We start from the raw sequence: 72,089 nt of genomic DNA, 5'->3' as shown, positions 1-72,089 counted from the left end.
CTCATCATCCTGATTCTTATAGCTGTGGTCCTGATAGAGCTCCCTTGTGTACGCATATATCTTTAACTCCACTCAACTCTTTTTCCATTCAAGCTTTGATCTTTACTTCCTACTTCAGTGCCGTTGACCCAGGAGATGTTAATCTCATGTTCATGTTGGCAGTTTCCTACTTATCTGTACCAGGAGGGGCATGCGGGGGGGAAAAAAAAGCTGGTACACAAGCTGTCACTTCCTGGAATGAGTGGATGACTTATAAGGGGTTGCAGCCCAGGGGGAGAAGCTAGCAAGACAAAAATACACCAGGGAGCCGAGTGTGGCTGTCACTGGATGGCATGGGCTGCTGTCAGATGAGAAAGGCCAAGTTGGGCTGCAGCGTGTCAGAGGATTTTCCAATGGTTGGGTTGAGAAAAACAATTTGAGTCTTACGATGATTGAAATGGGTCCAGATAGTTTGTGGATATACTGTATATAGATGGAACTATGAAGTGATCAAATAAACATACAATAGTTAAAGCAGCTACGAGTAACATTTAAATATCTTTTAAACAGCCTCATGTTTCCTCTGATAGTCATAAATTACCTTTAACAGCAAACGAGACCATCAGTGCAAAGAAATACGTTTATATATTGTTTTTATTACTGCATTTGATCTGGTCGCACACCCAGTCCGATTTTTGGTTCGCGCATGCAGGCTCTATGGTCACATATTGTTATTGCTCGCAGATTTCAGTGTGGCGCAGCGACGCGATTTGAAAAGCCTATCCCTCCAGGTGAGGGAAGGGGAGCGGGAGCCTTGTTTGAGACAGTTATTTGTCGTCATAATGACTGATAACGGGGCTGAGCCATCAAAGAAAAAAAAGAGAATGCAATGAAGAAAAGCTAAAAGGGAGAGTGATATATACGGGCGGGAGGAGGACGTTGCCAAGCAACGTGTACACAATTTCACGGGAGCGAACTAGACTGCAGTGTTTACTCCTAAATGAATGAGCGGTACTAAAACAAAGTTTACTTTGCCTTACCTTCATCAGATGACCATTATTCATCTGAAATAGTCATTATTTACAACAACATAAACACATTACCTCATTGTCCATACTAACTGCCGTCTCTCGTTCATTCGCTTTCTGTGAGGACACGTAATCTTTCAGCTCCGTGAGAGTAGTTAGGTGACACTGCATCAACTCATTGCAATCAGGTGTGTGTGGCACTGACTGGCATTAGTTGATGCAGTGTCACTAACCACTCTCACGGAGCCGAAAAGAGTCCGTGCCCTCACACTTTCAACACACGAACATGCACTATATTGCGCCCTAACACTCACACGCCCGGCACATGCTAGAAAACAGCTTTACGACAGCGGGCGTCGTAAAAATACTACCGCTTTTGTCCAAAGGGGCCGCCAACGGACAAAGTTACTTGTAGTGGCTTTAAGATAAGTTAAAAAGTATGTGGAATACGACTATTAAAGATGAAGTAAGCGATTTATTTATGTTAATATATAAGTGTTAAATCGCTCTTTATTCATACAGTGATCACTTATATAGTGTGCACGTTTCATAAAGTTGATCTCTCAGTCACTCACTCTGCATGTAATGGGAAAATAAACTTTTCGGGGATCCCGAAACTGGTATCCAATCAGAAGAGAGAACGCTACAAACCGGCACCCGTCTCAGTGCCGGTGCACTTGCAGAGCGACAGATGGGTGAATGTGTATGCGCCTACAATGGCGGAGGAGGTAAAAATCCTTCCCAATGTCTGTTCTGGTGGTTTTTATCACACTTATGGATCTGAGATGATGCAAGATAACTCGCTGCTTGAAGACCGCAGTGCATTAATGTGGTGACGTAGGGACGAGGGAAGGGACCACTAAATGCAGTAACTGACAGGAAGTTAGCTAAACTGACCATTCCGCTTACTGAACCTTTAACTACTTTTTTATGAACCATTTTAACCTACTAACGATGCAGTATGACTTTGATTGTTGCCATGAGAAACCGATGATATTGGTTCGTCTTGCATTACCTGCCCAGCCATCTGCTGTGTACAAGAGAGTAGATTTTAAGATGTGTTCAAATTCTCCTCTTTTCCATGGAAGTTCAAGGCTTTTGAATCTACACACATTGAACCCCTTGTGGTCAGTCCAGCTGCACTAACTCAGCAGTCCAAGGGTCTATTGCTTATTAGCCTAGAAAATCCTACATTTCTGGTGAACACATGGGTCCAAATCCCACCCCATGAGGTGGGGTCTTAAACGTAATCTACATCAACATCATGTCTAGACAGTCCATTGCCTTGCATGGCTGTAGCACAGCCACCTGTGAAGGCTGGACTACTGTATTTAAATCCAGGACAGTTTTGGTCCAATTGTTTATTACAGTATCAACACAATCTGAGCATTGCAAATGAAGATTTACTGCTGAGCTGGGGTATGATTTGCAGAAGCCTATATCAGTCCCTTGCAAACAAGGGGTTGGCTGCTAATTTTAGGACACCCTTAACGTACTGTAATTGTGTGATCCGACTGCTGTGCAACGTGGACATAGCAATGTAATATAATGTCACAACTGCTGGCAAGATGCAGGCCTAATCCGGCCCAAAACCTCTACAGTGTCTAGTGTTAATTGGAGGATTAAGGGTTTGATTTCAGTGCTCGCATGCACCAATTATTAAAGCCTATCTCGAGATAACATATGGTGTTATTCAAACCAAGCCTCTGTGGTCTGTGTTGTAAGAGGAACAGAGTGAGGCCTGACTTCCAGTCTCACTCATATACTCACATTTGTCACATTTTAGTATAAGTATTAGAAATGTTATGTTTGCTTTGCTTTTATTTTTCCTTATTTCAGCTGCTAGGTCCTGGGTCCGATCTCCGATTGTATTGGTTTTCAACTGATATGTCCAGTTGATGGCAATCCAAAAATGAACCATATAGGCACTGCAATACAGTTTTTTTTAATGCCCTACTGCAAAAATAAAGTCACACAGAACGGTTTCTAAGCTTTTTGAATGAAGTCCAAGTCTACGAAAGCAAAATGTAAAAAAACCCTTCATTTGGTAGTGTACTGTCTTGTCAGTATATCTCCACATTTGTCTACTGAATTTAGTATAAGGTGTATGAGGAATTAAATGATACAGTCATGAAAAAGTTTGGGATGTCAGCAATACCAATTCAGACCTGGTCAATTATCCTTTTCCTTTTACAGTTTCATTGGTGGAAAGGGACACTCCCCATTTCTTTGATGTAACCTTTGCACCTAAGGTGAGAATGAACAGCATGTCCTTGTGAGGGTATTCAATGAAACTAAGTGTCATTGAGTAAATCAATCTTTACCCAGACTCAAACCTTTGACTTGCTGTTGAGCACTGCCTTTGTTATCTATCTTGCTACCTACATATCTTTTAAAGTTGGATTACAAACTGTTAAAATCACATCAAGAGTTCAGTGACGGTTTCATTCTTAACCTTGTACATGGTAAATTGCAGTGTTTTTCAAACCCCATTGGTCTCGACTGTTCTACTCACCCTTGCGTAAGTTCAATTTATGTTTCAATTTAAATCAAAAAGGAGATATTTGGTGACTGGCTTAAAATACATTGTAACTGATATTATTTCATTGAGTTGATTTTTCTCTTTCTTTCATGATTAAGTGAATGCTTCCTACAGCAAGTTTGTTGGTGTCGGTGTGTTGATATGTAGTTGCTTGTAGAAGGGCACAGACATATCAGTTCTGAGTAACAACACACCCCATAATCTAGAAAACCTTCTGCAACCAGCAACTAAAAAAGCACTTAGATAAAGTAACAAAAAGAAAAGGGCATTTTTTCCTTTTTAGGATTTTTCACCCAACGGCGAATGTAATCAGTTTTGGGGTCAGTATTTGATGTTTTTGGATGAGGGATAATGTTGTGTCCACCACGTCAGCACTTAAAAAAAAACCTTCATATAGGAGATATGAAGGTTTTTTTGTGATGTTATTGTGTTGTGGTTAATGTCATGGGAGGGTTTCTTGCTCACACAGGAACAGGTCTGCCTTTTTGTAAGATTTTCCCCTCTGTCCCCTGGCCTGGTTGTCACATGCTTAAGTCTCTCAAGGCATTGGGATGGGATTCATTATATTAATGATTTCATTCCTCTTCTTGAAAAGGATTAGTTTGATTTTGGGGAATGCGCTTATTGTTTTTCTTGCCGAGAGCTGACAAGACCAAGACCCTGCTCATGTGTGGACAGTAAATATTTCCCTAAATGTTGAACCATTCCTTAAGAGAATTGACATTGCATTTTTGTAGCGTGCCATTTGAGAGCAGATGTTGTCAGTCTCAGACTAAAGACATGCCGTGACTTTGCTTTTTTTCATTGTGTGTGTGAAGTGAAGCCGGTGTGATTTCCATGCGTTTGAATTTTGGAGGTTTCCGTTTCCACCCTGATATTTACATCTGATGAAGCCAGACAAGGAATGCAAAGCTTTTCTTCCTCCTTCCTCCTTCCTTCTTCTTATCAAATGCTCTTTCGACATTCAAAAAGAGGCCAGAGGGGCCAACCAGTCAGCCAGGTAGACTTTCAGGATGCTTTCAGCCCTTTTGCGGCAAGAAGAAAATCAAACCTTTCATACAATTTCCTTGAATGCACACTACAAAACATGAGCTCACACAAAGCAAGATGACATCTTGAGAGCCTTGTCTTTTAGTCTCAGGTCCAAAACATTAGGAAGATTTGGATTTGAGAATAGAATTCAGCCAAATCAGGTAACATTCTGGACCATCGATAAAAAGCACTGATGGTGATTGGTGAGACTTGTCACTTTTGCAAATTAATTTTAAAACATTCCCAGAGAAGACATAACACACAGCCCAGTATGTTGTGTGTCCATCTCTTTATGGTAGGAAAAATTCTCGTCTGTGTCTCCATGAAGGCAATACAAGTCAGTCATCTTTTATACTTTGGTCTTAAGCAATCGCTTTTTGAGCTTTGAAAGAAACAGCTTGAGAGAGGAGAGGCAAACTACTGGGCTTTGGTTTCAAAGTCATGGCTGTAGGCGCAACCATTATCCTACTTTCATAAAGGCATTTTTGTGCTGCTCATTAAATGCAGATCCAAACAATTTTTTTTGTTTTGTTTTGAAAGTTAAAGTAACTGATTTGAGCATTTTCAGGTTTACCAGGGTTTTCTTTGGGCTCTGAAGTACGCCACTGCTTGGCTAGGTGAGGTCAGACTTAAAACACAATGGTTGGCAATGGTATGTTTAGGTCACAGGCAGCAAAAAAACATATTATCAGTATCAGCCCTAGAAATGCAAGCAGAGAACAAGTTGTAAATGTGCAGTGTGTGAAACCGGGATTAGGATATGACTGCACTTTACCCCAGGGCATTTTTGTCATAACACTCAGCTGTTCTCTTATGGCTTTGTTTTATGGTGCCTTCATGTTCATGTATTTTTTCCGTCATTTATCTTTTTCTCTGCAATGATTTGTTATTATATTTCTGCAGAGCACCTTGGCAGTTCTACCAGAGAGCCTTTTTATTGAGTAGTGAAGAGTTGCCTGGAAGCAGTTAGGCCTACCATTTCTGTAATATTGTGTTTTTTTTTAACACATAGCAAAAAGGTCATGTTCTGGAAAAGGTGTTGGCAAGTTTAATGGATGGGTTTATTTGCACCAATATACAGAATGTAACATTGAATACTGGCATGTTAAGAAGGCCTAACGGATTGGCCATTTTATGAAGGTAAACAAGGATATTCGAAATCTAGCAAGATCAAAGTGCATCTGTCATAAGTGCCACATTGTTTATTTGAGTCTTGGATATTGTTACTGTATGCCTTTTATGTAAAGCACTTCTACACTAACCCATTAATTAGTGGAATTATGTAGTAAAACAGATGACAGTGAGAGCTGTTGGTTTGTCTGTGAGTCAGTCACTAAAGTCATACAACTCAGCTGTCCTCTTAAGGCAGCAGGTATGATGAATGATGAGACTTCTTACATAATGGGTAGTATTAACCTATTATTCTGCGATCGAACAACAGTCACTTTTATAGAAGTAGTTGTTCTGCCTCTGGTGCTTTCTGTGCTGATTGAACAAATATGGACCTCAAAGGACAAAAAATTAATTTCATTATATGCAAATGAGCTGTCCCTGGCATTAAACAATATTTAAATGTTTGACCTTCCTGGATCTTTGTATATTTAAATTTTTATAAATGGCAAAACCTAATTTACTTTCAATCACTCTTTAAACAAGAAATGGACACATTTAAAGGCACCATTTTTGACCTGACTTTCTATTATGAGTGGCTCCCTGTTTTTGTTTAAAATGGGTGACACTATGTACATGCTCAGTTAATCAGTTTCACAATATTGTACGACTGTAACGTCTCAAAGAAATGTGCCAACCAAGACTGCTAAGCTTGCAAAACAATACATGTTAAGAATGCAGGATTTAGAATATTTCAAAATGGGTTTGCGAGGCTGTTATGAGGAATGAAATGCACGCATCATGCTTGTTAGACCAGGCATACTGAACTCTCAATGCTTATTGGTGAGGAAATACTACATATGACAACACGAGAAAACTTAACAGGACTGTTTTGAGGAATCGGAATGCTCTCAACTTTCATGCTTAAGCTGATGCATTTATTGACAAACCTTCATTGGTTGCATATTATTGTAAAATCAAACTTCAAGGTAATACAAGTGCAATGCAAGCAATGATTGCCTCTTCAGCAGCCCTCTGTTCTGTACTGTTTTACATTACTGGCCCACTGCACTAGTGCTGTGGTCTCCCACCCAGGGAATAAGAAGTATGGAGCTGATGAGTAGAGAGCCCCTTATCTGTGGTCTGGGTGTGTCGCTCTGAGCCCTGGACGGGCTGATGGAGCTCCATGATAATCACGCAGACGTTTCCCCCCCTCCCCGAGACGCTGTGTTCACAGTGTCAGCACTTCATTACTTTGTATGTTTTTGAAGTTGTTTTTCCAAGATTTGAAATTATTTGAAATTATTTTTATGTAACAGGAGAAGGGCTACATTGGTTAATAAACTGTGTTGTGTGCTCGATGCTTAAGTTTGTTTAGTTCAAATGTTGAAAGTGTTTAAATACAGAAAGCGGTTGAAGTTGTGGTTGTATTATAGATTATAAAAATAAAAAAATAAAAGCAGCTGAAATAGCTCTTAAAATGGAAATTGCAGAAAGAAGTCAAAGGATGATTTTGAGCACACAAGCGCTAAAGTCAAGTTGATTTGCTATATGAAGAAGAGTAACATGTTGAAGTGGAGGACATTTAAACTGTGTGCAATGTGAGCCGTTTCAATCTGAAAGTTGACGTGGTTTAAAGCTAAGTTCTAATTCAAACAATATCAGCTTTCCGTTATTTCTGGGTCAGTTTTTCATTTCGGTTACACATATGGGTCATCCCGCCTCCTAAAATGTTTCCTATTGTTAAGATCAACATGATCTGTTTTTGTTATAGCAGTAAGTAGAACCAAGGATGGAGTGCAAAAATCCAGGATGCAGAGTGAGTCATCATGGGAGGAAGTAGGGAAATTGCTTTTCTGGCTGTTATTTGGAGAGTGTTGAGTTCAGGGTCATTTGATAAAGAGAGGTCTGTCTCGAAGTTGAACTCCAAGGTTTTTTCTCTTTCAACCTTTTTCTCTTCTACACTTTGGTTTAATACTCACACCAAGCTGAATCCAATGCAGGTTAAAGCAGTAACCATTCAATAAATCAAATCTGCAGTAAGGTTATATTGTCTCGGTTTTCCAGACCATTTTATTGGCTAAAAATGAGAAAAACAACAATTTTGACCAACACTTAAAGTTTTTAAATCACTCTCTCTACCTCACCTGTATTAGAAAATGTGTCATTCATCATTATCATTTGTTATTTTGCTGAAATTATGTTATATGAATTGTTTTGAAGATACTGATTTCTGAACTAAATCTTGATACAATGTCTTCTCCAAATTGCCATGGCCACGCCATCAAATATTACTTAAACAATGAATTTAAAAGTCGTACACACACATCATATTCATGGTCATTTTGTCGGGATCCTGCCATTTCAGTGTGATCGGCGGATTGTTCTCTTGTGTTGTGTGTAGCAGACTTTTTCTGTGATTGTGAGAGAAGGACTAAGCAGGTCCACACAGTGACTGCAGCCAGCCCTGACATTCCTCCTACATATTTCCTGTTTTCAGAAGAAAATCACTGCTGGAGCTAATCAGCATCATATTCAGCAGCACGCCGTCTCCCTGCCAAGTCTGCACTCTATGCGCTCACATTTAAATTCCATACATTTCAAAAACCAAAGAATCCGCAACGGTGTCCTCTCTCTGCACCTAAACTCCCTGTCTGTCTGTCTGTCTGTCTGTCTGTCTGTCTGTCTGTCTGTCTGTCTGTCTTTCCGTCTCTTTGTCTGTCTGTGTGTAAAGCCCTTTCTACACGCTGCTCTCCTCACTGTGTTATTCCTCTCACTCTTGGCATCTAGTCTGTCTGGCCAGGAACTTGTTGACTCAGCTTTGATCCCTCTCTCAGACATACACACACACACACACACACACACACACACACACACACACACACACACACACACACACACACACACACACACACACACACACACACACACACACACACACACACACACACACACACACACACACACACACACACACACACATACACACACATACTCATCCACAGGACATCGACTTACCACCACAACTAAACGCTGTGTTACACTGTAAGGGATTAGCTCTTCAAACCAAATCTTGTGACCTCCTATAACAGAAGGCCTTTTATCAGAGTCTTTCGGCACCATACAAATGCATTATGGCTTTTTTTATGGCTATGTTCAAAAATACTTTGAACACCTTATCAGCCCATTTGGGTTGTAGAAAATCAACAGACAGTGCAATGGAGAACCCAGCTATCTGTCTGTGATCTGTTTGTTTTAGAGTGCAGTTGACATCCAATGTTATATTGGTATCTCAACCCAACAGGGCTTTTCCATTACATTTTCATTTACCCGAATACCAGTGTCAACTCTAATATTGCTAAATGCAGCTAGGCTTTAACTGTAACTCACACATTTGAACTGCTCACAAGGAGTGGTTTGAGCGTCCGGTCATGACCCACCAATCCTTTATTTTTATGTTGACTATTCAAATCCCTTTTTTTATTCAAACAAGATGGCTGTGTCCCTCCAAATATGTTCACAGAAAAGGGAGTGTTGTTTTGTATGATTGTTCCCTGCTTTAAACTGTAGAAAAATGGGGATTAGAGAGTACCCTCATTCAGAAAATGTTTTAGTTGTACCCAATGGTTGTACCTAAAAAAAAAAAAAAAACTTACACACAAATGTTTAGACGCACCCTTAGATACTGATGTACAGTCTGTGCCTTAGATTTAGATTGTTCCTTGAGGCACTGTTCGAAAACATTTCCCCCCTTTGTGGCCGTACCACAAACACAACCATTACCACCAAATCTATAACACTATGCATATTACCTTGCACTAGGATCGGAGCAGAAAATAATGAATCCCAAACGGATGACGTGCTCACACAGACGGACTGCATCGGTTCATATTTATTTTGGAATCCTCTCCACGCATAAGTCAAAGTATAACAAATGTGATTTTGTTTTCTTTAAAAGAGGTTGTGTTGAGGCTTTTTGGCAAAGAATCCCATACAGAGAAATGAATGGCAAAAGATCATTTTATTGTGTTCAATATTTTTCTTGACATAAGCCGTGAAATGGTGCAGACTAAGTGTGTTGCATTCCTGTTTCGCAATGTGTCGACGGAATGGATTATGGTTCATTCCAAGGTCACGGCATAACCCAATTTCACTGAAGCTGTTTTAAGAGTTTAGATTTACTGGCTGACTCCAAAGGTAAACGTAATATACCGTCTATTGTTATGTTGACCCCTGCCCTTTGGAAATGAAGTGTTTACAGGTAACAACTTGTCTAGTTGTATGTAAAGACAACTCTGGCATGCAGGTCATTTTGTGTAAGATGGACAGGTGCAATGATCTTGGATGGTATCATTCACATACATATAAATATATCCTTAAATGCTGGTAGCGTCCTGTTACTTGTATGAAGGTTCTTGTATTGCCCGGGTTCATTATGTACGTACTTGAACCTACTGAAATAGCTGACTTGACTGTAACGAGTCATCCATCCAGTGTTCAGAAATAGACATGCATGATATGGATGTTCAGTGTTAATAGACGTACATGAGTGTGGGGAAATTGGCGTCTATGTATAGTGCACCCTGAGGCCCAGTTAGAGTCATGACTTGGAAGCTGTCATTTGAGAAAATGAGATGTTGTGAAATCACTTAAAGGCTCATTACAGCCAGTGAAGCTCTTATGATCACACTGTGTAGACCCTGGATCAGAGTTCACTATAACATCGTATTTCTTAAACATTTATCAAAAGTATATTTAGTATTTTATTTTATTTGACACCATAACATCAAAATAAACATGAATTGAAAATCATATTGGAATAAAAAAGATTGATTCCAGATGTCAGCCGATGGGCGAGAGAGATGAAAGCAGGAGAAATGTCAGATGATCAGTCGGCACTTAGAGAAGTATTGCTGGTTGAGCTGGTAGCTGTCTTGACTCACTCTATTTATATTAGTATTTCATATATTTCTATATACAGTATGTATATTTATTAAATACAATCCTATTAGAATAGATACATGTGTGGTGCTGATGTCCCTCTCTCACACACACACACACACACACACTCACTAACCCTTAAACACACACTAACCCTTAAACACACACATATGGAATGACATACCAAGTTAGCTTACTTCCTGTACAAACACACTACATTATGTTATATACAGTACAGCTTCCTAAGGTTGTGACCTTTCCCATAGCTTTCTAGCTCTGTGTGATGCACACTGCACACTTTACTGTGTTTTTCTCTTGGGGCAGCAGCCGTTGTCTATAACATGACTGAGAATATTATTCCTAAAAAGATATTCCCTACATTTCCAACTCTGTGTCCCATGGTTCCCCGTGCTTTTAAAGCTGTGGATGAAATCCAAAAGAATGAAGAATCTCGGACAGGTATTAGAGGCTTATGTTGCTGAGGCAGTCTTCTGTATGTGGTGACACTCCACTAAGCCACACATATTGATTTACTGATATCTTCACTGTCGCACATCTGAACATACTTTAAATGATACAGCTTCTAGTGGCTGCTGCCAGGTTTTATTCCAGGAAATGAGGAACAAAGCTTTGGAAACCTTATCGTGTGTGTGTGTGTGTGTGTGTGTGTGTGTGTGTGTGTGTGTGTGTGTGTGTGTGTGTGTGTGTGTGTGTGTGTGTGTGTGTGTGTGTGTGTGTGTGTGTGTGTGTGTGTGTGTGTGTGTGTGTGTGTGTGTGTGTGTGTGTGTGTGTGTGTGTGTGTGTGTGTGTGTGTGTGTGTGTGTGTGTGTGTGTGTGTGTGTGTGTGTGTGTGTGTGTGTGTGTGTGTGTGTGTGTGTGTGGGAAATAGTAATTTTAGAGGCTACTGTCTGCTGCCAAACGGTCAGGTATATTGCAGAGATCTGAGACCCCCTCTGGGGCCAGTCAAGGACTTGAATGGGAAGTGTGTGTTTCTTGGGGAGTGGGGTGTGAGTGTTTGTGTGCAGTGGGATATGTGACTGGTCCCCTAATTCAAGGGGAGGCCAGCTAGGTGTCATCCTCTTGCGGCATGTGCTTTTCCCTTTGCCATGACGCACACACTGTTTGCATACAGAGAACTTCCCCAAGCTCCCAGGTAATTTTGTTTCAGGCTTATTGGACAGTTGAGTGCATGTGTAATGCATGTGTTGAAGTTGGTGTATGTGGAGACCCTTATCCTTGTGATTGAGTGTGTGAGAAACGGTCTCTAAGCTCTTTTAATTCATCAGATCCCATGGCTGTAATAGAGAGAATAATGCTGAGAGGGTTCCGGGGAATCGCAACCTGATACTTCACTTTGACAGAGATGATATCCAGGATATGGCTTGGCAACATTGTGAGCAAACTTGAGTGTCTGTTGTAGGGTAGCGTTTGGGATACAACTATAATATCAGGGCATGCAGCATATTTAGACTGGAAAAATGCCACATTTTCGGAAGAAAACATGTGCATGCCTGTGTTGCTAAAGGGTCATAATCAAGAAAGTCTTGGTTCGAATGCTTTCTTTCAATAGCAAGGTTCAACTTGTGAACAGGGGTGGGACAAAAAAATCGGTATTGCGATATTTCGTCGTAATTAATTTTTACGCTAGCACCAAATATCGATTTTTATTTCTAAATTTTTAATATTGTATTACGACATGACGGTGTTCCGCAAAACATATTTTCCCTATTGCTATTTTGAAAATCACAATTTAAATGTTCATGATGGAATTTGTTGTACATTGTTTTACATACCATTGGCCAGTTTTTTGATTGACAGATTGCACCCTAACGAATATAGTATCGTTATCGAGGACCGAATATCGTCAAAGTATCTTATCGTGACTTACTTGTATCATCCCAGCCCTAGTTCTGAATGTTCACAACAGTGAATGAGAGTGAGTGCGGGTCTTTAACAACAACAATCTGGGAAATTTCTCACACCCAAGGACCTGTGGGTGATAGAACATTGAAGTGATGTTCTCCTGATTGTGGGTTAAGTTCCCCATTCGCTGTAGGCTGTGAGCTTTTGAAAGGTTTGCACAGTGTTGGAGGACAAAGGAAGTAGTCTGCTGTATTTTCGGGTTGCTTTTCTTGCTGCTTGAGTGTGATGCATGCGACTGTGTTGCTTCTGTATTCCCGACGCCCTATGGTGTTTGAGCTTCTCCCATGACTGCTCAGCTGAACCCCTTCAAGCGCACTCTCTCTCTGGGTCATAATCCTATCAGGCATTCTGGTGGAGCCAGAGTAGGAAAATATTTTTTTTTTGATGACCATTTGAACTCAGTATGGCTTGCTGTTTTTGGCTGGAGATTTCGTCCTGTACAGGGACTTCTGGTCAAAGGTGTGTGTGTGTGTGTGTGTGTGTGTGTGTGTGTGTGTGTGTGTGTGTGTGTGTGTGTGTGTGTGTGTGTGTGTGTGTGTGTGTGTGTGTGTGTGTGTGTGTGTGTGTGTGTGTGTGTGTGTGTGTGTGTGTGTGTGTGTGTGTGTGTGTGTGTGTGTGTGTGTGTGTGTGTGTGTGTGTGTGTGTGTGTGTGTGTGTGTGTGTGTGTGTGTGTGTGTGTGTGTGTGTGTGTGTGTGTGTGTGTGTCCCTGTGTCCCTGTGTCCCTCCCTGGCCACTTCACACAGAAGGGAGGACACGCACAACTCTCCGGCTATATCAGGCAACTCATTGACCTCTGCAGTTTATTTTCAGTTTGACAGCAGCAGACATTCTTTACATTTGGCATGTGACCGCTCTTTTATATAATGTACATTTATCATTGCAGAGCGTATGTCATTGTGTTTTTACCAGGATAATGAGCATCATCATCATGCTCAATTAATAGGGGAAGTGTCTGCTCTTTAGCTGCTAAATGCTCCACTATGTTCACCAGCCAAAAACCAGGTTGCTATAATAGCTACAAAGTTGAGGAGACTCACCTATGAAGTCCTATACTTATCCACAGATGGATGATATCCCGACAACATAAATGTTCTGGCTACATTGGCAAACGTCCACATGATCCAATCCAGTAAAATCCACATTATATCCATAAATCCACATGGACTGCTGCAGACAGGCAAATGGGACCTTTTTTATTTTTCTATTACATATTTCACACGTACTTGAGCCAATAGGAGCCCCAATGTTCTGTCCACAGCCTATAAATACCAACAAGTCTTGAACGTTTAGGTGTGTACAGCATAAGCGCAAAACACAGTGCGCCACTTGTAGTTCATGGGAACAAAACTGCGATGCAAAGAGTTTGCGTCAATGAATTCGAGTAATCTTGAGGAATTGCTTTAGCCCTACCACCAGGTACAACATCATGTGCAGAAAAAGCAGATCTTTAGATATCACTCTCTCTACAACTCTGTCTGCATGTTGTTACCATTTACCGTCTAAAAATCTTTTTTGTCATTTGTTTCTTTCAGAACTAGCAACACATGGCGGCACATAGCACATCATAGAAATCCAGCACCACAACAGTGTGAAAGGAGTGAACAGGAAAAGGAAAGGCGAGAAGATTTTGTTGGAGGAGACTGGACACCATTGTTCACCATCGTAGCAGATGGGAGAGACTGAGGATGAGCGCACGGCAGTGGCCGGCGTGCTCTTTGAGAACTTTGTCCAGGCGTCCACCTGCAAAGGAACTCTGCAGGCCTTCAGCATCCTCTGCAGGCAGCTGGAGCTAGACCCTCTGGACTACAACAACTTCTACAGCTCTCTGAAGGCCGCAGTCAGCACATGGAAGGTCAAGGCTCTGTGGACCAAACTGGACAAGAGGGCACAGCAGAAGGCCTACAGCCAAAACAAAGCATGTCAAGGCACCAGGGTAAGAGACACCAGCCTGGGGAGGACCTGTACTGGAGGCTGCTTATTAGACCATGGTGACGCTAGTTTGGTTCAGTGTTTTAGCAGGCCATAATGGGAAGGTATTAAAGGGAACATACTGTGCTAATGATTGTTATAATGTAATACTTAAACTTTAAAAGAACTTAAGGAATGCATTATTCATTCTTCCAATTAGGACCTTCTCCAGAGTGGATTTGGATGTTTAAGAAAAATAGATTACACAGATGAGGATTAAGTCTGTACTCATGCAAGTAATCTGACCAAAGTAATCCAGGCTTTGAGAGGCTGAATGAACTGAAATGAGTGCATACAACATGAGTAGATTCACCTGGATTAGGTAATACAAGCTATTGATAGGGGGGAACACTTAATGAATGTTGGCACTGTTATGTTACTCAGAGTAGTAGTATAAGACGTACATTACATTTAGAGACAGTATGGGAGTTCAGATATGTCTTATTGTCTGACCATGTATGTCTAACTATTGTAAGCCTTAGACTAGCATAGTGGAATGACTTCATATCTGAAGGAGAGATAAGACTTCCGTAGGGGAAAGAGGCCAGAGACTCGCACAGGGGGAGATTAGCAGAGATGGGCTGGGCTGAGAGCTGGCCAAAAATAACAGCTACATTTTTATCCCAGACATTTTTTCAAGGGGAAAAAACTGCTATTTGGAGAAAGATTGTGGCCTTGTAGCTGGGTGGCCTCTGGAGCTCTGTATGTAGAATCAACAATTCTCTGTCACTAATTTACTATCCCTGCGTTCCAAAACCCATACTTCCATACTATTTAGTATGCCAGAAACCGATTTAGGATGTTCCAATGCATGCACGTCAATTGTAGTATGCTGAAAATGCATAAAGGCCCCACTAACTCCAATAGCATCTTTATTCTTGATATTTCTCGACATAATTTAAAAAAAATCTTCATTATCTGTTTTTTTTTCTCTGCTATGGCCCTAATACTCTTCTGCACTTTAGTATGTAGTGTAGTAAAAAGAAAAAGTATGTGATTTGGAACACAGGGTGTGTCTTCGGCTCTTAACATGGAAGATGCCACAAAACATTTTCAACGTTACTTTCAATGGTGGCTTTGCTAATTGTTTTACCAGCTGTGACATTGACAATAAGGCCTTAGTGTTTTTTACATAGCTAATAATGAATAACAGATATTGTATCACTCATGACATCACATAGATAGAACATCTTTTGAATTAAGAAATGAAATATGAAATGAGTTATCATGGACTAAACCAATGATCATGAGACTAGACAAGTCCTAAATGGTATAACCATCTGTTCTAAAAGAAAAACACAACACAAAAAAAAAGATCAGAATCAAATCCGATCGTTAAAAAAATCTATTTCGAATCAAGAATTTGGAAAATGGTGGAAACCCCTTATTGAGCATGATAGTTGCTCATTCACACATGCAACACAGACAAAGCCACATTAGCGTATCTCCAGTCCTACTTCCGAATACCTGACACATAAAAGTTCCCATATTCCCTCTTTTTAGCAGATGAGGGAAAATGTGGTATATTTCTGTCCTTTACCTCCTTAATGCTCCACTATGTTCAGCAGCTAGTTGCTAACTTGGTCTAAAGGATGTGTATGTAGTCTACCCGTCACCTGTTGTTTTTCTGAGATTTAAGACCCTATTGTGCCTTCTATCTCCCCTCTTTCTCTTATATGCAATTTCAAATGTCTAACATTGATGTATGTTTTTCACCCCTGTAAAGCACTTTGAATGGCTGATGGTCTGAATTGTGCTATAGTAATAAACTTATCTTGCCTTGCCTCTCTTCCACCCCCACCCCCAGTGTCTGATCATCGGCGGGGGTCCGTGCGGTCTGCGGTCAGCCATCGAGCTGGCCCTGCTGGGCTGTAAGGTGGTGGTGATCGAGAAGAGAGACACCTTCTCCAGGAACAACGTGCTGCACCTGTGGCCCTTCACCATCCATGACCTCAGGGGCCTCGGGGCCAAGAAGTTCTACGGGAAGTTCTGCGCCGGCTCCATCGACCACATCAGTGAGTTTACATTTTTTGACGTTCTTTGTTCGAATGTTGTTACTTATTTTTTTTGTATTTCATCAGTACGTTTATCAGGAAGCGAGAGAGTAAAGTGGGGATGAAGTTGACCAAAGCTTCCCTAAAAAAAATGCTCTGGGATGAAAAACGTAATTTGTGCTTTGCCTGTGTCCAATAGTTTTGAGAGAAACAACTTCTCTAGCTTTGGGGTCTGGACACTTTCTAGAGAGCCACTCGACATGTAGACAAGTTTGATGGGAGATGTATGTGAATCTATTTAGAATGTATTTATTGTATATATTACTTATCTCAACTTATCTTATTTGGTCCTTTTGTACTCATTGCAACGTGTGTCGGAGAGAAACGTATTTTAAAATTCCTCTGGCACATATTGCAGAAATTTGACAATTAAGTTGACCTTTTATATCATTTCTATATAATCCAAAACATCCCAACTACGAAAAAACAATCTTTATCACATTTACATTCAAAATACCTATATTGATATCTTGGCAGTTTCTTTTTACTTTGTTATTTTACCTCCTATGTTAAACAGATATAGAATACAATGTACCCTGGAGCCATACATGTAAATGAGGCCTACCACGCATGGCTGTCAAATCCGTTCGTTGCAGATTAATGTGACATTGTCTGTGTAACCTGTGAGAGATTTTTCCCAGCAGTCTAGTTTGCTGCAGTGAGCGTTTTCAGCCTCTTACATCCCTAGTGGGATGTATTTTCCACTGACGCTCTATCCTCTGCGGCTTTGGCCACGGTGTCATGTATTAATATCTCCTATAAGATGAGCTCTTCTGAGTGTACAGTATGTCTCAAAGCTCTCCCCTTGTTCTCATCTCAACTATGCACCTGCAAATAGCTGCTGAGCTGCAGTATATACTATTTTAACAATGTCAACTCAATCTAGAAATAATGTGCTATTTGTGTTGGTGTTTTGATTCTTCATTAGTGTAACAGTACTGTCAGGAAGTAGTTGGTGTGACAGTACTGTTGTAGACAGTTCAGTAAGGATTGCACTGATGGGCTACATTTAGTTTGAGTAGATTGTTTAATAGATTGACATGACAGGTTTAAGTACTTTGTCAATGTCATTGCCAAATTTAAAGTTTCCCCCATAATTAGTCAGATTTCGTACAAAGATCCAAATGATCTCTACAGAACGATCATTTCAAGAATCATTTGGGAAATAAATTGTTACCATCAATAGTATCGTTGTTCCCTGATGTTGAGGCCAATTCATATTACAGAACAGCGACATTATCTGGCACTAAATGAATACAAAGAGAGCTCATTTACAGTTGGCTGTAACCTACTTTGTGCATATATGTGCATATCCAATAACTGCATGGGTACGTGTGTGTGTGTTTGCATCCCCTCCAGGTATCCGCAGACTCCAGCTGATGCTGCTCAAAGTCTGCCTGATCCTGGGAGTGGAGATTCATGTCAACGTGGAGTTTGTCAACATTGTGGAGCCACCGGCGGAGCAGACTGACGACAGTAAGTGTGTGTGTGTGTGTGTGTGTGTGTGTGTGTGTGTGTGTGTGTGTGTGTGTGTGTGTGTGTGTGTGTGTGTGTGTGTGTGTGTGTGTGTGTGTGTGTGTGTGTGTGTGTGTGTGTGTGTGTGTGTGTGTGTGTGTCAGTGACACATAGGGACTCGCCTGCTCACACAGTGCACATGTTAAAGTGATCAGAAAGATTCCTAGTGAGGAGGCGTTAGCACTGGCAGCACTAAGAGCAAACTGTGTGGAAAATAACTAAGACTAGGCTATTGATAGAGTCTACTGGCGGTTACATTTTAGTTCTACTTTGAGGTTGCTTCCCAAAATATACTAAGTGTCCTAAATCTGGTGTATGGCGACTTTCTCTTTTACTTTACCACTCCAGGTAGCACGGCACAACCATGTGTCCACTAAGAGCACTATGCAACATGAGAAATACACTTTGTGTGGTTGGAAAAAGAACACGGTTTCCCAATAATCCAACCCTAACCAACATGAAATTTGAATCAGGGGCCCCAAGACTCACTTTTAGATCCCTAGCAACAATATTACTGTCCTCCAGGTTGTCCTCCAAGATCTTTGCCTGTCAGCATCATCACCCCCAACTCCCTGTCCTCTGCCTTTTCATTTGAACTTATTCTCCTCCATTGGGGACAAACCCGTGTGAAAGGTGGAGCTACACACTGCCGTCCGTTGATTGGTCGAAAGAGTCATATCCGCGTTATACCGCCATGTGTAGTCACCTCGGCAGGATTGAAGAGAGTGTTGTGTTTAGAGAAAAATGTCGGCGCAGCACTCAATACTTTGAGTCACTTTTGAGGACATGTGTGTAATGGTTTGAAAAGTAATCTTTCTAAAGTAGAGCCTGCTGGTTTGTCTGTCCTCAGGTCCTGGGTGGAGAGCAGAGGTCAGGCCAGAGGGACACACCGTGTCAGGCTTTGATCTGGACGTGGTGATCGGGGCAGACGGACGCAAGAACACTTTAGAAGGTGAGACAAGTCAAGAAGACTCTAGAAGGTGAGACAGGAGACAAGTCAAGAACACTTTAGAAGGTGAGACAAGTCAAGAAGACTCTAGAAGGTGAGACAGGAGACAAGTCAAGAACACTTTAGAAGGTGAGACAAGTCAAGAAGACTCTAGAAGGTGAGACAGGAGACAAGTCAAGAACACTTTAGAAGGTGAGACAAGTCAAGAAGACTTTAGAAGGTGAGACAGGAGACAAGTCAAGAAGACTCTAGAAGGTGAGACAGGAGACAAGTCAAGAACACTTTAGAAGGTGAGACAAGTCAAGAAGACTTTAAAAGGTGAGACAGGAGGAGACAAGTCAAGAAGACTTTAGAAGGTGAGACAGGAGACAAGTCAAGGAGACTTTAGAAGGTGAGACAGAAAACAAGTCAGAGTCCAGAGTGGTGCTGCTGAGGGGTTCATGTGCTTCACAAATAGAAAGGTTTGTTCATGACAAACATACTCTGCAGTGTACTGTGCACCATTTGTTATTTTTACTGGGAAAGAGGCGAGGTGTCGTCAAATAGCTTTCACACACTGGATAAAGCATTTCCTGTTGACGTGGTTTCAACTGAAAGCTTAATAGTTTGTAACGTGCCGTGTATGTGGCTTGTTATGAACTGTATGTGAGCTTTTTCCTCTGAATGGGTGTGTTTAACATATGTGTATTTATGGGTTTTAGTGTGTTTGTGTATGGTCGACTGCTGGCAAACTCCCTTGTGTGTACACCTATAAGAGGGTCATCTACTTTCTAAATATGATGCTCCAATCCAAGTTTAACCCCCTAAACCTGTGTTACTTTATTTATATTGCTTATAATGGAAGATTTATTGCAACTGCTTTTAACATTTCTTTTCCGTCAGGTTTTGGTCGCAAAGAGTTCCGAGGGAAGTTAGCCATCGCCATCACGGCTAACTTTGTCAACAGGAACACCACGGCAGAGGCCAAGGTGGAGGAAATCAGTGGAGTGGCCTTCATCTTTAACCAGAAGTTCTTCCTGGAACTCAGGGAGGAGACGGGTGAGTTACGGCCTCCACACACATCCTACCTCTACTGCGCGTCTACCTCACGTCTGCGTCTGACTTTTTGTCACTGACCGTGTAATCAACCTAGAGCGGGCACACATCCAACCTCAGACGCACTGCTGATGCGCGTCGGAGGCACGTCTGCAGCGCCGCTCCCCTTTACCTCAGGAGGCTCGTCTATTTCTTTCTGAGAGCCGCACGTCTCTCTCGGGTCTCTCTGCTTTAACTGATAGAGAAATACTCTGCTGAGAGTCATATTGACTTCATACCGGCAGCCTTTGCTGTAGTTTCACCATTTCCTGGTGTGTCCCTTTCAAAATAAAACTTCCAACAAGCGAAAATGTGACAAAAAAATAAAAATAAAAAATAAAATAAAAAGGGCAATGGGACGCACGGATTACTGTCCAGACTCAATATTAGACTCAATATAAATCATATGCATCATAAATGACACGAAAGAACTTCATTTTTAATGGGAATTATCTATGAAAACTCTATGTAGAAAGATAGGGCTTTTAGAAGCAGCGCTGCAGCAGCAGCTGCTGCTGAGACGTTCCATGTGTGTCCGAGAAAAGTCCGAGAGACGCAGCAGTAAGGTAAGGCGACGCGCTCCAGAGGTAGACGCAGGATGTGTGCAGAGGCCGTTAGAAAAACAAGTTTAAAACAACCCTTTATTCGTTTGTATGGTTGATAATTACATTTTATTGATTTTTGTCATTGATTAATCTTAACTTGTTTGTATGATTGATTACTTACCTGAGACTGCCGCAATGACATTTTAAGAGTTGTGTGTTCCTGTATCCTGAAATAAAATATCTAGGCCATGTACCAAACCTGCAAAAGATGTAATACATATTTAATAATGATAATATATTCAATTTATATAGCACTTTTCTCTATATACATTTTTAAAAAATGGGCACAAGCAACTCACAATATTAAGCCTCTGTCTCTGAAGATTTGTTTGAGTTACATAGCATGCAGTGCTGTCTGTTTGCTTCTGCAGCTCTATTTGCTCCTTCTCCAGCCCTTTGTCTCTTTGTTAAGTGCATTTGCTGTTGTATTTCAGGGATAGACTTGGAGAACATAGTTTACTACAAGGACAACACCCACTACTTTGTCATGACAGCGAAGAAGCAGAGTCTGCTGGACAAAGGGGTCATTATAAATGTGAGTTACACACACACTCACATACACACCTCCTACCACTCACTCACTCACTCACTCACTCACTCACTCACTCACTCACTCACTCACTCACTCACTCACTCACTCACTCACTCACTCACTCACTATGTTTTTTTTTGTCTTTTTCTGCATTTGTTATATGAGGTGTACAGTTAGCATTATTGAAGGTATTCTAGTAATACTTTTTGACAGTTGTCAACTAATAGTGTGCGGAAATTTAGACTGATACACAGACTTATAGGCCACAAACAAACACATGGGTTGCAATATTTCTAACCAGCTGCCAGAGCAGAGAGTGAAAGTTTGTTTTGGGTAGACAGGAGTGTGTGTGAGTGTGTGTGAGTGAGTGAGTGAGTGTGTGTGTGTGTGTGTGTGTGTGTGTGTGTGTGTGTGTGTGTGTGTGTGTGTGTGTGTGTGTGTGTGTGTGTGTGTGTGTGTGTGTGTGTGTGTGTGTGTGTGTGTGTGTGTGTGTGTGTGTGTGTGTGTGTGTGTGTGTGTGTGTGTGTGTGTGTGTGTGTGTGTGTGTGTGTGTGTGTTGACCGTGGCCTCCAGTAGCGATGCCTGGTGATGAGTGATGGGCCTTTATAGGGGATGATAATGAAATGGAGCTCTGATTAGAGGCTAGCTCTCTCTCTATGTCTCTCTCTCTCTCTCTACGCCCTGTCTCTCGTCCATCTTTAATGTCCCTCTGCAGATATTACACAGTTGGCATGAGGATATTAGTATGGCATTGAGGGGCATAGGTGTGATCATATAAGGAAGACTGCTGTTGTTAACGCTTAGCACGAAAATCATCTGAAAATACATATAAACGCACACACAAAGGAAACCCCATATTGGATACACGATGGACGTACACACAAAACACACACACAAAACCATATGCACACACACACACACACAACCATATGCACGCATACACACACGCACGCGCGTGTTGAAGCTACAGTAGTCCCTCAGTGGTGGTATCATATAACATTGCCCATTAGTGCAGAGTGATATTTCCCCACGTCAGCTATGACTGACACTCACACACACACACACTCTCACACACACACACACACACACACACTCACACACTCTATATCTCACCGATACTACAAACTGACTCTCTTGGCCTTGAAATGATGTTCTTCTTACGGTGAAACACATCAGTCTACTTTTAAAGGTGCAATACTCAGTCAAGAACAGAAAAAATTAGGGCTGTCAAGCGATTAAAAAAATTAATCTAATTAATTACAGGCTCTGTGATTAACACGAGACAGGCTCTGTGACACACACGGGGCGGGTGTCCGTTTACGCGGGAGGCGAGACAGCTAGCAAACAAAATTGAGACACACGGAGGAAGATTGAGAGATACTGTTTTGAACCTATACATTGTTGCACCCACTAAATCAATAATGCATAGACACTGCGGAGAATAAAGTAAGATGTCTTCCTACCTTCATGCTTATTTGCCCGAAGCATCCCATAAACCGTCCATAGAGCCCTCGGAACCGCCCTTTCCCCTGCTTCTCTCTTTACTTTTCTCCCTTTCACCCGTGCGGGCTGTGTAAGCAAGCTACAGGTGCAGCTGCGCACCACTTTTGCACCGGGTCAAAGGGCATTATAGAAGTGCGATTAATCTGCGTTAATTTCTTTAATTGCGTTAATTTTTCTGTGATTAATTAATCGAAATTAACGCGTTAATTTGACAGCCCTAGAAAATATATACCTTAAAGTTATTTGATCCTTTGGTTATAATTGTTTTTATTGAGGAGTGCGTCTTTAAATCACTTATCTGATGACATTGACCTCTGCTCTAAAACCTTGCCCCGCCCTCTCCCCACCCCTCTCTTGTATCCTTCTCCCAGGACTACATGGAGACAGAGCGCCTGTTGAGCATGGACAACGTCAACCAGGAGGCTCTGCGCTCCTACGGCCGCGAAGCCGCAGACTTTGGCACCAACTACCAGCTGCCCTCCCTGGACTACGCCATCAACCACTACGGCCAGCCCGACGTGGCCATGTTCGACTTCACCAACATGTACGCCTCGGAGAACGCCGCCCTCATCCGGGAGAAGCACGGACATCAGCTGGTGGTGGCTCTGGTGGGAGACAGTCTGCTCGAGGTAAAGGGGGGATTAACGTGAAGTAGTGACGGATGGGGTTCATTGGGTGTGTCGTCAAGTAAGGTGGACGCGTTATGAAAATATTCTATCACAGTATCACAGTATTAGTCATTTTATAGGTAACAGTATATATATATCATGGTACAGGATTTTTTTTTTCACTGTAAATTCAGTGGGAGACAGTCTGTTTGAGGTAAGAGGAATTTTTGGCTAATGTGTATGGACTCTTTGTGTTCTCTGCTCACAGCCCTTCTGGCCCATGGGTACGGGCTGTGCTCGGGGGTTCCTGGCAGCCTTCGACACAGCGTGGATGGTGAGGGGCTGGGCACAGGGCAGGAGCCCTCTGGAGATACTGGCTGAGAGGTGTGTGTGTGTGGGGGCTTTATTTTCCACTTCCTCTGTCTTAAGATGAGCTAGATAGATAGATAGATAGATAGATAGATAGATAGATAGATAGATAGATAGATAGATAGATAGATAGATAGATAGATAGATAGATAGATAGATAGATAGATAGATAGATAGATAGATAGATAGATAGATAGATAGATAGATAGATAGATAGATAGATATACTTCTCTGTAATTTGTTTACTCTGAAAACAAGCATCAGGCCAGACAGTTGTGGACATTAAGTCAGTTGGTCTGTTAAACACTTTAGTCCAAAGCAAGATAGCTTGGCTAACTATTGGCCGGATATGTATTATTAGTATGTGTGTACATGCTCCCCAGAGGAGGAGAGCTGTTTCAACAACTCTCTTGACTATATTATTGTTCTTCTAGATTTTAAATTACAATTTGTGCACAATAATTGCTGTGTTGTTGTATCTGTTGTAAGCTGCAGTATTTTGACTGTGTCCGTTGTATCTGCCTTGTTCCTCAGGGAGAGTATCTACCGGCTGCTGCCTCAGACCACCACAGAGAACATCAGTAAGAACTTTGAGCAGTACGCCATCGACCCCGCCACGCGCTACCCCAACCTCAACTCCAGCTGTGTGCGCCCACACCAGGTCAGTCCAAACACTGCTAGAATAAAATGATACACTTTACTTCAATAGCAAAGAACTTCAATTACAATAGAAGATATATTATAGTATATATAATTAAAGTAGATATCAAAGGAAACAAAGGTATTAAGAGACACTTAGGGCGTGTTCACACCAGCTTTGTTTAACTGCGGTTGAAACCAACCCTGGAGCGTTTAAGCCCTTGGTGTGGTTCATTTGGGTTGGTTTGAACACAGTCCCAGACTCTGGTGCATGTGCACTAAACAACCGGACTCTGCTCCACTTGAAAGAGGTGGTCTGGGGCCGTTTGAAAGTGAACTCTGGAGCGGATCATCTCTGGTCTGAAGCCCATCCGCACTAATCACATGAAGTGTATTTTACTTGTTCACCTTGTTCAACTTTATGCATGTCTTCATTTAGTTATCTGATCTAGTTTGAAATCATCTAATGATCTGAAATTGAAGATTCCTTACATATCTTCCCCCATCTCTCTCACTCTCACTCTCTCTCACTCTCACCCTCACTCTCTCACACTCTCTCTCTCACACTCTCTCTCTCTCTCTCTCACTCACTCACTCACTCACTCTCTCTCTCTCTCTCTCTCACTCTCTCTCTCTCTTACTCTCTCTCTCTCACTCTCTCTCTCTCTTTCTCTCTCACTCTCACTCTCAGGTGCGTCACCTGTTCATTGATGGCCAACATGACTCGTTGCACATTGAAAGAGGAGGACCCAAGCGTCGATCAGTCAACTTGTCCAGAAAAGGTGAGATGTTCAATGACTCCCAACACACCACAACTTCCTACCAAAGAAAGCCTGATATAGTTCTCTGTCTGATCTGATGGCCCGGTCTCTGTCATATTCATAAGATAACCTTTCATCCAGTTAGTCAGTGACTAACTTTACACGCTGACTCAATTGGAGTCTTGCCAAAATGCAATCTGGATGAATATTACTAACCCCCACAGTTTAGTGTATACTGTTTCTTTTCACATTGTGTCCACTCACTTCATTTGAAGACATCAGTAAGAAAAATAAAGATTCAGAATGCTTTTTTTCAGTTAATCATATCTGATTTATAAAGGGCCAGAATGATGTGTCTCTGTTTATGAATGCAGTGTTCATACTGCTATATTAAATCAAACGTATGACGGACACATCAAATCTCTTTTAGACAAAGTAGTGACAGTGAGGATTTGGGTCAACTTAGTCAGAGGACACTCACTGTATTTTACTTTCAACAGCTCCTCGTCATGATGTCATGGTAATCTGATCATCCTATGAGTCACCTCTGAGATAAAATGCTTCCACTGTTCCATTAACACTGTGTCAAAACTTTCCTCTATACCTTTCTATAAGTGCAATGAAAACCCCTAAGCTTTACTGTTAATGTAATGCCATGCATATCACTCAAACAGCCTTAACAAAATACATGCTGCATTTGAGCAGTGAACTACTCCTGCATATACAGTAGCTCTCTGTACAGAACACAAGTTGACGACATCATAGCCAATGCCCCCCAGCCCCCACTCTTTAGCCTTATCTAAAGTCCCAGGCTGACACACCTAGTCCCAGACAATCCAGCTGGATAACATGACACCCACATGGGGCCTCTCACAGACGTGTGCTGGCCTGCTGTGCCCTGCCACAGAGGGGTCAGACCCATAAACAGTGAAGGGAAGACACCACTGTCTTATCTTATGATGAAGGTTTCTCCCCGGGAGGAGCAAATAATAGATTTTCTTTTGTCCACTTTGGAGGCAGCGCAGCGTTTACATATTTCAATATTTCCCCTTATGTTATGATGTTATGGCGTATTTGTTAGCTAACACTAGCTTATTTACTCTTTACTTTATTTTCCATAAGGTGCTTATAAGGTCAGTCCACGTCTCTACTTAAAAAAGTTTACGGACTTCTTTGTACAACAGTCTCACGTTGCATCTTTTGAATTTTTGCCACTTCCAAACGTTTGGGTTTCGAGGCCCATACATTTCTCTTCCGTATACACTCAGTTTGCTAGTTCATCATCAGGTCCAACTAGCTAAAAACTAATGCCATCAAGTACAGCAGTCTTTTCTCTTAATCCTACCTTTTTTAAGAAGTTTATAATAGTTCAGTTTGTGTTGAGAGCTTTTGATTCAACTTCATGGTGCATTCGGAGGCTGCAGTTTCCCGCTGCTGTTGACTTGTATTCATGTGTATCCATGAGGGTAGACTCAATATAAGAAACACCAAACCTTCAGTAAAGCCACCCTGTTTTTCCCCCATTCCTTTCTCTCTACAGATCAACCCCTGAAATCTCACCATGGCGTTACAGTTATGCTTCTTTAAAGCGCATCAAAGCCAACATTGCAGTTCTCTTTAAGTAGGCCCGTTTGTACCCAGCCCTGACTATCTGCTCCGTCTCTCAATTCACTGCCAGGGTTATGTACTGTGCTTTTTAGGCTCGCTAGGAGATTCAAATCTTTTATAGTCACAAGGCCTCAAGTGCACGCTCAAGTCCTTGGTTTTCACATGGTAGTTTAATTCCATCCGGGCGTCTATTCTGTCTGTGAAATGGCAGACTCACTGGGCAAATGCCTCTGCAAAAATACTTAAAAAAAAACAAGCAATACAAGGTGTATTTCACTTCAAAAAAAGAGGAAAAATCACTTGGGTAAGATTTTTTAAAATATGATGCGGTATTTAAGCTTCCAATGTAGAAGAGATCGTAAAATGATCTGGGGAAACTTATTTTGAAGTAGATATAGGCTAACTAGTATTATTATGAAGTGTTATGTATCATAATACTCATAATAATAATAATAATAATAATAATAATAATAATAATAATAATAATAATAATAATAATAATAATAATAATAAGCCTGTGATGCTCAAAAGCAGTTTTCTTCCTCTGATGTATTTGTCCATAACATTCTCTTCATCTCAAATGTAATTTAACTTATTATCAAGTCTCATAAAGAGCATTGGATTAGTATTTAAATGAAGAGCTTTTGTGTCATAGTAAGCCAGTCTATGATTCTGCATTTTAGCGTGTTGAACTTACAAGTCCCTATATCTGAAATGTTGCTTGCTAGTTGATTTTGTCTTAATGTTAAGTTTTGTGAGATATTTTGAAATTAGACCAACATAAGATAATATACCCGGTCAGATTTTAGAATGTTTGCAGTATTCATTCAGTATGACAGGTCCTTTTTGCTGACAGTATTGCTTCTGTCTCTTCCCAAAGACTCTGAGGTGCGCCCTGGCCGACTGCTGACCTGGTGTCAGAAGCAGACTGAGGGCTACAGAGGGGTGGACCTCACCAACCTCACATCCTCCTGGAGAAACGGCCTGGCCCTGTGCGCCCTCATACACCGCCAGAGACCCAAGCTCATGTAAGGAGTAGGCACGCACACAATACAAATCTATCCGTTGACGGTTATTCAGGTTTAGGCGGCTCTCTGTTTTGCAGCTTAATGCAGCGTTATACCATGAATGAGCTGGATGAAATGAATTGTTGTCTAGGAAGTAGAGCGCAGAAACAAAGTCAGCTCTCTCCCAGCTGGGAAATATATAGTCAGTCAGTTATTTTAGCTTTATTTGTTTAGGTACAGGTCTTTGAAATTCAGACAACTGTCAGACACACACACATACACACACACACACACACATACACACACACACACGCACACACACACACACACACACACACACGCACGCCATACCGCTTTGTACTAATTTAAACAATGAAAAATATTATTCATATTTGTTTAATTAATATAAATATTATTAGAAATATAATCTAGTTTAGCTTTTAAAGTCTCTCAGTGGAATGAATTGCTCCAACTTAAATCTGTAACATTAAGGTGCCCATGTCAGCAGCGTGAGCAGTGAGGGTATCTCTATAATCCAATCTCTGTTTTGGCACAACAACACTTGTTGTTCAAAAGGTGCCTTGTAGGAAATACTGCGGTTTAACCAAATTCCTTAATATTTGTATTACTGTACGTCTTCATTTATGGATTTTATCAGTAGTTTGCGCTCTCGTTAAAGCCACACATTTGGTCTTTTTGAAGTTTGTGAGTTATTTTTTCCATTGTATTACGTTGACTCTCCTCCACATTATTTGAGAAAAAGATAATACTAGTTGATTTTGTTCGATGCTCCAAGTCACATGGAGTCTTTGCTGACACGCCATCCGAGATATTGCGCCAAACCCATCTTGTGATGGATCTAATTCAATGCAGGTCATACAGTCCACGCTGACCTACATGATGCAGTCTGCTCACACACAACTGAGAAAGCGAATGAGAGTGTCAGAGTGATGGGTGGGAATGACATCATTGATTTGTTGTTAGTGGACTCAAACCTTATATACAGTCTGTGACTCAAACACAGCGTCATCTTAATCCTTGTCATAGCAGCAGGTAGCTGTGATTCCAATTTCCAAACCTACTGTATGATCCCTATTCAAATAGACATGATGTGTGCACACTAGTCGAGTGTTTGTTTTTTTTTCATTGTCCCAAAATGTTCCTTTCAAAATACTCCGTCCTCAGCTACACAAGCAGTGTAACTGTAAGTCAGGGTCGTCAGTCCAAAAGAATGACATACACTATATTAATTTTTTTCCAAGAAAGTCGTTCAATATTCTAACATCAGCTTTACTTTTTAAACTTCTACCATAAAGTACATACAAACTTAAATTCAAACGAGTTAAAGGCCTACTTCACCGGTTTGAATATGAAGGTGTATTGAATTCTGAGATCCTATGTAGTATAAATGTGCGAAAATCGGTTCATCCTAGCCTGAGAAAAGGCAGAAAGAGTTTTTTTTTAACCCTATATTTGTCTTTTACAGTGACATCACAGTAATATTTACAAAGTATGTTTTTTTTAACCCTATATTTCTCTTTCTGTGATGTCACGAGAAAGAGAAATATAGGGTTAAAAAAAACACTCTTTCTGCCTTTTCTCAGGCTAGGATGAACCGATTTTAATTTTTTTTGCACTTTTATACTACATAGGATCTCAGAATTCAATACACCTTCATATTCAAACCGGTGAAGTAGGCCTTTAAGTAGTACTAGCATTTACCATCATAACCACTAACTGATGTAAAATCACATGCTTTAAAAATCCGCTAACCTTTGCTATGTAAATAATTGAGACATGCTAAAATGAACAGCTGACATGCATGTTATCATCAAGTAGTATTAGCATTCAGTTGAAAATAATAGCCGAGTGAGACTTTCTCTTTTGCTCCCATCCCCTCAGCTCCTCAATGTTCTCGTCCGCCATTGGTGGGATTGGGAAATATATAGGATGTTTGAAGAACACCATATAAAACCATCCATTAACATCCCTTTAACCTTTTGTCCCTCCCTCTTCAGCGACTATGACTCCCTGAACGAGGAGGACGTGGCGGGGAACAACCAGCTGGCGTTTGACGTGGCAGAGAGGGAGTTTGGCATCCAGCCGGTGACCAGGGGCGAGGACATGGCTGCCCAGGCCCAGCCAGACAAGCTGCTCATGGTGCTCTACCTCTCCAAGTTCTACGAGGCCTTCAGGAACTCCCCGGCAGGAAACGACAATGGTCAGGCTACCTTCTTTGCTTTCCAAAGTTCTATTGTTGAAGCTATATACAGTGATGGCTAATGGGGAATTTCTTTTTTCTTTTATTGGTATAAAAGTCAGTCTAGATGATGCTAATCCTAACATCACCAATGTTGTCAATGCTTAAGACGCATTCAAATCTGATAGAGACTCGTTGATCAATGTAGGAGTTTTTTTACTATGTACAAAATCAGTAAATTTATATGATATAAAGATATGCTACATGTCTGTACTGTGTGTGCGAGCCAAATGAAATCCAGTGTTAATACACAGCCTAGCCTAGGCTCTGTAAACGGACATGTTGCTAGCTACAGTGGGCCCCTTTGTCTTGACATGCACTTTATGTACAAACTATCTTACAGAGCCTAGGCTGTGTATAAACACCAGATTTTATTCAGTGTGTGCACACATTACGGCCAGGTAGTGGATAGTGAGGAGATAAGTGATTTTTTTTTGGACCGACTCAGAAAAATACAACCCCACTATACACAACGACTACCTGACCGCACTGTGACAGGAGGAAAGCATTAGTTTACATATTCACTCCAGCGTGGGAGAGAGGGATCCTGCCATACTGAACAAATAGACCAGGGGAAGTGCCCTGCGCCAGCCCACAGTATAGTATGTACTGTATGGTTGTGTGCAAACTAAGTTTTACCTTTTACCACCAAAGGAATTTGTTAAACTATAGGCTACACAACCAAATAAAGTGTTTTAACAAAATATTTAAAAAATACCACCTAAATCTAGAGATTTAAGACTGCAAGTTTAAAATGTTGCTTCAAGTCAAATTTCCAGTACATTCTCTATACGGTTTTCAGACCCAGTTGCATTCTGGATAAGTGAGGCCCAGGGACTGTTTTTATCCCACTGCATGACCTAGAGTCTTGCACGTTACACAACCGTGGTCAGGTTGCTCGGTTGCCAGAGATATGACTGGTATGTGTGCTATGTCCGTGGAAGCCGTATCCAATCTACTGTATGTAACTCTGGAGGCCTCTCTGACCACTGGCTGTTAGCTCCCACTACAGCCAGGTTTTCCACTTCCAATGGCTTAATGTTATATGGTGCTGCAGACGTCCTTCATGTCAGCAGCCAGCAGTCCACACCTCTGGGGAAAAATATCTTCACCTCCACTGACTGAGCCATTTTCACAGTCCATTTGGTGCAGGAATTCACTGGTGGACATTTTAGTGGAGCTTAGGTTTATGGTGTGGTTATATTTACTCATGGTGGTCTGGACTATGTGCCACCATCAAAGTTGTTAATTTTTTTATTTTTTTTGCTCCATTTCTAATGATTATTTGGTATTAACATTTACATTTAACTGTTGGCTGGTGTTAAGTTTGCTGTTTGTGTGCTAACAAGTCCATTACGATGACGTTTAAAGCTTCTGTCTGTCGATTTTACTTTTTTTATTTTTTATTATCTAATCTTTCAAATTCTTCTTCTGGTTCTTTTACACATAGACATTGGATGTTGTTTCTGTGTCTTACGTAAACTACTATTAATAGCTCAAATGATGCACGGAAAATGCTTCATATCTTTTAAAAAAAGGGAATGAAACCTTGCAGCTCAGGGACCACATTTAGAACGGAAATATCTTCATCGGCGTGACTTGTGTGGTTGATTTGTGCATGAAAAGCATTTGAAAGTTTTTAAAGTATCCGGTAGATCAAATAGTTTTGATGTACATTGTTCTGAAAATAAACACGTCAGCTTAACTTCAAGCAGGTTTGACTGTGTGTGTCCACGTTTCAGGTTCAACAGAAGCAGATGAGAATAGTGAAGGATATCCAGCTAAAAGCAACCAGCTCAGGAAGAGGATCCCCAGGGTAAAAAAAAAACAAATACTGTCACCTTTTTAAACTCTCCTCCAGTTAAGTTGTCTTTTCTATTTCTCTGTCTCTGTTGATGCCTTCCTTGAGCACTGAAAGTTCATCTCTTCCCACCCTCTCAAGGCCTCTTCCATTCATCCTTAGTACACAGTACACTATGCTAAGCCACTGACATCTCTATTAGATCAGCTAAAGCTAACGTAGAGATCCAAGCATTGATTGTAGTACATGTATTATCAAATCCTAAACGCATACCGTCAATCCTCACAGTGATAATATGCATTCTTGCCTTCCTCTCATGTTAACAGTATAAATTACATTATTGGCTCACCGTATCAACATTCACACTAATCACAATCTCAGTGGCTTTTGTTTATTTGACCATGGAGGATGGTCCACATGGAAGCTTATACATTTGAATGGGTCTGCCTTTTTTAAAATCTTTTAATTGTGGCTTCTATGGTAACAGGATGACAAGAAACCTGAAGACGATTCTGTTAACAAGAGACGGCGAAAGGGAAACAACTACCTCACAGAGGTAAGTTCCAAAGAAGGTGAAAGATGTTGAATCTGAAGGCCAAACACACTGTTTTTTTTAAGCACTCTTCAGTTTTGAGAAGTTTGTCTATTTTGCTTTCCATAACATGTGTTCTTCCATAATAGTATGAGAGGTCCAATATGTACATCCTGGTGTGTATTTGATTTAACCTGGCCTGTCTGCGTCTGTATATTTATACTATACAACCATCTTTAACAGCCGTTATTTCAACATAAGTTATGTTTCCAATACCCAACTTATCTTTCCATAATCATTCTAAGCACTGTTCTGAAGCTTATTATGTATGGATTTGTTTGTTTGTTGTTAATTGTCTAATTTATGATACATTTTCTCCTTAAAAACATGCTGAAGATGCATTTCTAAGATTTGTACTTAGTATTTTTTTGATTTCTAAAAATGAAAAAAGCCTCTATCCAAAAACCTTTGGACACTAATATGTACTAATTGACACATATTTAGTTAGATATTTCCAAATGTGCCTATTTAAAAAAATAAAAATAAAATCTGCAAACACAAAAGTGAACAGTCTTAATGGATGTTATCAACTGGCAAAGTTTCATGGTGACATCTATAAGTTAAAAATGTTACCCTATTCATCTGCTGTGTCTGGCCTAATTGCACTGTACATTGTTACTCTTTTTACTCTTATCTTCTATACTATTTTTTTTTTATTGCTGCATTGTTAAGGAGAGCTTGGAACACAAAAATGCCATTGCCAGCTATGACTGCTTTGCCTCTTTTGTTGTGCATTTGACTAATAAAGTAACTTGAACTTGAAGAACTTGAGCAGTATATTAATGTCCCACTCTCTCCTCCCCCCTCTCTCGTCCCTGTCCTGGCCTGGTCTTCAGCTGTCCTGCCACAGTGCGCCCCCTGCTGCTGAGGACGGGGAGCTGAAGGAGAACAAGGTGCGCTCCATGGCCACTCAGCTGCTGGCCAAGTTTGAGGAGAACTCTTCATCTGCCAAGACAGGCAGCAAGGTGAGAGAAGTTTGACCGCTCCAATGCTGAGCCCACATATCAGAAAAAGGCCCTGGGACATACTGTAGGCTATACGTCTGACTTTCACACCCACAAGAAGTGTGAGGATTTCTCAATTTAACATCATGTTTGCTCCCTGTGTTTTGGTCTTCAAACTTTTCAGAAGGATATTTCCGACCAACGTGTATTCAAAATAGATAAGGCTAGTAAAGTAATCCAAGTTTACGGAATTCCGTGGCATTGGAATAGCGGCATTGAATATTCTGTTGTGGTTCTAAAGGTGCAATACGTAACTGTGAGGTGTGTCAGAGAAATGAGAACGTTCAAAGGTTTAACTGAATAACTCTTAAATTCAGCTTTGTTACCAAATGATGTGCCATGTATTTTGGGACCTTTCCCTTTCCCTTTCCCTTTCCTTTCCTTTTCCTTTCCTTTCCTCCCCTTTCCTCCTTGCATCAGTCTGATGAGGACCAATCAGATCCCTCCTTTTCTTCTCCTCTCTCGGGGGATGAGGATGATAGTGATGATGATGATGACAATGAGGAAGAGGAGTGTGAAAACCCTCGTTTTGCAAAGCCCAAAGACGCCCCCCCTCCTCCTCCTCTCCTGTCGCCCCCTCGCCCCAAGTGGCAGGTAGGCCTGTCTGTCCTCACTTTTTCCTTTCCTCCTTCAACATATGCTAAAGTGGCTCTGAGTTTCCTTTTTTTTAAGTTTTACAAATAAGTACCACAAGCACACAGGACCATTTAGTGATGTTGTAAAAATGTATCTTCTGACTGTCAGCGGAAGGCATGCTAACGCTACCCCCCTGACTACCAGTATTTGAGCTAAGCTAACGTATGTATAGGTGACCGTGGGAAGATTAATAATGGTAATATGACGATGGCAAAGCAAAGTCAACTTGGATTTAGTACCATTGGGGAAACACTTGGCTGTTCAGGTCTGCCTGCTGTAAATCCTTTCTGTCCAAGTTACTGGGGACTCAGGACAAAAGGCCAGGGCATTATCAATGACTATATAAAAACAGCTTTGATTCGCTGATCGTCTCGTTTGCTGCAACATGTCATTTATGTTCATCAGAGGAAAAAATTTGACTTTCATAAACATTTCAAGGTTTCTAATAGTCTCTTTTTAACATCTGTGTAACTGCTATAAACACACACACACACACACACACACACACACACACACACACACACACACACACACACACACACACACTCTCTCTCTCTTTTCTTTCCCCATCTCCCTCTTCCTGTCTTTCCAGCCTTCCATCTACCTTCGCTTACTGGAGAACCCCAGTGCTGTGGCCCAGCAGAACACTTTCCTCTATTCCCCCAAAACCTCCCCCCATCAGAGTGACTGCAGTCGCTCGCCTTCGCCCTCCGGCCCCCGCCGCTCACCCAGTCCTAATCTCACTAAGCATTATTACCCACAACGCACCTCTTTCTCTGCCTCTGCTCTGTCTGAGTTTGATCATTCCTCTGAGAGGTCTGAGGAGTCCATACAGCAGGTGAATGTCATGCCCGTTCTGTACAATGTTTTTTTCATTTGGTCTTTTACATATATATATTAAGAAAATAAGAAAGTCTTTTTGACCTGCTCTATTATGGCTTTAACCACGGCGTGCTGTCAGCAGAGTAAGGCCCACAGACGGTCTCCTGGAGGCTTTTCTGGGGGCAGTATAAAGGACAGAGCCATCCTCCTCTCCTCCATGTTTCCTGGCTCCAGCAAACCTGATCATGCTTCCTCTTCTTCTGAGTCCCAGGTTGTGTATTACGGCACCAACCACCCAGGCTTCCATGCCTGACTGTGCATGGCTTGATGATGTGACTAGGGGCTGCAACTCATGACTATTTTGATCGTCGATGAATCCATCAATTATTGAAACGATACAATAAGTCGTCTAATCAAATTATATATACCGAATGTACTCAAGGGCTCTTATTGACCTATCAGCTTTTACATTAAGCTGACATTGAAGCTTGTGTCAGGCATGTGCTCACTAAAAATAAAGATGAATATGTATTTTGAATAGACATTGCTGCTGATTTAGGCTCCTACAAGGATATAACGTTTTTTTCCATTAAAACCAAGGACAGGCAAAGTGCTAATCTGAGAAAAAATTATGTTTTGGGCTGGGCAGTGTATGTTTTCAGGACTTTGAATGTTTTTTTTCTGTGACATTCCCTTACACGATTGACATTCTTTGACCGTTTGAATTTCACTGTCGCTTTTCATTTGACCCAGTTCTCTTCTCTGATCCCTTTCTGTATCCTACACTCAATCTGTCATTTCTGTTTTGAACCTTTCCTTGTGTAGGTGGAACTATCTACCTCTTCCACTCCTCCTCCTCCTCCTCCTGCCTCTGTCCCTGCTAGCTCCACTGTCTACCGCGTAGTCCACCCTGTCCCCGAGCCCACAGCCCAGGCCGGCTTCTCTTCCGTCCCCCTGTACGCCTCTGGACGTGGGGACAATACACAGAAAGCCCCCTCCTCCTCCTCTCACACTCACTCTGAAAGAACTGAAACCAACTGTGCAAATGGACACAACCACTCCATGCCTTCTCATCCGGTTTCTATAGAAAAAAGCCCCGAGGCGATTCGTGACACGTCTGTGAACAATGCGGAGAAGGTCCATAAAACTGCTGCTCGGGACACCTTTGAGAATAAGAAATTAGCTGAAAATGTTCACTTGAAGGTAACGGTTTCCAACATGCGTATCAATAAGCACTGCTAATCCAGTGCTTATAACCCATTAGCTCCACTTTCAACCAAACTCTTAATTCTAGAACATTCTCATTCAAATAACTTGGATAACAAACTGTATAGTCATAGGGCTGTAGGAACTACACAGGGATTCTCTGCTTTTCATATGAAACACATGAACTGATTATCATCGTATTTAAAAAAACATGTTGATTCTGATGTCCACTCAGTGCAATGGCGGTATGGCTCTTGACAACCCACGGAGAATCACCAAAAAGTCTATTGTCCGCTCTGAGAGTTGTCCGTCTGCAGCCCCTAGTTACCTTAAAGAGGTAGACCAATCCATCCTTCTGCCTAAATACAAAGTAAATCATGCTTTTTTCCCCCCCTCTGTCTACTCTCTAACTTCCAACTTGTTGTTTCCAATTCCATCTTTTTTTCCCTTCTCCAACCCTCTGTGCCTGTGTCTCTCCCCCCCCCCCCCACCCCCCTCATCCCCCCTGGCGCTACCGTTAGCGTACTGTTGGAAAGGTGTCGTCCAGAATAGATGCTAAAGCTCAGATGCTGGCCGTCCTCTATGAGACAGACCACAGGCCCAATGCCTCGCCGGTAAGATTGCACGTGGATGTTTTGCTGAGACCAAAAAGCTAACCCAGAGGATTCACCAATGGATGTGTAATTCAGCTCACATTTAAAACAAACGGCATCATTAGAATGCATTGTGTTGCTTTCAAGTTTGGTTTTTCCTAACGTTAAGTAAGATTACAAAACAATCAAGAAGAGACTAATGCTTATGTTTTTAACCAGCCGCCCCCGGGCTTTGACAAGAGATAATCTGCTTTTTCAGGCACTAGTTCCCTGGAAACGGAGGGCTCCTAAGGCTGAAGGGGTAAATGGATTCTGCTCTGTCTTTGCGAGGGCAAAAGCAATGGAGCGGCTAGTGTGACTGCATGTAGTGTGAGATGGCTTCAGGAGACTGGCTTTGCCTACATATTGGCAGCTTATATACAGTATCTGCATGCAGTTACTGCTAACCTTAGCTCATGCTTAAAGCTACAGTGAGTAATTTTTTTCACCTAACTGAACGTCGGTTACATTCAAGCCATCGCGAAAACGAGTTGACACAAAGTTGATTAAGCCTATCGACTCCACACAATTCTCACTGTATTTCTCAGTGTGGCAGCGTTTACAAACTGGTGTCGCCCCACGACACTAGTTTCAAATCCCAAGAAGCTCCTAAGAAATGTTTCAGTTGTTGATTCTACTGCTACGAAAACACTTGGACGTACAGCAGAAGGTATTAAATCCATGCATGGTCACCGAAGGCTTTACCTCATGTCAATGCACCGACAGTGTTGTTGTCATTACTCAGAATCCCTCATGGGGGCAACAGAAGTTACACACTACAACTTTAACCACTGCTTGGCCTTAAACTGCCTTCTGGTTTTGAAAAAGCTGGTTAGTTGGCTTCAGGGTAGCTAGAAGCAACTAGACGATGATGACCATCTGCTTGATCTGCATACCGTTTGCTGACGGTAGTAGAGTGGGTTTAAGCCACCTGATTTGGAATCAAGTCACAATTCTCCTCATTTGATTGGTCTATGAAGTGAATCAATCCACACCACTGACATGAGACCCGATGTTGATTCTGTGAAAAGTGGACATTGCACCTTTTTCATAGAAGCAGCTTGGCCATCACTGAAAAACTGCCTGGCCATTCTACGACGATCTCTTGGGAATTATGTCCAGCATTTTCTCTGAAACTGCTTTTTAACAGTGAAACAACAACTCGCCTTCAAAACCATGTCACTAATATGTTTGGATTACTTTTTTTTTTTTTTGCAGGCATCTCAGAATATCAACAAAAAAAACCTGTTCTGGAAGGCTGTATCATGTGCCTCCTCTCTAACCTTCTCCCGGTCATTCTCTTTTCTCCCAGTGTGTGTTGCGTAAGGACTTTGCTCCCGGGCTGGGCGGCAGCGACATGTGCCACTTCTGCACCAAGCGTGTGTACGTGATGGAGCGTCTGAGCGCAGAGGGCTACTTCTTCCACCGGGAGTGTTTCCGCTGCAGTGTCTGCAACTGCACGCTGCGTCTGGGAGGGCACACCTTCGACTCACAGGAGGGTACGCGTTGCTTTACTTTACTTTACTTTACTTTACTTTACTTTACTTTACTTTACTTTACTTTACTTTACTTTACTTTACTTTACTTTACTTTACTTTACTTTACTTTACCCTACCCGACCCTACCCTACCCTACTCTATCCTACCCTGCCCTGCTCTACCCTACCCTACCCTACCTTACCTTACTGTACCCTACTCTACCCTACTTTACCCTTACCCAAACTGTTTTGGAAGCCCAGGCTGCTTTTGATAGCAGCTTTCATCTTGTGTGTATATGTATATTTTGAGATGCTGGGTTTTTGTTTGTATAATGAGCTTTAAGCCGTCATCAACAAGAGTAAAAACAAAAATCCTGAAATATTTCACTTTGTGTATAATGAATCTAGAATATGTAAATTCTAGTTTCACTTTCTGATTTCAATTATGGAAAAAAATGAACGTTTACATAATTCTAATATTAGAAGCATCAGATTGATCAGTCTTTCAGTCTGATCAATCTGATTGGTGGAGGGCTAGCCCGTCTCTGCTCTGCCACGGCAGCGGAACAGATATTAGTTTCACTTTTGTCAAACAAGATTTAGTAAACTATCAATAGAATCGGAGAATGTTCGGATTTTGTTTTTGAGGCCTAGTTTTAGTTTTGATGTTGCTGCTAATAAACGGATTATGTGGAAATATTGTTTTGTTGGTCAATCTGTCATTTTAAGGAGATTTCTTTTTATTGTACTGGATTCTAAATAGTATGTCTGTGCTTCCTTTTACAGCAAAGTTCTACTGCAAGATGCATTATGCTCAGCGCCAGTCCAGCACTCCCATGGGGAGGTTCAAGAGGAGAATGGTAGGGGAACACTGCACATGAAAAAGTATACAATACGCACAGTATGCAGGACTACCAGACACTTTTGCAGCAGACACACCTAATGATTTTTCATTTCCATTGTTCTGGTGCAGAACATCAAACCCTCTTTTCCAGACTCAAACACTGAAGAACCAAACATTTATAATATACAAATACAAACTTGAAATCACAACAATTCCATAGTTTGCATACAATTTCATCCTTAAAAACGAACATACATTTAATATATAAATACGTTACAAAGCAGCTTCATAGTTATATTATATGACAAACAAAATGTATCCAACCTATTCTCTAAAAAGCCATTCTGTTTTGATATTGGCTAAATCATTATTTTATGTTAACCCCTTTGTTCTTTTGTGTAGGACGACCCAAGCCACGTCACGTCGTTGGACAGTAGGAGCTTCTCTGCGGCGGTGGCGGGCAGCGTCCAGCTCCAACCCCCAGGTACCCTGGTTTCCTTGCTATGGCGAGGCCTGAGCTGGCCCAGGCGTGCCAGCCGGGCCGTGTGTGTGTGGCCCCGGAGGCTTTATGGAAGTGTGTGTGGGTCTGTGTCTGCGGTGGGGGCCCACGTCAGGAGCCGCTCCCATGACTATGTGTCCATGTTTGAGCTGCTGAGCCTGGGCGCTCCTCTGCTCTGCATGATGCATCACATGGTGGGACAGATCTACCAGGAGCCTGGGCTGGACCAGCAGCTTACATAGGGGAGTAACCATTTGTGCCAGATCACTGTAAAAGATACGGCAGGATGTTTTACTCTTACACTGCCCATAATGGATGAATCAGTGGTTTCCAAAAAGTGTATTATTTTCCAAAACCAAATATTATATGTATTTCCTTACATTCCAAAGTGTGCATGTCCATTTTTGGTTTTGTGTTTTTGAAGTCCCAAGTGTTTAATGAAGCGACTCAAGGTACGAGTCAGCAATCATTCTTGAGAAAGCTTGTTTATGAAATCACCTTTTGGTCCAAATCAGTGAATATGTCCTCACCATCTAGCTAGCTGTCCATCCTGTGTGTGTGTGTGCTAAGAAAAATAAGAAAATCCAGTGTTAATACACAGCCTAGTAGGCTCTGGAAACTGGTCAAGTATGTTGACAAAGGGGCCCACGGACGTAGCTAGCAACATGCCCGTTTACAGAACCTAGGCTGTGTATCGACATTGGATTTCTTTGCAGCGCACACCCCAGACACAGACTACGGACAGGTAGCGGAACGTGAGGAGATATTCACTTTTAAACGCTTGCTATAAAAAGTGCTTCACCTCGATTAGCTGCTGCTGTCTGTATGCAGCCTGCAGTCACAGTGGACATCACAGGTGGTTATAAGGTGCATTTAAGTTTGAAATGGGACGTGCTGAGCTGAGGTTAAGGGCAGAGGCCTGGTAAGGAGCTCAGTTCTCCTGGTACGTTTTTGTGGACTGTCTCCACCTGACTCCTGGTGTTGTGCCCTGCTGTCTGCATCTCTGAATAACATGGGCCATGTTCCAGGCTCCCTTTTTAAACTGTAAAGAGAATATTAATATCATTGACATGGCCCAGCTGTCTCCAGATGATATGTAACAGGACAGTGAAACGTCTCTTTAAAGATCTGCTCCCAGTCATCTTGTCTGGCTCAGAGCAACTAAATTAGATTGTCAAACGATGCGATTGCCTTCCCATATCGCAATCCAGGCAGGCAGGCTTTCAAGGGGTTAGGGTTGATGATATCATGTGATCAATACTTTGTTAAGAACATTTAACCACAGTGGAGTGACCTGGAACATGCCCTTCTGAACTAACCTTAAAAGCCATCTGAACAGCCTGGTTTTGTTTTAGTGAATGAAGAGATATGTCAGTGAGTGAGTGATTGCCATGTTTTTTTTTACGTTAACTCTGCATATCGCCTGCTGCACCTTAAATCTGCGCCAAAGAGATGGGCAATGGAAATGCCAAAACAGTATTGTTGTTTATTTAATTTTTTTATTATATAATTTCATTGAAATACTTTTTTATTTTGTTTTTTTCACTTTGTATTTGTCAAGTATAATTGACTGACTTTACTTTCTTATATATTTGGGGCTCATTATTTATAGAACCCCAAAACAAAAAATACGTTTTTCACTTTGAGTTGCTGGAAGATTTGTTTAGTTCTGCTAGTCACAAGTGGACCCGTGTTTTAACTTTCAAATCTGTGAATGTTTGCAACTGAAAAGTCAAGATTGCTTTGGAAGCAATTTGAAATGTTAGTGTTAGACCGATTGCTGCTTTTTTTTATACAATATCTGTTATTTGTATACAAATCAGCACAAGCCAAAAACAAGTAGCCTTATATATAATCCTTTATGACTGTTTTTTTTTTGGGAGGTGGGCACATTTGCTTTAAGAAAGACTGTATATTCCCCACACAGTGGAAAATATTTCACTTTAAAAAAATAAAAATAATTCAGTTTTGCATTTATTTTCTTTCATATTCTGTGTTGTAAATGATTCAGGAGGTGAATGTAGTAGTGGGCGGAATAAGAGGTACATTCTTGAAATGCACTGCTGAAGCACTGACCTGTTAGTAGGCAGTTGTGTTTTGTTGTGATGACTTCAATGCCAATCTCTAATTCTCAGCACTCTGTTTTCTTTTCATCTTCCATTTTCCCCTTTCATCTCATTCATTTTCTTTTATTCCAAATTATTTTTATTTTTTTCCCGTTTTTGTTCACTTCACTGTGTTCAGTCTGTTTCAACTTTCCAATGCTGCACCCTTTGGTTGTCTGAGGCCTGCCAGCAGTGGGGAAGGTGACGATTGTCCGCTTCGGTCATAATAAGAAGAATCTTGTCCTGTTTGCTTGTTGCATGGGCTGTCTCTGTAGCCCCGCCTCTTTCACCTCTAACATCTAACCCAGATTAACCAGATTAATCACAAACCAGCATGATTCCAGAGTACAGCATGCAGTCCTTAGAAAAAGGTGTTATGTGCAGTATTGTAATTTATCCTTAAATAATAATAATAATAATAATACCACATTTCAAATGAAGCCCACACACTTTTGTTGATTTCTTTACCATGTATCTGGCATAATACCAGTCAGTCAAACTCTCCACTTGTCCAGTTAAACATCTCTGAATCTATCAGACACTCTAAACTAAGATGGTGAACTTAAATAAACATCATATTAGCATGTAGCATTGTAATTCAGGTCAAGTTAGCGTTACTTCAGTCTTGTTGTTTTTTTATAATTTTGTCTGACCTTTCCTTTGCGACTGTAACGCACAGTTCGCCCAAGCATATTTAGTGTTGGACAACAATGGAGTTATATGCACAGAGGAATAAGCTAGCCTGCATCACAACAATACTTTGAATTGACTATTTGTTTTGTGTATTGGTCTTTTCATGGGAATTGTTGACAATAAGTCATATCATACAGCTATAGGCTAATGCTTTTTTATTTTGAAATAGCGCAAATGCCATAAAACGGACCACAGCAGTCAGGTTTCTGAATCTGACGTCGGCACGCATCGCAAAATATTTAGTGTAGAGGTTGTTGGAAGCTTTAGACGCCATGCTTAAACCATGCACACGTAGCACCTTTAAAGTTGGATTGTTTGTTTTTCAGTTTGTTACTCTACCCGTACTAACACTCATGATTTGCTGTGTTCCTCCATAACACAAAAAAACCATTGGAATGCCCCCTGAACGTATTCTTTCTCTCGTGACGTATCATCAGCATCAGGCCCATTTGACAGTAACACATCCATATGTGTGTGTGTGTGTGTGTCCACATTGTCTGTGGGTCTGTCTTTGATTCCCTCTGTTTCAGAAGGAGGCCCCGTTCCCACAGAGCCCCTGTCCAGATCTATTTCATGCCCTTCTTAAGGCTTTGCTCAGGAGATCAGCCACTCTCCCCCCCCCCCTCCCCACCATAGCAGCTTTCTTTGCACACTGCCAGATACTTTGTCTTGGCTGTATTCTGTATGTTTCTTTAGTTGTCTAGAAGAAGTCATGAAACAGCCTGCGAGCCTTGTTAATGTTTATTTTTTTCCACATTTATAATTACTGTAAAAATTGCTTAATTTATGATATTTATAAGCTGTAAATATATTCCAAAAATAAATCAAATTTGATTACATAAATAATTTTGCTTCGTGGTTTTATTGCCAACACAGTTTTTTCGAAAACAATTCCAAGAAACTGAAGCTTTGACACGATTTGAACAGTTGGCGTTCGGTGTCGTAGCCTACTATCATAATTTACTCTGCGAAACGGTTTGATATATTTGAACCGCAAAGTTGACAACTTGTTCAAAATGCCTCCATAACAGCAAATCCTTTCCTCCCCCCTTTGTGCTAAATGGAACATAACATCACCCACACCAATCATGTTCACAACCCCAGCTTTTGTTAACACATCAAATAACACATGCTTTGTATAGCGTCTGGTTAAGAAACTGAACAATTTATATAGTATGCAACAGAATCAAAGGGGAGGCACACACTAGCTTGCTCTTAAAGGAATAGTTCAACATTTTTGGCTTGTTGCCTTACTCTCTGGTTCAAGACAAGGCGACATAAACCATTCCTTTAACTGTGTGAATTTTTGAAGGAAACATGGGTAAATGACGCTTATCGCTAACTTAGCTAATCAAAAATACTGGTAGTCAATGGGAAGCACAGAGGGCTTTTTTAATGATGTTGTAAAGTCTATTTTTTGACTGAAGGAGCAGGCAGGCTACCACTTCCCATTGACCACCATTATTTGAGCTAAGCTAACTAGTTATGAGCAACCTTTGCCCATATCTCCTTCCAAAATAAAATGCTTGCACAGTGTACAAATGTTAGTTCTATTGCCTTGCTGCAAAAAAAAAGAGAATATGTATTGTGAAAAACATTTTGATATATACCGGTACAAAAGCTTAGCTGTAATCAAACTGAACGATTGAACAACACCTCAACCTGAACAGAATAGAAGTGAATCCTGCCAGCTTCCTCCTGGGTTCTGCTATGGTGGCTCTAATCTATCCTTTCTTCTGGGTGTGGTATCTATGCAGATTTCTGTTTAAAGTTGTTTTCTCTTCTGTGGCTACTGTAAGTCTTTTTCTGACGGACATGTAGCGGAGGGCATTTTAAAGCTCTCTCGTGGCAGACATATACTGCATACAAAGGTTGTATCGAGCTGCTTTCATTTCTGTGCTGTGGCCAAGTGGAATCACCATGTGTACAATGTTGACTTCATTACTCTGTGAGTACTGTTACATGAACATGTCATTGTGTTTTATCGTGTGCTTGTTGTGTTGTAAATACATGTGAACATTTGTACTGCTGGAATGCGCTTTTAAGCAGCATGTGTAACTCTCAGAAGTGGAAACTACTGTAAAGTCATTAATGTCAATGGAATGCTATATGACTGGATAAAGAAAAAAAAAGTATATTAGAAGATTTTGTTTGCCGGCCATAAGTAATATATTTGTTTGGTTACCTGCCAAGTGCCAACCATTCTCTGCCATGCTACAATGATTGTTTCAGATAATATAGCCCACAACGGGTGTAATAATGGCTTTGCAAGACGATGCATGAAATGAGCTACTGTACATGCTAGTCGACTTTGAATGCAAATGATGTTACCATTAAAGGTGGAGGCAGCGATTCTGGAGAAAGCTTGTTGTCAAAATCACTTTGCCAATATCAGTGAATATCTCCTTACGACTTGTCCATATTGTGCGCGGGCTGAAGAACATATGGTGTTAATACACAGCCTAGGTTCTGTAAACTAGTGTGTGAACAAAGGGTGTGTAAACAAAGGGGGCCAACCGACGCTAGCGACAATACCCCGTTCATGGAGCCTATAGGCCGTTTCTTAACACTGGATTTTTTCTTCTTCAGCGCACACACATTACGTACAGGTAGCGTATCATGATATATCCCCTGATATTGACAAAATGAGATTTTGACAGCAAGCATTCTCCAGAATCGCTTACTACACCTTTTTAATTCAAAGCTGGTTCAAACTGAATGTCCACGCCTTGTTGTTTTTTACCCTACAGATAATGGGTCCAGTTTGCACTCGGACCAGGTTGAGAATGGTCAGAGAGGAGACCCTGAAGACATGGAGATGGCTGATGATGCTTTAGATGTTTCCTGTATAGTCCAAGACACAACAGGGGCCAAGGGCCACAGCCAGGAGAAAGGTCAGTGTGGCTCCTGCACAACTGAATGCTTCTGCCAGAATATACAGCACTGGGCGTAAAGGCTGTATCTGGAAGTAATCCTCTCTTTGCACCCTTTTTAAAAAAAAGTACTGTGCTGCACCAATGTATTTTTCTTTGTGTTATTGATACTCCCTGAGGGACGATCCTAAACTGAGTGAACTTTTAACTGGTAGACCGACTTCATATGTGTGTGAGTGTTTGTGTTGGCGTTCCTTTCACCCTGGTTGATGTCTGGGAGATCAGGGTGCGGCTGACATACTGCAGGCTTTCTCCCACACACAACAGTTTAGCTTGGCTCGGCAGTCTGTCCGTACACACGAAGGAACGATGCTCTCACTTTGTTAAGTTAGTCTTGGCTTTTAAAGTTTCTGCATTGCCGTGTACTGTAGTCAGTGAGTGCTGCACATTCTCTTGTCTGGTTATTATATGTTAGTGTGACACAATGGCCCAATCGCATTGTCCACCCTCACAGATGTGTTTAAGTCTGTGAGGGCTTAGGGCTGACACACTGTCAAATCATCAAGTCCACTAGGGCTCTATTTTTCTTTTCTTCTTTTTTTTTTTTTACTTTTATTTATACAGGTTATACATTCACAATTTGGGGTTCATTGTCTTGCCCACTTTGACATGTGGTGGGGAGGCGGGGGATCGAACCACCAACCCTGCAGTTGTGCCATATATGTTAACTTTTCTGTAAATCTGCAATTCTGCTGAACCCACGGTTTATAGACCAATATGTGAATGAATAATAATAATAACAATAATAAGTAAGTCTGCCTGTCTGTTTGTTTTGTTCTCCCATCTCTGCAGATAACTCTAACACCAAACAGAATACTCGATGGAAACGAAAGATCAAAGCCAGTAAGTGACTCAGGTTTTTATTTTGTCAGACTGCATTGCTTTCCCCCTCTTCAATTCAACTTTCCTCCGGTTAGTCACTGCAGCTCCGTTTATAGGTTTGGGAATTGTCCGTTTTGGCTCACAACAAGAGTGTCATTCGTTTTTTGAGGGAGCTTGATCTTTGGAATTTCTTCTGCATGCTTAGACTTATTTAAAATCATGTTCAACCATTTCATATGGGTATTAATTCATATGTTTTCATACAGCCTCAGCTACAGTTAATATAAATCTTAGAGTGCTAAGCAGTTGGTTGTCAAACTCTTCAGGTGTGTGTGTGTGTGTGTATGTATGTCCGTCTATGTCTGAATCAACTGTCATAACAGAGAGACGAGATAGGGCAGTGTACAGTGTCCGTGTGGCTGAGGTTAGAAAGGAAATGAACATAGCTGTAATGCAGCATGTACACCACAAGAGGTCAGCATGCTTCTCTTTCAAAGAGGATGCTCTTTCTCAAAGGCTCAGATAAAACTAGGACAGCAGTCATGCTTTAAAAGTATTTTCTTTATCATCTTAAACTGTTTCAACAATTGTTAATGCAACCCCAACAAAAACTGCATCACCCATTTTATACTTTGCTTCGGTTCAGTTAAGGATGACGTTGTTACACATGTAAACTACAGTGGTGTAACTGACCAATCAGATTAGGGAAAGCACAAGTGGAGCAAACTAAAGCATCTGAATGGAATCCAGCCGTCAGATGTATCTTTTGTGCTGTGCATACTATGACATGAAAATGTACTGTTTTTGAACAACTGATTTTTTCCAAAAAATATATTCATGTTTGAGATTGAAAAATACAAAATTAAGTATTTATAATGTCCAAGACATGTACATTCATTTTGTAGATACAATTATAAAATGCGATTACAATAAGCAAAATTTTTTAGATCCACATTGACGTGAACTAGATCTCAAAGCAACTTCTAAGAGTGTCCTTTCTGCCCTCCTTACAGCATTCCCTCTGATATTCATCAAGCACTTCCAGAAGGGCTGGCCGCTGGACAAAGAAGGACCAGAGACTTTACCAGAGGCCGAATCTGACTTTGAAGAAATCACTTCATCGGGAAAGGAAATGGTACGTTACGTGGAATTGTATTTTATAACAACAGGACCAGAGATAAAGCAATGTCTTAATTATAATTCATTGCCATTGCCTTGATCCTTTTCATATAACAAACCCTTCGTTCCAAATTGCATACTCTTTCTTTTTTCTATTCTACATACTACATCTGACCATTAAAATAATCTAGTTAGGATGCAGTAGGCATACACTTTGGAGATACTTTTACTTATTTATTTCATCATAACATTGCGCCTCGATCTTGCCTCGTGCTTATATATCCGTCGCATCCCTGTTTGTTTTCATATGTTGGCTCCGTCGATGTGACGTCACTTCTGGATGTGCGTCAGAATCGCCCAAATAGGATGCTGTTTTCAACACTAAACATTTTGGCCGGTTGTAGTAGACATCCGGATATTTCTAACCATACTTAATCTGGCCACAAGAATCGGGACATCCTAAAACTTATTTTCTACCAATATCTAAATAGTAGATAGTATGGGTGTTGTATCGGAATGCAGCCACTGTGTTTGCAAATAGGCTTTTTTTCATTCACTGACGAGAGTTTCTGTTCTCTCAGAATTACAACAGCAATTCGACGACATCAGCAAATACCCAGAATGCCTCAGAGGAGAGGGAGAAGAGTGAGAGTGAGAGTACAAAGACGGCCAGCCCAAAGAAACGCCTGGTCTTATCTCTCTCTGACAAAGAGAGGCTTCTGAACTGGGACACGGTGGCCACACCAGAGGACAGTCCCATTAAAACCAACAGCAACAACACACAATCACACCAGGAACAGGTAGAGTTCTTCATTTATTATAGTGCAAATCATCCGTTTTTCTCCTTGTAACCAAGTCATTTGGGCAGTTAGTTGCATTTGGAAAGAGTTAGGCATGCATAATGTATTCATCCATCCAAATGAAAGATATTGTCATTGAAGTCCGATAAAACTAAGTATTTTTGAACCAATCACAGCAGTTCTCGGCCTGAACGTTCTATCAAAACAGTGACTGATGCCATGTAGACCGTTTGATACGGCCACGCCCCCACACAGTCCTGTCAAACGGTCTAGACGGTTAAAAAGCTATTCATTTATTTTAAACTTATGTTTTATAATATTTACGAGTATGTATTTCCAATCAGATTTTCTTAATAAGCGTATTGAGACACCCAACTTTTGATATCAAGTATTGACTTTTACTATTTTAGTGCAGGTTTCAAGAGGTGAAGAATAAGCCTGTGTGTTAATGTCTCTGCTGCTCTTTATAGTGGAGTGGCCAAGTGCTACAATCTTTCAATTTGTGCTACAAGCGTGAAATGAAAATCTCCACAAGAAAAGACATAAAATTAAAATAAAAAATTATAAATAGATGAAAAAAACCCAATAAATTTCTAGGAGAAATTTTCAAATTCACAATTTCAAATGTCTCGGGACAATGTTCTCCTCAAGTGACCCATGGAGACTGCTCATGCCAATGTTCACGTTTGTATCAACTTCTCAACATCAACAGATTCTGACGAAAATAAGCACTATTACCACTCACTAGCTCCTTCCTTGTACAGTGTTAATGCAGTGGTCCAAAGGCAGTGATGTGAGCCAGATAAGGGGGGAGTTAATTCCACATTATGTTGAGCACATTTTTCCTGTCCTCCTTGATGTGTTATCAGGTTAAAGCAGAAGAGACAGAAGCAGATAAGCCTGGGTCGGAGCTGGGCCAGGACAGTGAAGCAGCAGCAGCAGCCTCCACCAACCCAGCCATCTCAACCTTCACGCTCATAGCCAATGCCTTCAGGAGGAGGTTCAGTGTGACCAATCCAGACAGCACCTCCAACACTGCAGTCACAATGTGTGTACACAAAATACTTTGTTCTTCATTTCAGTTTCAAACCCTCCTACCAGGAACTTTGAAATGTTTTGGGAAGCCGTTTAATTTATTCCTCCGATGATCATAAATTACACAGTATCAGCAAAACAAGACCCTAAGCAAAAAACTACTCAAAAATAATATTTGTCTTTCTTCCAACATTAAGCAATTCTGTCAGTCCAACTTGATGTACTTGGGTTATGTTAACATCATGTATTATAGTTGATTGAACTTAATCACTAGGCTTGGCTCCAACTTATTTTAATAGTGTTGGTCTCACTCATTTGAGAGTATTATTAGTGCATTTGCTCGGGTCCGAATCCCAACCGACTCAGACCAAACGATGTACAGCTGGCAGACCAGAAGAGCCTGCCTTTAGGAACAGTTCTAAATCAAAGTCGACTTTGCTTTACCATCGTCATATTGCCATTTTGAATCTGACATAGTCACATAAATACATTACCTCATCCCCATGCATCCTACCCCTCATGGCTTTCACTTGCCTTCCAAACAAATGCACACGGCGCAGGCACGCACTAGCAACAATCTTTAGGACAGCTAGCTGGGGCCGTAAAAACATTACCGCTTTAGTCCAGAGGGGGCGCTACAATCAACCCAAACTGAATGTTCCTCGCATGTACTAGCGCCAAAGTAAAGCTGTAGTTAGCAATACTTTCCTATTAAATCCAAAAGTCTAAATCATTGGTCTAAACTGCCTCCTTTTCATAACCATTTTTCTGGGATGAATTCAAATGAAAAGTACCAACTACATTTCCATTTATTTTGGTGTTTTACTTCTACCAGGAGGACCAAACATGACAGGCCCCACAAACACAGGCCAGTGTCAGAAGGAGCACTGAGGTTTAGCTCCCTGTGCAGCGCTGAAGATCCAGATGAGACTGCTGTGGCGGGCCGGCGTGACGCAGGCTGGGTGTCTATCGGGGGGGACCCGTGGGGCAGTGGCCAGGACCTGCCCTCTCTGTTGGAGCAGGTGTCCCTGAGGGGGCGCAGAGGCTCTGGAGGGATGTTCACCGACGACATGGCCTCGCTGCCCCGCAAGAGGGTCAACCTCTTCTCCTCCCTCAGGCTGAGGAAGAGGCAGGCTTCACTGAGCAAGGCCCAGGACCAGGACATCAGGCACATGCTCACCAACCTCAGGAACAAAGGTGGCTCCTTTAAGGCTGCATCAATAGATTACATACCTAGTTATCCTATTATAACCTCCTATAAGGAACTTTTCAAATGTTTTTGAGACGGTCTTTATTTTTTCCTCTGATGATCATAAATGACCTGTAACAGCAAATGAGACCATCATTGTATATAGTTATTCTCAAAAGTGGAGTGAGCAATTCTGGGGAATGCTTGTGGTCCAATCACATTTTTGTCAAAAATCTGTGAATATCTCCTCACAATCTGCTACCTGTCCTACTGTGTATGCGCTGAAAGAAATGTTGTGTTAGACTCTGTAAACTGGTATGTAAACAAAGGGTAAGTAAACATTTAATTTCATTTAACCTTTATTTATACTTGATAGATCAATTGAGGGGAGACCTAGCCTGGAAATTCGGAGCATTGCAGTCAAACAATGTGGTAGCTTCCCGGTCAGGGCTTTATATGTTAAAAAATATGCCAAAGTGAGTCACGTCTTTAAGAGAGGACCACCCAACCTTTTCATATAAAACACAATGGTGTGTGTCATAAGCATCTCCTGTGATGAACCTTAAAGCAGAGTGAAAAACAGAGTCCAGGAGTTTAAGACATTAATGTGATGAATGCCACTTAACCACATCACTGCAATCAAGGACAGACATGCCTCAATAATCCTTTTCATCCTCAATAAAAGAAAGGTGGCTTTGTTCCTATCAAAATAGACAATTTCTTGCCGCAGAAGACATACAAGATTTTTCATACGAAAATTCAAAGTGGATTTATCATCTATCCAGATACCGAGATATTTATATTATGTGACTCTTCCAATTAATTATCTATTTTTTGTAAAAATATTGAATTCATTAAAATGTGTAGCTCTTGCTACAACATGCAACATGCCAGTTTACAGAGCCTATAGACTGTGTTTTAACACTGGATTTTCCAGCACACACACACACACACACACACACACACACACACACACACACACACACACACACACACACACACACACACACAGTAAGGACAGGTAGAGGATCGTGAGGAGGTATTCACTGATTTTGACAACAAGCGTTATCCGGGATCACTGACTCCACCATTTTAACTATTGTGATTTTTTTTAAATTCATCTCTTTGATTGCTCTAGCCTCCAGTCAACAGAATCTGGACCAGCCTTCATCTAGTGATGATGAAGATAAAAACCTGACATCCAATCAGAAGGTGAACATATTACTATAACTACGCGCTAACAGGCTGCACATTGAAGGGAAGAGCTACAGAAGCTGTATTTTGCATGTGTGTACGTTTTCTGAAATGTTCCATACTACTTTTCCCCAGCTGTGTACAGAAAGACAGAGGAGGAGGCAGGAGAAGACAGTGACCGAGCAAGCTAAAAGAGAACAGCTCAAGAGGCTTCACAGAGCTCAGGTACTGTTTTTTTTTTATTTCATTCATTTGTTTTTGAGAAGGGAAAAAAAATCTTCTTTCGATTTAATTGTACTCACCCACATTAGAAGTAAAGGTTCAGGATTTAGAAAAAAAAAAAAATACAAATCTAACCAATGAAATATCCCGCTCGGTATGTAACTTGGTCACAAATCTCTAGGGGATCCATATCAAGATTGTTTGTTTACTTGTTTTATCTAATCCCCAATGGATTGTTTAAACTCCAAAGATGGCCAGGCTAACTGTTTTCTATCTGTCTCCAGTCTATGCCAAGCAAGGCCAAGCCTAATAAACTGCTGCTGGTCTCAGCCTAATATTCATTGTACATCGAGCAGCTAGAAAGTGTATTTATGTTCCGTGTTCCTTTTTAGTGGCTAGAATCTGTACATTGAGGGTAAATGGAATATTGTTTTTAGAGTTTTCCCAGCAATTAAAAATTACATTTGAAAAGAAGAAAACCTCTCTTTCTAGAACTGATTACAAGACATAGTAACTTCTTTCTCCCAAACAAATGGTGCCTACATACAAAAACAGTGTGCCTTCTTCTGTCTAATCTACAATAGCATGTACATTTTCCCCTTCACATACATGGTACCGTTTAATCTCCTTTGATCATGTGTGTCACACAATTGAGTATGTCATTTTGGATGTCAGACGTGCCGAAATATTATGTTAATTTTCCATCTATGTTTAAACTGATTTTGCTTTTGAGGTCGGAAAAGCCAAAAGTTATTGGTAAAACAGGAGCCTTTCTAAAAAAAATCTCCTACCATTGTCTAAGTAGTGTTTTAGTTTTCGCCCATGCCGTGCACCATTGTTTTGTTTTGTTATTATTTTTTGAATGTTGTGCTCCATACCATGTACTATGGTCGAGAGCCGTAAATAAATAAATAAAATGTTGTTTTTGCATCGCCCAGGCCATCCAGAGACAACTGGATGAGGTCGCAGAGAAACAGCGAGATCTAGAGGAGAGAGGAGTGACTATTGAAAAGATCATAAGAGGAGAGACAGGTAACACACAATGTACACACACAGACAGACAGACAGACAGACAGACAGACCAGCAACTTACAAAGGTCCTTGAAGCCTGAATGAGACATAATGATGCTACTTTTAACAAAATAACGCCGGCTACGTGGTTCAATACTGGAATGGAATTTCCCTCAGTGAAAGCTTTCTTTCTTCTCTTTTTTTGATTGGACTGCCCATGCTTCTCTCAGACCATTTACTACAAAAAAATGTCAAATTGCCTTGTACTCCGGGTCTAGTTAAAAGCTTCTTCATATAGTCAGAGGCTCTGATAGACACTGAGATTTCATTGTTGCCTCATCTTTTTACAGTACGGGGGCCCTTTGTTTGTGTTCCAGTGAATAGTGAGGACTTTTATGTGTGTGTGTGTGTGTGTGTGCACGTGAGTGAGAGAGAGTGTGCGAGAGTGTGCACGTGAGTGTGAGAGAGAGTGTGCACGCGCGTGAGAGTGTGTGTGTGTCCGGCGCGCGTGCAAGTATATTCGTGTGAGAGAGTCTACGTGGGTTGAGGTTTGAATCCAGTAGGATTTTTTTTTTCTCTTTAATGGCTCTACATCATTGGTGATACATTCTGAAATATGTTTTTCTTTCTTCTCTGTCCTGCCTATTTTCTTCTCTCCCAACCCCATCCCTTTTGTCTAACTTCATCTATTCATCCTTACATTCTTTTTATAAACCCTCTTCCTCCACCTCTCCTTCTCTTTGCTTTCTCTCTCAATCTTTTTTTCCCAGAATCCTCTCTGTCGGAGTGTGACGGTGAGGACGAGGCCCAGCTCCTGCAGTCCTGGTTCAAGCTGGTCCTGGAGAAGAACCGTCTGGCGCGCTACGAGTCTGAGCTCATGATATTGTGAGTACGGCTTACTAACTTCACTACATCAGATTTGACATGTGGATTTTAAAAGACTTTGAACGGAGAGGAGAAAAAAAACAGAAAATGTTCAATCTAAACAGCTTTGATTTAATAGATGCGATGTACTGTTTCTCACCAGTAGAGGTAACCCCCATTTCTCCTCTCTCTCTGTCTGGCTGTGTCTCTCTGTCTCTCTCTCTCTCTCATTCCCTCTCTCTCTCTCTCTCTCTCTCTAATTCTCTCTCTTAGCGCTCAGGAGCTGGAACTTGAGGACACACAGAGCCGACTGCAGCAAGATCTCCGACGCAGAATGGCAACAGAAGGTCAGGGTTCAACGTGCACGCACACACACACACACACACACACACACACACAGAGGCCCAATTCCAAACCGATCCCTACACACTCAAACTCTGTGCCCGAGTAACACTCACTGTGGTGTCACCCTTGTGGCCTTGAATGGTCACTTATTTAGGTGGAGGGTCTAAAAACAAAGTGCGGATTTGTTATGCCCTCAAACGGGAATGGGAATATACGTCAGTCAGTCCGATGTCTTGATCCATCCTCAGTATCGCCCTAAGATTAACATTACAAAACACTCCCGCCTCTATTCTCATCTCCTTCTTTATCATTACCATATAAGTGCACTGAAAGAGTAACGTTGATTACACAATAAGCCTGTGAGACAAAGATAAATATTGAATACAAAAATAAAATGTTATTAGCTCCCTGGAAAGACGTAAAAGAGATATTCACAGATTTTGACAAAAAAAACGTATTTGTTCTCTAGAGTTGCTGATTCCACCTTTTTTAAAAATGGTGGACCTTCCACAAAAACAGAGGGAGAGTGGGGTAGTGGTTTAGGATGTAGGGGGGCCCTGGTTTGGAATTGGGCCAATCTGATAGACAGACATAACAGTGCACACACCGGTGGAAATATGAAGGTGTATTGAACTCTGAGATCCGGTGTTGTATAAATGTGCAAACAATTTTAGAAATCGGTTCATCCTAGCCTGAGAAATGGCAGAAAGAGTGTGTTATGGTCTCACTGTCTCAACCCTACATGTTCCCATGTGTGACATCACACATGGGAAAATGTAGGGGTTAGGATTAGCAGGACAGCTGGGCCAAGGGAAGACTGAGGGAAGAAAAACCTCATTGATTATATTATAATAGCGATTTTATAATGATAGAACGCCGGTTCCATATGGGTGAAGTATTCCTTTTAACCCCTCCTCTCTCTCTCCAGACACGGTGAAGAGCGCCTCGGAGCTGCAGCGGGAGCAGGAGATCCTTTCAGAGATCATGAGGACGGTGGAGAGGAGGGACATGTTGGTGGACATCCTGGACGAGCAGAGGCTGAAGGAGAGGGCCGAGGACAGGGACCTGGAGAGCCTGGTGCTGGCCAAGGGCTATGACCTGCACTGGGCCCAGGCCGCAGACCACAGCCTGCTGCAGGACAGTGTACTGTGAGGGGCTCTCTAACATACAGTATAACACTGTTTTAAAAGAAATGGGGCGGACATTTTTATTTTTTTTTGCCACGATAGTTTGCGTCTGTGGCTCATTCTCCATAAAGCTACATAATGTGGTGATCCTCATCCTCAGGATGGGAAACGTCATGAAAGTGGACAAGGTGCTGATCCACCCTAAAGAACAGAAGATGCAAGCCATTTATATCTATAGTCTCACCTTCTGTTGGTACAGCGGGCTCAGAGACGGAGGGAAGAATGGAAAATTGAGCTTGAGCTAATCACTTCCATGACAGCCATAACAGGACTAATAACATAGCAATCTGTCATTGTGTTTATTTGACCCCCCCCGTGCTGGAAAGTGTTATTCCTCAGTCCCAGACACTGCCCTGAAACTGGATGCACAATAATGCCTAACCACTCCTAACAATGTGACTGAAATTTCAGCACACCCTCATAAACCAAACTGACTGCCTTGTTGCGTTCAGAGTGTAGTTAGTTAGTGACGGATTTGTTCGTATTGTAACACTGTATAGCTTTCACTGGATTAATAGCACATGGAACAACATTTTTTGCACAGCGCAATTTTTTTTTTAAATAAATTATATTTGCGTCATAAATCCAGAGATGTGCTCAATGTTTGTCACTTTTTTTTGGTTAGATTTGAGCATGTTCTCGAGTGTATTTTAATGTTATTATTTTTTAATTTTTTTTTACTTTGTACTGGAATACTGTCATGACAACAAATGATAGAGTCCTAACTGCCACATGTTGCCACATAATTCCTGACTCTGCATATCCAGTAGGTCCAAAAACTTCATCCACTTTGTTTGCACAACCTGGCCACGCTCCAGTTAATGACATCACCGCCCTCGTCTTCCCCTGGCTTGTCATGGCAACCTTTTTCTGGTCGTTCAAATTCAGCGTGGATTTACCCTGTGCTGAACTACTGTCAGCTAAACTGTGATTGTTTTTAACCAAATGTGTGTGGGGCTGTGAGTAAAAAAATGATTGACATGTTTACATGAGTTTTAATCCCAGGAAAAAGAGAACCGCTGTTCTCATTTGGCCACTGGGCTTTAAATGTTAATCTGGTTTATGTATTATGCAATTTAACAGACACTAAGTTCAGTTTGCTTGATTAAAAATATGTTTTTTAATGTTTCTATATTTTTGGTTTTATGCTGCTTCATGTCTTTAACATGTAAAATATTAATAAAAATGTATTTTAAAAAAATTAGTAGGCTAGTTACTTTTCTACTGAGTGATAGAGGAACCTGCTGTAACACAAGCACCATATTAGCATGTGCCCAATGTTATAATATAGTCATACGAGTCAGTCAGTTAAAGACAACTGGCTTCCATCTCTGATCCTTTGAGTTGATGAAAAGAGACTAATGGTTTTAACATTTATATGTAATTGAAGTAGTTATGATATGACAGTCTGACAACAGTTAACCTTTGACAAACAACAAACCCTATGTCTTTACAGGGCAGTGATTCTCAAATGGTGATGTGTGTACCTCTAGAGTAGCCTACTGCAGGAAGTATCCTATATGATTTAGTAATGCATACCTAATTAAACTACTAAAATAATCATACTAGAATAAGTTAAATTAAAATTGCAACTATAGGCTATAGGCCTAGTTTGTTTATTATTGCAAGTGTTTTTCAGTTATGCCATCAACGTGTTGTGTAGGTTTTTTTTTACTATCAAAAAATGTTAAGGCAGGTGTCATGCCAATTTGGACATTGGATAATAAGTAGCCTACATGTCGTCAAGGGGAAGCCTACTTAGCTGGAAAATATGGAGGGAGGGACATATTGAAAAAGGTTCGAAAAGCACTCGCTTAGGCCAGGGCTAAAATACTCTTTGGCCCTAAAAAGTCATAGTGTTTGTAAACTTAAAAATATGTTGGCCTAAATGTTTGGCCTAAGGGCCTACTCGCAGAGGAAAATAAATAAGCAGTCGTTTTTGTTGTGAAGCACGGTCTCTTTGTGGCCTACTTCCCCTACTACGTGGTACCATGGGACCCTCCGCTCCTCCTGGGACCTTCGACCAGAAGCACTGCCTCTTCAGCCAGAGCACCGTGGATCTCGCGCTTCCCGCGGTCAGCAGCAGCCTCCTCCTGCCTGCTCTCTCCCGGCCCTCCTACACAGAGGAGGGGCCACTCACACTACCCAACTTCGCCAGAAAATGCCTGGAATTCCGTTTCCGCTTTAGGGAGTGGACGGTGATTTTTTTTTCTTGACTAGACTTCCAAACCAAGTTTTATTTTCCACTTCAACTTGGACAGTTCTGTGTTTAAACTGTCCCGGAATTAAACCATTGCCACCACGATGGCTTCTTCGCCGCAGTCCCCGAAGTCCCCGTCTTCTCCGAAGTCTCCGACGCCCAAATCCCCGTCTTCCAGAAAGAAAGATGACTCTTTCCTGGGAAAACTTGGTGGAACTTTGGCAAGGAGGAAAAAGGCGAAAGAAGGTAACACTAGACCGCAAAATAACGACCCGGAAACTAGATAAACAAATCTAGTGTCGACTCGCTTTAGGCTAGCCTACTTATTGTTTTCCGAAGTAATACAATATTTTAACATCTTAGCCACAGCAATAGCCAGCCTCTCAGTGTAACAACAATCCCCGCTAACTAAACTCTCGGCCACTTGCCTATGCACCCACATTTTAGGGTAGCTCACACGTTAAAGTCTGATTTTAGGCTAGTCTTATTTCAGCTTATGAACTTTGGCTACTTTACAACATTGTAGGCCTATCACTAAGAAAGTCCTGAGAATTGCAGCGTGTGGTTGTGTGTGTTATTTTTCATGGCCGCGGGCTGTCTGTATCCATGTAAGGTATTGAATCCGCTACTACTGTAATAAGCGAGGAATGAGGCATGAGTAAACACAGGCCTGTCACACACTAGGCACTAAGGCTCCACCGACACCCTCCCCGCCTACACAGACACTGTGGGAACTTAGCAAAAGGTTGCAAGGTTGATTCCCAGAGCAGGGTCAAAGGTCAGGGTTGTATCAGGTTTACACTGCCTTGCTCAGTGGTAGGACTCCCCCAATGTATTTCCACCTTCCTTCATAATAGTTTTAAAGGTGCTATGAATGACAACTCTCCAAAAGCCTCTTTTTTAAATGCCTCCATTCAGTTTATAGCCACGCAGGGTTGCTTTAAAAAAATACAGCAGGCTTGCTTCACTCAGAAAGAGCCTGACATTCGTTAAAGGCCAGGTTTTATCATCAAGTGAGAAAAGGTCTCTCTTTCAATTGGGTTATTACTCTGTGTCATTCAGGATCCTGTTGCACAGCTGAGCCCCCATTTTATGTTGCCTTTGTCTACACAGGACGAGCATGCAATGCAATCACATTATATTCATGCTGGCTCCGTGTTCTCTCTCTCTCTCACACACACACACACACACACACACACACACACACACACACACACACACACACAAGCGCAGTGTGTAGGATGTCTGCAGTGTGTCCAGTGATTTGATGGAAAACGTGGGCTGGTCTCTCTTGTGTTGATCATTGATTACATTTAAGTCTGTCTGACATTTATGGCAGTCCTTTTCTTCTGTGTGTGCCGGGGACAGAGAGAGAGAGAGAGAGAGAAGGAAGGGGGCTTGAACAGGAGAAAATACCGGATCGAGGAAGGAAGGAAAGGTTGGATAAAGGACAAGAAAGATAATGAGAACTACAGGATGGGGGGGGTAGATATTATGAAGAGATAGAAGGAGAGATGGTCAGAGGGTTTGGGAGCATTAGCGGGCACATGTGCGTTGCATACAGACGGACGGACGCCAACAGTGTGCGGTGGTGGATGTAGAAGTGCAAACAGAAAATAAGAGCAGTGCATAAAACAGGAGGGCGTTACATACAATACTACTCCTCAATCGTAGGAATTAATACCAGGGTTAAGGTGTTATATTAGAGGCGTTTGTGGTGGAGGAAGATGAGCTCCAGGGGAGAAGGCTGGTCCTGCTAGCCCAGGAGAGGATGCTTGAGACTGGGGGGGGGACGGAGACAGACAGACATGGGCTGTGGAGCGCTCTGCCCTCCAGGTAGGACACAACATCGGCAACCCACTGCTGCCTCAAATCGCACAGAAGGCATGTTCCTGAATGATGCATACGTTGACGTGGCTTTTTCAATCTTTATTTTTGTATTGTGTTATCCTTATTTAAACCAGTGGGTGATGTGTATTCTCATATAATGACACTATAGCCCAGAGGGGGAGGAGTGATATACTATGCAGTGGGGACACCTAAGACCCCGGTAATTCCTATTCGGTCTGCTTATATACTGACAGTGAATCAAATCCACACTGAACATGGACAGAGGGTTTATTGAGGCGAGCAATGTTTCTTTGTGAATGTGCTTTAAAGGTCACACATTATGCTTATTTAAGGTTCAACATTGTCATTTGTTTTGTTCTACTAGAAGCTGTTCTCATGGTGTAGTGTCCAGAAATCCTTTACATTACTCACAGCGCCATTGACCCATTCCCGCATTTTTCGTCTCTTCAAACCCCACCTTCCAAAAAGTCCATCAGCTCTGATTGGCCCTGAATCAACTAAACTCCCTGCTAGATTCAGGGGTTCCTGGGGGTGTGCTTATCACAGGTTGAGGTAGTGCCAGTGTTTCCCGTACTATTGTCTTGACATGCTTCTTATGCCTCGTTTCCACCGAGTAGAGCGGATCGGTCCGGGTAGTTTGGCTTTTCATTTGCCAAAAGTTGGGTAGGGTACGGTTTAAGCGCACCTAACCGCTCTAAGCCGCTCCTAATTTCGGTACTCCTCCGTTGGGGTACCAGCCGCCTGAAAGGGTGCCGAAAAGGCGGAGCTACACATGACGTCCGTTTATTGGTCAAAAGAATCATTTCCGCTGTGTGTAGTCACCTCGGCAAGAGTAAAGAGAGTCTTGTATTTTGGCGAAAATGTGAGCGCAGCACTGTTTACTGTGTGGTGTTTTTCCTCGTCATTAAATGAATCAGTTGGCTACACTGTGTCCCACTGCTACGATGTCACGTAGCTGCTGCAGCCAGCGCTGGTCGCTCACTGTCTCCATCAGTTGCACCGAGCCGTCTCTGTGCGTGGGAATAACACGGGGGAATAATTGAAGAAGCGGCTGGTTTGACCAAGCAAAAACGAGAGACCGATGGCTTGACCACAGATGTTCCACAGCCCGATAGTTTGACCCACATTCTTGCGGCGGCTATCGCAGTCCAGCCTAAACCCCGCCCTACCAGTAAGGGTAGGGTCGGCGGTGGAAACACCACCGAGATTCTTAAAAGTGAGCTGTCCCGCTCTGAGCCGCTCCGACCGGACCCGCTCTACTCGGTGGAAACGAGGCATTATCAGCACTTCTTAGAGGTGTCTGACTTCACAGGTGGCAGTGGGAAGTAGGCTACTGGAAAAGTGCTCAAAATAGCCTGTCCTAAGACACATATATGGAAAGAATGTGTGCCTTATGACATCATAAGGGGAGAAACAGCTGACTAGGGATTTTGAACACAGAGAGAGGATTATTTTTTTCTCATACTTTGGGAGTATCTTCTAGACCAGGGGTGTCCAAACTTTTTTCACTGAGGGCCACATACAGAAAAATCTACGAAGGGCCGGGCCACTTTGCAAAAATGACACATTTATCAGGACATATAGCTGCTCTGATGTTTAGTTTCATAGTGTCTTCGTAAATTGTAATCCTTGTTCACGGCAACACTTTACTTGCACATTAAACAGATACATTCCCCCTCTTGTCAAATGCCATTGATACACCCAGTGTTTTCTGCTTTTGCGTCCAATGTCCAGCTGGGTGAAAATAGTAGTCAGCCGAGATCCCCCCCCTCCAAGGGGTGTCCGGGGGTATGCCCCCCCCGGGAGATTTTTTAAAGTGTTTAAAGTGAAATGCATGAATCTGTTGCACGTTGAGAGGGGAAATTAAGAGGCTAAAGCTGAAGAATTTTGTATGAAAAAAAATGGAGACACTGTGTCAGATGAATTAGAAGCTATTGGAGAAGGACACATGGATTTTCCATAATAATATTAATTTAAAATAAAATATTATGCAGGGTCCTCTGGGATGGGCTTGGTGCTCTCTTTCTTTTATGGGACATATTTCTCTTTAATATAATGAGTGCATTTAAATTATTTAAAAATTAAAAGGGCCGTATTACATTATATTTTTAAAATCGGCCGCGGGCCGTAGTTTGGACACCCCTGTTCTAGACACACCAGGGACCCATATTAATGTTGGAAAACGATGACAACGTGCATTTTTCAACGACATTTAAGTATGCAATTAGATCATAGCATGCTTGCTTGACTTACCAATGTGCAAACACAGCTGGTTAGCAAGTGGACTGAAGTTATACCCAGACTATCTCACCTTCACATGGCACATTATGAATCCACTCTCCATACTTCCTCTAATAACAACCGACCTTGTCTTCCACAGACCTGTTCATCCTTAAATAGCACAAGTGATAATTACAGTAATATCAGGTTGGGCTAATTGGGTATGGTGTTTTGGTATAGCACCTTAACCCCTGTTTGAGTCTGTAAATTGCCAGTGACTGACAGTTGCTATAAGAGTTTTTAAACTGCGACTGCATTGTTCCACCCCTTTCTTCTCCCCTCTGATATCTAGTTTCCCAGGTATCACATAACATGAAATCACTCTTCAGGTTAAATAGATATTTCCCCAAAAATATGTATTGTATTACGCACTGCTTCCTGCAGTTGCGTTGGACTCGAGAACACCTCTTCAACTAACAGACTGCAGACATAGGGTACATGAAAGCACTTGTGGATGGTGTTGATTAAGAGGATGTTGTTTTCAGGGTTAGGGGGACAATGTACAGGATGTTCACTCCATGCTTCCAACACACACACACACACACACACACACACACACACACACACACACTGATACACACACACAGAGATCAGCCGTGATCGAGCCTCCTCAGGTATCTGACACACTCAGAAGAATGCCATGCTGGGTTTCTATAAAGCCCGCTGAGAAGCAGGAAACAACAGCGGCCGTGTGTTTGTCTGACATCAAATGGCTCTCGATGGAGGGTCTAATAATACTGGTTGTTTGTGGACTCAAGGGGAACATTGAGCTATAGCATGCTACTGCTGAACACTGCAATAGATTGTGTATTCAGGGAGATGTTCTGTCCCTCAGCTGATCCGATCTTTGTTTAAAATGGAGTGCTTGATTGGTACGTTAAGTGGCTATAAAGAAAGACACGGTCATGCGGCCTTATTCTGACGACAAAAAATGTGGTATTTTTTCATTGAGCTGGTGGTTGGCAAATAAACGTGTTTATTCGTGTTCCCTTTACATGTGTTTTTTTTTTTGCTTTTATCTCAGGCTGTTTAAATATTCAATCATGCTTATCATTTTATATCATCGCGCATGAAATATATTTGGGATTTACTTTTGGAGTTAGTGAGTGTAAGTTGGCGTTGCAACCCTAATTATGCCGACAAATGGGAACCGTCATGTTTTATTCCGCGTGGATTTCACTTACAGTTTCACTCTGCTGCACTAAATAATATGCACCAGAGCACCCTAACAATGGATGATCCACCACTGAAAGTAGTCCCAAGCAAAAGGCTCTGTTACTGTTGTTTGAGTAACAATAGCTAAAAATTACAGCTAAGTAGTTTTTTGTTGTTGCTAAGTGTCTCTTTTTTTTCGTATACCATGGCGTATTTGCATTTATAGGAAAGAGGGCTTGTCACCTATGTTGTTTGTTTGATCTTAATGAATGTTTGTTTCCATCCATTTTGTAGTGTCGGAGCTTCAGGAAGAGGGGATCAATGCCATCAACCTTCCTCTCAGCCCCTCACACTATGAGCTGGACCCCGAGGACACCATGCTAGGTAAAACAACAGCCACACACACTGTCTCTTATTCCACACATGCAGGTTAGGGCTTTAACCATACAAAAACTCACGATTCGATTTCTATCGATGTTTTTTGATAATGACAATGTTACCTTGGGGGAAATGCTTTGATATATTGTTTTTTAGCGTGGGTTGTGTTGCTATTCTTCCTGGCTTTGAAACACAGGCTGTGTTCGAAAAGCCCTACTAACTAACGTCCTACTCGTATTAATTTTCACATCATTTTTGAGTATGTTGTGGTTGTGTATGCGAGTTTGTGTAGGCGAGAAAAGCCCAGATGAGTACTAACTTCCGGGAAGATTTTGTGTATGGATCGATAGGTTACTTTTCCTACTCAACCGCCCCACAATGCATTGCGTCATTTCAAACGACATGGAAGTGTTTTTTTTTTTTTATTTATTGCTTCTGTATACATCAATGTAAACGGTCCGATAAACCTCGCATACACAATCGATCGTTAAGTAGACAGTATGTAGTATATATACATTGTTTAGTATGTAGGAGGGAGGATGTTAGTAGGCCGTTTCGAACCCAGCCAGAGTGTCTCATCCTTGCTCTAACCTTTTCTCCTGTCTGTGCTCATCCATCAGAGGAGAATGAAGTGCGCACCATGGTGGACCCCAACTCCAAGAACGACCGCAAACTGCAGGAGCTCATGAAGGTAAGCTGTGTGCATTGTTCCATCTAGAATGTATCTGACACACATATCATTTGGAGTTGTGCTGTGGTGCAGCTCTTCATATCTTGCGAGCAAAGGACATATCGTGAGTAAAGAAAGACGCCATTTTTTATTGTTGTGGTTAAAAGCAGGAGTGTTGGTAAATCAATCTGCATGAGTATAGATGAATCCCAAGTAAAGCTTCCACTGTGTGTGTTGTGCACAGCTCTTTATACTGTATGAAAAGCTTCAGCAGCACACACATGTCGATACATGTCCAACTTGTGATTTGAAGGAGTCATTGATTCACGAGAACGCTTGTTGTCACAATCACTTTGTGTGCAAATCAATGAACATACGGTACACTTATATGGTCTGCTTTTGGTGCACACCTGAGTGTGATTGCTGGGTTCTCACCTGTGCAAACGGATTGCACTACCTGTCCTGTATACTGTGTGTGCGCTGAAACAAATGATGGTGTTAATTAACAGCCTCAGCTCTGTAAACTGGTACGTAAAGAAAGGGTATGCAAATAAAGAGGGGGCCCATCGTAACTAGCAATGTGCCCCCTTTGTTTACATACCAGTTTACAGAGCCTAAGCTTTGTATTAACACCCGCTTTCCCTTTTTCAGCTCACACACAGTATGGACAGGCAGTGGAGCTAAAAATTAGTATGCCGTGTGTAAAGGTATGGGTCATTGTTCCCTTTAAGGTTTTGTGCGTAATCAAGCACAGCATATCACAACACCTGCTGCAAGAACACCCACACACACACACACACACACACATACACACACACACACACACGCACGCACATGGGGATCGACCAGCAATCACAGGACTTACAAAAAGGCAAATTGTGAAGGAGAGCTTCTGTCAGGCTACCAAAGGCCTCAGATTGTGGCCACCATTTATTTCTCAGCAAGAAATGGCCTAAATCATAACCGGTCTGACTGCTGAAAAGTCACAAAGTCCTTGAGCCATCCAACTAAAGCTGAGACTCAAATTCCATTGAAAATCTGTGAAAAAAAACTTGAAACTCACATTCCACAGACACACAGCTGCAGGTCTGAGTACATCTGCAACCAACAGCAACAGAAAAACATCCTTAAAACTACCAGGCTGACAAGAGTTCTTCCATCCAAAAGAAATTACTGTTACAACATCATTAAAGACGTAAAAAAAATCAGTGAATATCTCCTCACGATCCACTACTCGTCTGTACTGTGAATGCTCTGAGAATAAAATGGGTGTTAATAAACAGCCTAAACTCTGTGAACTGTCATGTAGCTTGCTACGGTGGGCCCCCCTTGGTTTACATATCCTTTGTTTACATACCAGTTTACAGAACCTAGGCTGTTTATTAACACCAGAGTTTTGTTCAGCAAACATACAAACGGACAGGTTTGCGGCTCATCAGGAGATACTCACTGATTCCCGCCAAAAAAACGTCGACTCATAAAACGTTCTCCAGAATGGCCGACTGCACCTTTTTTTTAAATGATTTTAGCATGGTTGTAATGCTGGGTGTTTTGTTGTGCCCATGCAGGTGTTGATCGACTGGATAAATGACTGTCTGGTGGGGGAGAGGATCATTGTGAAGGACCTGGCTGAGGATCTCTATGATGGACAGGTCCTGCAGAAACTCTTCGGTGAGGAGAACAACCATTACATGTTTGGTATAGGCCACAGAGACCAGACGTGGCGCGTATCCATCGTCAAAATAAGCTTTTTGCCTCAACCGTCTTAACTGTGTGCACTATGCATGTTCAGGGGAGTGGGGATTTGTTAATATTTGCAGAGCCTGCAGTACGTTCACAAAACACATTTAAACCATTATAAATCTTTTGATTTGGGGGCACCTGGAACCAAATGTAACCATAATGTGTTCTAGGGGATTTCCTGTGAAGAAAATGTGTTTATTCAGTTATGAGGATATGCCTCTGAAATTGTCCACTTCTCCGACACACCCAAAGTTACATATAGTGCAACTTTAACAAGGAATCCATGTTTTGGTAGTGAGTGAACAATGGTATGGGGCTTGTCAGTATTGGGCTTAATGCTTGTCAGTGTTAACATGGTGCTGTGTCCTCCCTCCCTCCATCCATCCCTCCCTCCCTTCCTTCCTTCAGAGAAACTGGAGGGGGAGAAGCTGAACGTGGCTGAGGTGACCCAGTCTGAGATCGCCCAGAAGCAGAAGCTGCAGACGGTGTTGGAGCGCATCAACGACTCCCTCAAACTCTCCGCCAGGAGCATCCGCTGGAATGTCGACTGTAAGAATTCAACTCTCGCACTGTATTTCTTACTTTGTCTACAACTGTTACGTGCTATACTTGATTTTATGATCTGATTTCACATGATCCAACACATTTTTCCAATTTTCAAGTTGGCCGCTTCATATGTTTTTATAACGTCCATATGAAATCCTGCTTTGAGTTACCTTTATGCCTCCTTTCCACTCAGCAGCACAGTTCTGTTCGGCACGGTATCCCTAGGTCTGACTTGTGTTTCCACTGCTGACAGCACCTTTACATGGGAGGAGGGGTTTATGCCAAATGCCGATAACCACCAGCACCGCACCGAACTGTACTGCTAAGTGGAAACATAGCATTACACTGGTACAGTTTCCTGCTGCATTGAGCCAGTCTCTGCAGGGAGCGTTCAGTTTGGCTCTTGTACCGTTGCACTGCACTGTCATCTTAATAAATGCATTGCTTTGAGATTACAGTGCACAACATACAGTGAGGCCCATTGCATTGTGCTATTGTAGAAGTGTCACTTGTGTGTGAAGTCAGTGAAACAATACACTGCTGCACAGCTGATCTATTCATTAGTTACATTTGATTTAATTGAAAACATGGATCTCTTCCTAAGACCATGTCCCATCTGGACCCCCCCCCCCCCCCCCCCCCCCCCCCCGCCAGTCCTTTTGAAAGACTGTTGGGAAAAACACAATTGAGGAACACTTGCTGAAATTAAGTTAGACATAACTGATCCCTGTGGGGCCAACGACTTTCTGCAGCCACTACAATAATACAATATAGCATGGGCAAAACATGTGTTAGATCAGCATCAAAGTATGACCTTTTTGTGGTCAATGCAGGAACGTTAGTAAATCAGTCTGTACATATCTATACATGAATACAAGTTATCATTGCACTGTGTGTTGTCCACAGCTCTTTATACTGTATGAAAAGCTCTTGCTGCAATTCACTGTTTAAATCACCTAGCAAGGCCACCATGCTGCTGAAAAACATTCACACACACACACACACACACACACACACACACACACACACACACACACACACACACACACACACTATACAGACATCAGGCAGTTTGGTTAGGACAGCATTTGTTTCATGCAGGAACTGTTGCGTTCCAGACAGTGTCCTGTGGGTCACTGCCTGCATTTTATCCTTGAAACGGCACATTCAGTTGTTTTGTCCCATTGTGTGTATGATATGATGTGAATAGTTATCATCACTATGAGATACACTAGAATTGAAATATCATTGGATTGATTGGATCATAAAAACGGCTTCAAACAAACAAACAAACAAACGAATAAAGAAGTAATTCCACCATCATGGCGCAAGTTTAACCGCTCTCTACCATCCAGAGATGACCATACAAGCGTCTTTTTTTTCGTTTGTTGTCTGTGATTGCCTTAACTGATTAAACCAGCCATGTGACACCGTCCCTGTGATCTAAATTCCACTTTCAGCCAGCCCATTTAGCTCCTTCCATTTTGTTTTCACTGATATCGTGACTATAACACAGATGTTACTAATAACATTAATGACTGCTGCTGCATTGATCGCACGTAGATGTTGAGGTGCCCGACTCTGGCCATTGTGCATGCTTGTCTCAGTAGAATGTCTTCCTGGTTCTCTAGGTACTTTAGCTGCTATGCTACTGAGATGTCAGCTGTGACAAGAATGCTCAATAGATGATGAGAATGTAAGCACAACACACTGTGGCCAGACAACATTAGTGGAAACCTTGCATGGTAGTTCATCATGCCTGCAGCAAAGATGGCTCGGTTATTAACTGAGATTAATGGTTCATATTTTTTCAGACTGGATAGCATTCATTTTAACAGCTAACCGCTATCCTTAATATCCTCAATAAAGAATAAAGAGCTCTTAGCATGACCTCCATTGTTCCTCTCATGCGTGGAGAGTAGCAGCTACTACATGCCAGGTTGGTTCAGACCTCCACACTGAATGGATTCATGTCTGAATGTGCTCGTCTTGCCATTGGATTAATATTAATATGCTTTTTTATTGAGCTCAGAGCTGTGAGCTTTTCAGACTGGAGAACAACAGTGAAATGTAGCCATGCATGTCAAGAGAGCTCTCCACACATCCACCACCACTTTGATGGCACCCCTTTGTCCGATACAGGGAGTAATGCTAAGGACTGTAATACTAACAGGATAGGATACACACTACCTTTTACCCATGCCGTTTACCTGTAATAAAACAGGAGGAGAAAATGGATGTGGGGCTGTTGGCTAAAGAGCAGATTCACATGAGTAAAATAAAGTAAGAAAAAAAAAATCCAACATGATAAATACACACACAAGAGATGCAATATAAGGAAGATAACAAGTGTAGTTAAATGAGCGCAGTAAGGAGAGGCCTATCGAATGGATTTATAATAATGATCTGACAGTGTTAAATGCACCTGTGGTTAGAGGCCCGTCCTTGAAGGCTATTTGTGCGAGCTGTCTCCACAGCACCAGTGAATAACGTGGAATTTCATTGATTTTTGCAGTCCTTTTTTATATGAGGAGCTCTCTCTTATAATCAATGTACCTCGTGTGTGTCCCCTCTTTCACTCCCCCCCCCCCACCCCCTCATTATGAAAGCCTTAGAAGAACTTATTAGGATCCTCTTATGTAGTGAAGATCTAATGGGGTTGTACCGAGGAGGCTTTTAGCTCGCTCTCTCTGTGATTTGCAGTGGCCGTGGGCTACAATCAAAGGCTTTGCTTTGGACACTTAATTGATCCTGATTGTTTTCCTGCAGCCAAAGGTAAATCCTATTGGTTCGCATGACTAAAGCTACGTGGCTCAGTAATGTCTGATGAGAACAGGGGGCGGCTTCATGGTCCCACTTTCAGACAACAGGATTTTTTTCTAATGGATAACTCCTTGTGTATGTCGTGTGGTTCTAAATCAGTAAAACCAACTGCACACATGTATACAACACTGGATGTACGGAGGAAGGCATTGAGCTAGCGTGAGCAAATGTAGAAAGGTACTAAAAACACACTATTAAGCTGGTTCACGGATGTTGCAGTGGCTCTAAAATTTCAGAAAAATGTCAGAAGAAATAAGTGAAAACCATAATAATGTCCATTGCACTAATGGTATAGTCCTTTTATGTCACATGTATGTCAACTGGCATCCTTTTTATATCATTAAAGGCCCTGGCAACCCAAATCCACTAAATCCTTTAATTCCTTTGCAAATTATTTTGTCTGGTATGATGACAGTGTTCTCTCATTTCAGCGGTTCACGCCAAGAGTATAGTGGCCATCCTGCACCTGCTGGTGGCGCTGTCGCAACAGTTCAGAGCACCAATCAGATTGCCCGACCACGTTTCTATTCAAGTGGTGGTCGTCCAGGTGGGTGCTAGTGCCATTGTTGTGGAAAGGCTGTTATAGTATGATTATACACAGCGTGTGTCTTGCATAAAATCTTGATTGAGGAGTCTGCTAATATAACTCCATTCTCCACTGCTGTGTGAATTCAATCTTTGGCTTTTCCCATTTTATTTATCACCAACCAGTTTATTTTTATTATTTATTTTTGTTGCAGTCCTATTCAGCAGAATAAAATAAAATCCTCTTTCATTTACATGCTGTTGTCATTACCATGTATGTCTTTCAGAAAAGAGAGGGCATCCTTCAGTCCAGACAAATTCAGGAGGAAATCACTGGCAACACAGAGTGAGTACTGTCTGCTGTCTGAACCATTGTTTACAGCACACGGCACAACACATGTATACAGTATGTAGCATTCACACACACACACACACACACACACACACACACACACACACACACACACACACTGTCATTACTGCTGATGCTAAATAGAACACTGCTGCTAATAAGTCCATTATATTGACCTAAAGATACACACTGTCTTAATGTATGAATTGTGATGGTGTAGATGTATTTGACTTGGCTATGAACTACAGACTGTGACAGACGGACAGTTGAGACTGAAACACTAGATACAGTATGTCCTTCACTTTTCCTAATCACATTAATAGTTTCTTCAACAATATATTTGCTTTTGTCCGTCACCTGGTACCGACACTGGAACAGATGCCACTTATGTTCAGCAGATCACAAATGCAAGGCTGAGAATTATTGAACAGGAATAGATCATCATATTTTATATATTTTTTATTTTTTATTGTAATGTAGAGTGACCCACACTTAACAAAAAACAAAAATGTATGCTTACAGTACAGCAAGGGGGACCAGAGAGTTTTTTAACAGGTCTTGCGGAATACTTTTTCACATTTGGAAAAACAGAATTGTATAAAACCTTTCTGTGTAGCTGAAAGGGGAACAGGTTGAAGTCTGGTAAAGGGCTTGATGTGATGTCTGGAAGAAGGAAAGGCAAAAGATGATATCTCTGGTTCTGCTGCTTGCTTTTTTATCAAAAGGCATTGTGTTCTGCATTCAAAAAAACAAAAGTTTCCAAGACACCAATCTAAGCAAGTATTTCATTCCTTTTTCAAAATCATTTTAATAGTGGATGCACTGTGCACATTTTGATCAATACCACAGACAGTTTGAGATTTCTATAAGGACTTTAAACAGGCCATCAATGCGCTTGAAACAAAAACCCTTGAATGTCTTGTTTTGCCAACAGAGCTGTGCAGCACAGTGGCTTTAGGTAGACCTTTAGCAGAAACCTAGTGCAATGGCGAATAGACAACCATTGTATTTGAGCAAGATATGTGATGGCACCCTTAGCTGAAGAACTGGAATACACACACACACACACACACACACACACACACACACACACACACACACACACACACACACACACACACACACTCTTTTCTTCTCCCTGTGAGGCTGTCCTGCAGCCTGACGGCAGCAACGAGGGAGATAACAGCAGGCCAAGACAAACACGAACACACACATTTTGTCATGGTAGATGGATACACTGTTAATAACACACACACACACACACTCTCTCACTCTCATGGTCACAGTGGAAATACGGTTATTACCACACCAACAGGACCGTTGCCCAGACCTGCCTGCCTTTGCCATCACAGATTACACCGTGAACATGTGTGAGAGAGAGTGTGTGTGTGTGTGTGTGTGTGTGTGCGTGTGCCTGCCTGCCTGCCATTTCTTCCTGGCCTGCCCACTGTGATATTTCTTCCTCTGGGGAGGGCACACGCACACACACACACACACACACACACACACACACACATTTCCCACCCTCCCAAAAGCACCTGACCCTTTTCCAAAAACAGCCTCCTCCAAAGTGCTAACATTGTAATAATAGGCAAGAGACAGAGAGGCCCCCTCCATTCCCATAGAAATGTCATGGAAAAAGCACGTCTTCTCATTCATTGTATTAATACCCAACAGTATTGCTGCTGTTGAGATGGTTGCATTGTGCTATAGTATGTGGTCTATTCATTGTTAAAAGTCCCAGTGATGATACTACTCCCCCCCCAGGTTTATTTGAATACCCGAGGTGTGTGCCTGTGTGTGTGTTTCATTGTTCATCAAATGATCATACACTAGCTTACATTATTGTGTTGTCATTTCTGTGACACTTAATCCATCCATTTTCTACATTCCTCTGTGGTTGAACTGGAAGCACTTGTCTTTCATTTTCTCTCGCCTCTGAATGTCCAAGTGTGAAATTGTCAATGAGCAAAAAACGGCCCCTCATTTGTATGTTTGACACATATATCAGTGCTTCTTGAGAACCGGGACAAAAGGCCGTCTTCCATATGTAACTGCTGTTATCTTTAATAATAAAAATATTTAAAATTGTAGATGTTATTAGGGATTAAGAATAGAATGTCTGGAGCACAATTATCCCCTTAAATTAAATTTGATCATTATTATGTCAAATATATAACACTTGTTATCTTCTCATGATGTCCAAAACAGTGTGTCCACTGAGAGGGTTTCAATCTTTCATATGCAATAAAACCTATTAAAAATGTACTTTAATGATTAAAAAGTATTTTTATCATCATAAACAACACTAAATAATCTCTCATATCAATGAAAAAAAAATTCTTCAACACATTTTGTCACCACCGTCAGACAATCCATTAAAATGTAAGAAAATCAGCCAACATAAGGGGCAGCTGTCACGATGAAGGACCTCTTGTCACCTTGTCTACCTCTGCAGAGTACATTAGGGTCAGACAGGCTCTGATAAGTGTTGTAGTTTTAGAATATTTTACATTCCAAATCTTG

The 72,089-nt window shown here is 41.6% G+C and overlaps 2 protein-coding genes across 2 annotated transcripts in view; both read left to right on the top strand.

Annotated features, from left to right (window-relative positions):
- Positions 1 to 14,225: 14,225 nt before the first annotated feature.
- mical2b (microtubule associated monooxygenase, calponin and LIM domain containing 2b) lies at positions 14,226 to 55,285 on the top strand (the record flags this gene model as incomplete). The annotated part of the gene is made up of 38 exons (XM_080027709.1): positions 14,226 to 14,489; positions 16,332 to 16,539; positions 17,938 to 18,054; positions 18,944 to 19,045; positions 19,925 to 20,080; positions 21,156 to 21,256; positions 23,128 to 23,385; positions 23,633 to 23,748; positions 24,268 to 24,394; positions 25,064 to 25,154; positions 27,622 to 27,769; positions 29,767 to 29,969; positions 31,751 to 31,824; positions 32,297 to 32,365; positions 33,238 to 33,366; positions 33,826 to 33,999; positions 34,634 to 34,879; positions 35,003 to 35,134; positions 35,689 to 36,066; positions 36,305 to 36,406; positions 36,591 to 36,683; positions 38,014 to 38,200; positions 38,965 to 39,038; positions 39,425 to 39,715; positions 39,946 to 39,973; positions 45,070 to 45,213; positions 46,045 to 46,095; positions 47,088 to 47,209; positions 47,775 to 47,993; positions 48,863 to 49,041; positions 49,864 to 50,225; positions 51,356 to 51,429; positions 51,547 to 51,636; positions 52,572 to 52,665; positions 53,415 to 53,529; positions 53,782 to 53,855; positions 54,782 to 55,001; positions 55,141 to 55,285. 38 exons carry the CDS (start codon positions 14,226 to 14,228, stop codon positions 55,283 to 55,285), a joined length of 5,757 nt encoding a protein of 1,918 aa, XP_079883835.1.
- Positions 55,286 to 57,201: 1,916 nt separating this feature from the next.
- parvaa (parvin, alpha a) overlaps positions 57,202 to 72,089 on the top strand; it is a 23,110-nt gene continuing 8,222 nt past the window's right edge. The window contains exons 1-7 of the mRNA XM_080027256.1: positions 57,202 to 57,486; positions 62,821 to 62,910; positions 63,525 to 63,595; positions 65,143 to 65,245; positions 65,726 to 65,866; positions 69,118 to 69,233; positions 69,499 to 69,557. Of these exons, the coding sequence (XP_079883382.1) occupies positions 57,345 to 57,486; positions 62,821 to 62,910; positions 63,525 to 63,595; positions 65,143 to 65,245; positions 65,726 to 65,866; positions 69,118 to 69,233; positions 69,499 to 69,557 (722 nt within the window). The 5' untranslated portion in view covers positions 57,202 to 57,344. The remainder of the gene's footprint in view (positions 57,487 to 62,820; positions 62,911 to 63,524; positions 63,596 to 65,142; positions 65,246 to 65,725; positions 65,867 to 69,117; positions 69,234 to 69,498; positions 69,558 to 72,089) is intronic.

The sequence above is a fragment of the Ammodytes marinus genome, assembly GCF_949987685.1.
Source record: "Ammodytes marinus genome assembly, chromosome: 5".
Classification (NCBI taxonomy): Eukaryota; Metazoa; Chordata; class Actinopteri; order Uranoscopiformes; family Ammodytidae; genus Ammodytes; species Ammodytes marinus.
The sequence above is the reverse complement of the archived record's forward strand: the minus strand, read 5'-3'. Positions and strand labels throughout refer to the sequence as shown.